Raw genomic sequence first — 72,089 nt, forward strand, 5'->3', positions numbered from 1 at the left:
CCCTTCCACAAATTCCCAACTTTTTCCACTTCAATTTTCTCAGTAATTACTCTTGTTTTTTTCATTTGTCTTCCATCTATTTTTTTGTGTTTCCCCTTTCTCTCATATCCTATATTTTTCTCTGACTTACTCTGTCTCTTGACCCTCACTTACTCTTGTTGATCAACTCTTCCTTTTAATCTATCTTTTTAAATGACCTTCTGCAACCTCTCCTTCTCCCATGCTACACCGCTCCTCCTCTTATTTCAGTTACTTGTGCTGTCTGCCCACTGTACCTCATTTCAGTCTTGGCAAAAGTTGACTTCTTCTGCAGAGGAACAAGCAAAAAGCCTTCAAAACAATAAGGAACACGATGAGAGGGAAAATAAACATATACACAGAATCCATGGTAGCTTCGTATCTAGTTTATCAAAGTACATTTAAATGTGAATGAGATAAAGGACAAAGGCCTTTGTGCTCTGATGCAAGTTGGGAAAAAAAATGACAGTATGATGATGACATAATAATTGCCTGAAGAATAGTCCCATTCTTATCCCTACCATCAACCAGTCTGTCTTCTGGACTGACAAGTCTTGCCTTCAGCTGCTTCCATGATCATTATCTGATGCCCAGTGTACTGCAGCATTCAACCAAGACTTAAAAGCTCACTCACTGAGGTGGCTGTGCAAATCTTACATGACTAACATTATTCGCTTTTCAAAAGAACAGCTTGTAGGCTAAAGTCTGCATTGCTCCGCTTCCACAAGTAGGTATGGTCAAGGGCAGTCGTTTTTTGGGCAACATTGTAACTGTAAATGTTAACGTCTCCCAACTGGGGCTTATTTTATAATACTGAAATATGATCCTGAAACTGTTGTCTGTGGGATTGTTTTGTGTTTTCAGAATTTTATGGAAATCTCATACAGATCAATAGTATTCATCTGAAAACAGTGCTCCCATCTACGGAGGCTAAAATGAAAAAGCACAGTTCTTGTGCTTAATTTGAGGTTGAATATCACGGGCACAGTCCGTAGTTCTGAAAGTTGAAAAGTATTTCATACATGTATTATGCTTATGTCATACATTTTACATTTCCTCAGGGAAATAAGAAGGCCTCTATTGATCAAGCTTGACTATCGATGATGTATTCTAGTTGTCCAAAACAATTGTTTTGGGGCTATAGAAACCAGTCCAGCAAGGATACATGTATATGGTGCCCATTCCAAATGAATTTCACTTATTTCTGCACCTGATTTTCTGCTGATGCCTTCATCAATTTCTTTCCTCGTCTTTAGGTTTTCAGTCACAGTACTATTCCACCTTGTGCAAACAGTGGCAATGACTTCAAGTTGATGTTGAACACATACAGAAATCTTTGTAGCACATTTTGAGGAGACCAATGGCTCTCCACCATGATGCTGGCTCTTCATTAATGACAGCTCAGAGTCTGAGAGCAGAGTGAATATGCTGGGAAGGCAAGACCGGCCCTCTTTTTGCTGATGGTCAGCCCAAAGTGATTGGAGGCCTTCAAGAAGTAGTTTAGTGACCCGAGGTTTTGGCTGGATGTGTTACAGTTGCTAACAGTAGGGACTCCACGCCACATGTGCTTGTCCTGACTCTGTGATGGGCAGTTTGGGTGATTGAAAAGCCTGCTCTCAGTCAGGTAGAGCCCCTCTGTTGCAGTGCCAAAGAGTTGCCTTAGGGCAGAGTGAAGAGTGTTTGAGCAAGCACACATTCTTGTTTGAAGCCTCTGCCGACAGTGAAGTGCCACAAGGAGCTGACAGCTAATTGCACTGAATTAATAAATCATGAAAATCATATGACTTAATGAGGAAGATGAAAGGAATGTATAGGGTCATCTGCTGCTCTCTGCACAGCTTCAGAAGTTGGCAAAGTGCACTTAGACTAGTGTAAACACATTCATCCAGCTGTTGCAAATGGGTCAAAAGAAACCAGCAAAAAGTGGCTGAGGTACCAAAATTATCCTAATTTTGCACTTTTATGGTGCACTGCTTGATCATGCCTGGTAGAATATTGGCAGCTCATGATAAATGCATGGCTCTTGTGGAGGTCATCATTTGAGTGTGGTGTGGTGTGGCAGACAGTTAAAGCATGCACACTCACAGAAGTAATGATGCACTCAGTAGTAGTGCTTCATAAGCCATGTTGTTGCTGTCTTGTTCTACCATGCTCACCAGGCTGTTCCTCACTGCAAAGTCTATGCAGTGCTCTCACAGGTCTTTCCACACAGCTGTTTTTCTGAAATCCATGCCGAAGCCTTGGTAGGCAACTTTTTGTTTTTTAAAAACAAAATACACACACAGGTTGACACACTTTTTATCCAAAATATAATATTCTTAACTCAGTCAATCCACATTGTGTGATGTGAAAGGGGTTTTACACTATCCCATTAAGAGATAATAATCATGTCCGATTATAAAACCAAAACTTTGGTTTACTGATACCACTTACAGGAAGCGTGAAAAGTTTAGACATACTCCCCCATTTATGGGAATAAAGGGTGTGTGGAAACTGGTGTTTGCAGTATAAAGAATCTATGAACATAAAGCACATTATCAACCCATCCCAAATGGACAAAGGATGGAAAAAGCAATAGAGGAACATGTGGAAGTGAAGGAGAATCAATACCCCCCATAAACAAAGCTGAAAGAACATGAGTCTGAGTGAATGTAAATTTTGCTCGATGGCTAAATGGCCATCGAGCTGACATGACAGCCAGAACAACTCTAAAATTCATACACACTGCCTAATATGCTGTTACCATTTCATGTACTGCAGAACAGTTCCAACCTAAAAAAAAAAGATTCACCTGGTGTCCTTTGGTATCTGAAAAGAAGAAACTAGCAGCAAATCCCTGAAATCCCTTGGCTTGTTAGGTGGAACCACTGGATGAGTTCCAGCACAGCGCCCCAAACACCCTTTTGCCAGTTTGTCTAATGATTTGTCACTTCTTGATCCACTGTTTTTAGGTGCTCACAACTGATGACCAAGAGCACCTTACAAGCCTGGGTCAGTTTTGAGTCTCCAGCAACAAGTATGTCATCTATGACAACAGCTGTTAGTTTATATTTCCTCCAAAGTTTTTGAAATAAATCCTTTGTTAACATAATCAAAGATCTTCGGTTCAGTGTTTTTGTTGTTTTTGGGCTCATCTAAGAGGTTTTAACTATCTTGAGATGTATTTTAGCCCGTTGGCTCTAATGGTAATGGTAAAAGTTAGGCAGATCTAGTCCTCCTCTATCCTTGGTCTTCTGTAGCTTTTTTAAGCTTATACCAGGGTTTATATTTCCAAAGGAATTTAGAGTTAAAATTCCGAGTCTAGAGATCAGAATTGATCGTAAGAACTGTTGATTTTAACCAGTTTATCGAATAATCTGAAACTCTTGTGAAACAGTTTATCAATGTAATTACTTCAGAGAGAGTAGTTGGTGAATGTTGGAGAAAAAGTAACACATCATCTGCATAATGATTGATGTTATGTTCTATATTCTTGCATTTTATGCCCTTAATCACTATAGCCTTTCTAATTGCTGCTGCTATTGGTTCGATTAAAACTGCAAACAATGAGGGAAAGAGTGGGGATTGCAAATAAAAAGTGGGAAATCAAAATTTTCAGTTAACCCTATAATTGAGTGTATAATCTATAATTGACTGATTGGGTCAAGGATGTTGGAAAAGTCTTTACCGGGCGGTGATGTTATTCCGGGGGAGTCTACTGGGTGACTTCTCTTGAAAGACGGTGACTTAATTTTGGCAGGGGAGGAGTAACTCTGGGCCTTCTCCATGACTGCCAAAGCACCAGTCAGTGTATTCCTGGAGAACATCCAAATTCTCCTCGCTGTCCTCCAGGGTGGTGGAAGTGATTAAGCTGATATGTTTTGTTGTTCGTTAATTGTTTGGTGTATTTAAGATTCAGAAAGTTTTTGTTTATTTCTGAGCCCCCATTCAGTTTTTTCCGCCAAGTTTCTGGCATCTGATGTCACTACAGCATTTCCCCCTCTTTGCTCCCCTCCATGCATTTCCTCCTTTTGTGTGTGCTCGTTTGAAAGGCTTCATCTGTTACCACTTACAATGTTTCAGAGTCATGTTTTGTCTCATTGCTTTATTTTATTGTTGTTCTTATAGGTTGTTTGCCTCTTCGTATGAGGCTGGTGAATATAGAAGCATGGATGTAAAAATGATCAGTTATACGTAAAACACCTACATTGCAAACAACAACGACAAAAGAACATTCTTGCAAATTTTAATCTAAGCACAGTAGTTAAAATTCATTGTTATTTTTCCCCTAATCTCATAAAAATTCAGGAAAATTATAAAATCCTTTTGCAATTAATGAAACTAACAAAAGAAACGATAGCCTTGAAAAGGTCAGCCAAATACTTATTCCTTAAGACCTATATAGAAACAAAAAAGGTTGATTTGAATTTCTGTATGACAATCACTTTCCGGTATGTACGAATTATTAAAAACACCAAACAAACAAAAAACCCCAAAACAGTAACGTCCTTGCCCTAAACCTCTATGACAGAGGCATTTACTTTCAGGAGGTGCAGAATGTGAAGTAATTATCTTTCCCCCCCAATTGCCTTTCCTTTCTGTTTATGTATTCATTTATTCATTTCAGTTGAAGGAGAAAAACAAATCTCAGATCCTGATACCTGGCCAAGTAATCTATGGAGTCTTCCAAAGGGTAATTGGGGAAAGAGAGACAGGAGGCAATTCAAGAGAGTGAGAAGCTGAAGCAAACACGAGCAAGCAGAGAGAGAGAGAGAGCTAATAGAAATCTCAGGAGATGTGGGTCCCTGATATGGCTATTGCTTAAGAATTTAGGGCCTGAAGAATTGGACGTGATACAACTTGGATGTGCGCGAGAAAGATTCCTCCTTTTCTTCTCCGTGAACCAAAGTCTTCATCATCCCAATGTGGAGGATGTTAACTTCAATGAGAAATAGAGATTTAGTTTAGAAATGCCTTAAATTTATAATCATGTACTCCGGGCACAGTGTTAATCTCATTGCTTTCTTGTGGTAACACAATACATTGTTGAGGCTGATAATGTCATTGTTGGCGAATGACAAAATCCATTTAGTTTATGTATAACTCCACTACTTGTATGCTTAAAATGTGACTCTGAGAGTTTGCAACTTGACTGTTCTGATTTATTCAGTTTTGTTTCTCTGCAGTCACAATAGATGGCCACTGAGGGCCATTCTAAATGATTGCCTGAGACATTTATCAAATTCCACTTATATTACCAAAAATGGAAGCTGGTTTCTTAACAGCAACATGATTTGTGCCCTTTAAGGATATTTAGCAATGTTGATGTCTGAGATTGATTGTTTTGATTTAAGAAAGTTAGTAATAACTTTCCTCATTTGCCTTTTTTCAGGCAACACTACAAACAATTAATGGACAGACTGTTAAACGCACCTCCAAATGAAGTTTCTAGGGAAACTAGCAGACAAAGAAGGATGCCTTGGCTTTGTACTTGTGACAATTACCGTGCAGAAAATGCTTTTATTAAATCCCAATACGTGCCTTAAACCGTGATTAAGTAAAAACACTGCATGTGCAGTGGATGCTTAAACTTTAAACACAATTCATCCTGTGCCTAAGACTGAATGGAACTTGTCCAAACGTCCATCATTTCCTCGCCTAACAACCCCATTTTTAATCTGTGCTTATGAGGGGAAGGTGACACAAACAGAGAGCGGGAAGAAGATGAGAACTATGCAGAGAGACACAGAGAGAGGGAAAAATTGTTCTTCTTTCTGCTCTCTTGCCAGGGAGAAGCAGCTTTATTACATAACAGTCTCAGGACTTGGCAGCTCACATGCTTTTAAGGAAGAAGCGCACGTTCCCCTGCACCTGAAGTCTCATGGCACGGTGGGAGAAGACGAGGATGAGGTGGAGGCTTGTGAGCAGAGGCAGCGAGAGCAGAGAGGGAATATTCAGGAGAAAACATGCTGAAGAACATAACTGTTCTTGCCAGATAGTCACAAGCAAATAATATTACTTCACATGCACAGGTGGTGCCTGCAGCTTTATGAACACGAGTTATTAGACACTCGTGGAATGAAAACGGGTTACAGTGACAGGATGCTTACTTTGAGAAAGATCTTTTTTTATCATGTTTTTATCATTTTTATCATATCATATCAAAAGCAATGGTTTTGTTTGTATGCTAACATTTGCTAGTTAGCAATAAACACAATAAAAGGCCTCAAAACATCTATCTATCTATCTATCTATCTATCTATCTATCTATCTATCTATCTATCTATCTATCTATCTATCTATCTATCTATCTATCTATCTATCTATCTATCTATCTCATGCCATTTTTAAACTGCTGAAACTACTGCAAAAAATATATATTTTTGATATTAGCAAAATGGATCAGGTTTAAAATGTCCTAAGAGCTGTGATCGGGGCTGAGACTCAGAAGACAGCTGCTGCGTAACAAATGATTTAAGCTGAAAACTGTGACTCTGCGTGTAACAGCTCAGCTGTCCGAGGTCTCCTGACCGATCCTGTCTGTGGCGCAACTAATTGAATAAATGAGGTGTGTTATGAGTTCTTCTGCCCGTGGGAGAGTTACACTCTTTATATGGTTGGAACAAATCTTCATAGCTTGTGATATCCTGCCGCATTTAGTCATCTAAGAGCAAGTCTTCTTTGGATCTTGTAAATCCAGATGAAGTCCAAACAGTAAACTGCCAACATAAACAAAAATCACCTGTGCACCAATCCCTTTAGGTGAGGTCCCACCTTCTATCCCTCTGCCCCCTTGTCCACATAAAGCAAACGTAACCCTTCTTTCCCACAGGTATCACCTAAATGGCATTTAGCTCAAAATTGGAATCATTCAGATTTCTTCACATGCCCGATACCAGATGCCAGTTATCATAAACAGTTCATTTATTTCTATATTTTGTTAATTATGACCAGGAGAAAATCTATCATAGCCTTGGTCAGGTAGCACATAGCACAGAGACAGAAGTATAGCCATGACATTAGTTTGTTTTCTTTTTATTTAAAGACTAATGCAGAGAATCAGATTTTACAGGGCCATATCATAACCAAAAGAAACAAAACATTTACAGAAGATTCACCAGTTCATCTACATCCACCAGAACCTTTTGTCAGTATCATTGAACTGCCAGCATGAACTGTATGTAGGTTTGTGAGCTTGTGTGCGTTTTGTGTTTGTTCTTTGATGTCCATATGTATACAGTGTCATCCTTATTTCTCTTACCCTAGTCAACTTTTGTGCTTTAGAAAATTATTTTTTTTTTACATTTCAGTGAAAATCAGAACATATTTTGTTTGATAAAAATACAAGAAAAACTCCAGTAGGTATCTAGGAATAACCAAAGACTCAATGTTGAACAGCAAGTGCTGCTGAGAACTGCATCAAACAATGAAATCAATGACTGATGTGCCTACCAATGTGATATTTACATGTATGCTCTGCCTATGAGTGTAAGGGTAAAGGTTGGAAGCTCATGATTGCACTGTGCCTCATATTTCACATTCTCTCTGGAGCATTACCTAGACAGATCACGTTCAAAAATATTTGGAAATGATCCTTTGTTTCATTCTGCTTGGAGTAGAACTCGGGGCTTTACAAACTTGAAACAAAACTCATGTTTGCTCTGTCAAAGTCAGAACTCACTGTTGCTTCTTGTAATATCACTGAGCTTTAGAAAGCAAAAGATAAACAAAATGATCTATTTAGTAAAGCAACATTTTCACCCGCCTCCATTTTTAGAATGACAAATAAGCTCAAGAACTTAACAGAAATGTTATTAACAAGGTTACGGTTTTGCTCCTGGTTTTCCAGTTCAATCACTTTATTGCATGTCTCTGGAGAAAAAGTGCAATCAACAATGAAAGCCATTTTCCCTTCAACCACTGACAAATCCAAAGCGCAAACAAAAGAGATAATCCACTGTTTTCTTTGATGTCACCCTGTATAGCCATGGTTGGAGAAAAAAAAAAGAAAAAATGCTAATGGGTGCACAGCTGATATAAAAGCTAAGCTTTTTTCCTTTTTTTTTTGCAGTAATAGCTTGTAAATCTGAAGCACAATGGTCAGGGAAAGAAGGTCAGTGATGTGGTTGAAAGCTGTCCTTGCATAGCACGAAGCTGACTACATAAATGTAATGTTATTGTTCTAAATGTGCAAAATGCATAACAATAGGTTGATAATACAAACAATATTCATCATCATCTTAGCTAATATCTTCATTGATAGAATCAAATACTATATGCATTAAGTATTTTACATATGTATATATATATATATAGATTTTCTTTATGATATTAAACATACATACAATAGTTTAGAATTCAAATATCTTTATACAACTCTTCACCCTGAACTTTGCAGTTCCATGACCCTCTGCTTGTAGGTTAAGTGGCTGTGAACAGTAGACTGCTTGCATATGCTTGTAAAGATGTCTGCTATAAGGGGATAGATCCATATTGGTTATGATGATAATGCAAATAATAACAATAGCAACAGCAACCAATCTCTTTTTGATTCCCTCTGGTAGTAGCATGATCTTTTCACCTCAGTGCACAAGCACACAGAGAATTCTGCACAGTTCTAATTTGCCCTTTGGCCTGTTTAGTGCCCTGTAAAATATATTCAGCAAAAGACATTGAATCAGTAATGTGACGCAATGCACCAGCACTCTTGATTCTTCATCAAACACAGTTTGAGTGCGAGCCAAAGGCTTTAGAACCCAGCATGGACACACAATGTGATGCCTGTTTGCTTTAACCAAGTCTAAATAGAATAAATTTCCAAGTACAGCATACAGATGAAACTACAAGTAGAGAGGGGTCAGTGTAAAGCTACAATGGATATCAACTCCAGACTGAGTGTCAGGTTCAGGTCCTAAGAAAAGCCCTTGCTAATTAATATTGCTACATTAACATAATTTAAATTGGACTGTTCAGAAACCTTAACATGCCACGTCAGAGAAGGAGCATTTCCCTAAAGAGTGTGTGTGTGTTTTTAAAGAAATGAAGGGTAGCAAGCAATTTTCAATACAAAACAAAAGCATTCTTTTCACACTGGCGTTAATTTCTGTTGGTTTTTCTCGGAAGAGGGATTGACATCATGCTACAAAAATAGATTCATCTTTGTCACTATCGTAGAACTACAAGACAATTCCTCTGTGTGAAACACAGCGCTGGCTAAAGTAAGCTTACAATGCCACTTCACCTAAATGTCTCCTTTCTCTTTTGTCCCTTTCTGTCTCTGTCCCTGTCTCTCGCTGTTGCTCACCAACAAGCAGCAACAAATGAGTCCTAACGGGCATGTGATACTGAAGGCAGTGTAGCTGGTACTTTCTGAGTGTTATGTCTCAATTTTTAACTAAATGGGGATGGGGTTGAATATGGTAAAAATGGTCAGGGGACACAGTGGGATGGAAAATACAGATGTGCCGTCAATCGCCAAAGTAACAGCCTTCACAGCTTCAACTCTGAAAATGGAAAAGGCACTTCTCCCTCTCAATGTGCCCCTGCCCCTTTTTTCAATTGATGCTAACCAAACTTTCCTACCAATGGTGTTTCTGACAAAGGAGGCCCCACCATAAGTAGTCAAAAGCCCCAAAAAACAAAAACAAAATTACATAGGTAATGAGTGTTTTATTTCTAAATCTAATGCACTCCATGATTTGTGATGATTTTTTTTTACATTCTTATTCGTAAATAGCCAATGTCAGTTTACCACTGATTTTGTTGTTGCTGTTGTTGCCGTCAATGTGTACACAAGCACACAGTTTAATATTTTAATCCAATGTAAAAGCAGCTTTGAATGGAACATTAACTTGGCGAAAAACAGTCACTTAAGCATGAATTAGACCAGTATATACTCTTTTTTTTGTAGAAAGTATCATAAAGAGGAAACAAAAACAAATTAATCCAAAAAAGTTTTTTCTCTCCATGTGTACAATTACCCTTTAGTTACACTTTGCAAAGCCTAAACATAATACTGACATCTGTAACACCTGATATTTACAATGCTGTGAAAATAACTTACTATATTTTTTTCAATGTTGATCACAACCATGATTGAATCTTTGTATCTTTTGATCTCTAAATAAATGGTGTGTCCACTGAGACATGTTTTATTGCTATTGCAGAAATCCTAACATATTATGGAGAATGGTATAATTAAGCTCATAAAACATCTACAAACAATGGAAGATATTTGGAAAGAGACTGACTGTAGCATTTTGCTGCTGATGTCAAATAAACCAAGCCAACAGTCAATGATGAGTTGTATTTTGAATAAATAAACACAAACTATAAGATGTCCTGTCCATGCATATACACAAATGCCCACTGTATCTGTGATTCCATGTTTAAATGAAATAGAATCAAATAAAATGTAACAAATAAATCAACAAAAACATGCCTCTCAACAAGTTTGGGCTATGTGCAGTTGTAGAATAGCATTCTCTTGGCTATATATTTAAAGTAGCATTTTCCTAGTAGCATCATCCCAGACCTGAACAACACTCTTTCAAAAGTTTGTATTGTTTTCGTATTTTTTTTTTCCTATATTTTGTTTTTTCAAAATCTTCAAAATTTTGTTCAACATAGAAGCAATGCAACAACTGGGAATTGGAAACCAGCATGGACACCATGTTGTCTGAAAATAAACACTGTTTATAGGAATAAGAAAATGAAATAATTACAGGTATAGTTTAAAAGGAATGAAAAACTTGATTAGTGTGGATTGGCCCCCTGCAATTTGGGCTTCTTATTCAAGTAGGTCGCCCAGTAGACCAAGTTAAAGGTTCCAAAGAGCAGAGGGAAGGCTATTCTGGCAATCCTGTCTATCTTGCTCACACTGTTAAAGGTCTTCTTGGCCTCTGGAGGCTTGGGCTTTGGCTCCTCCTTAGGCTCAGTTGGGGGTGGTGGGGCGCTTTTAGCGATAGTAGCCAATCCAGGGTCCCTGGCAATATTGGGGGCGAAGGCTGTAGCAGTGGCAGCTGGGTAGGCCGTAGTGTTGTTCTTCTTAAGGAGAGATTCCTTCTTTTTCTTTTGCTGATTTGTTTGTCGGAGAAAGGCAAAAGGATAAAGAGTTCATTTTTGTGAGATGCAATACTGCGCACACTGCTATTGCATCCTTTCGCAAACTACCACTATTCACTGTTGCATGCAAAACTCTGGTGAATCAAACTGGGTTTAAATAGGTATTTAATTGGGAAATATTAATTGCTCACATTGGCATATATCCAAATGAAATATTTAATGTCAGAAATATAACATAAATATATATATATATATAATCAGCATTGGGCCTTTTTAAAAATACCCAGAGACTGCAGAGTATGTTGTTGCTAACTGCAGCACAGAGACAAGTAGAGCAGAAAGCACAAGCTGAACACTAAACTATTAATGTTCATGTCATGTTACTCAAATTGCATTTTCTGTTAGATGAGCCGCTGACAATAATTAAATGTTCCCTGCTTGATGCAGCTCCATCAGCAGTTAAGTGATGTGCTGGTGCAAAAAAATAAATAAAACATTTTAGTGTTCATATTTTGTTTGTTTGGGTTTTTAAAAAACATCAGATGACGGTAACATGGTAAGGTTTTCCTATGTACTGATACCAGTGGTAATGCTTTTAAAAAAATGTTTTTATTATAATAAAAGCACACATTAAATAAGTAAGGCCATTTTTAAAAAGGTGTCAAATACCTTCTCTGGCACCACACTTTTTCCATCCCAAGCGTAACCCCTCTTGGTGAAGTAGTTAACTGTTGCAAACTCAATGAGGGCTGAGAAGACAAAGGCATAGCAGACAGCAATGAACCAATCCATAGCTGTGGCATAGGCCACTTTAGGGAGAGAGTTCCTGGCACTGATACTCAGCGTGGTCATAGTCAGGACAGTTGTCACTCCTGCAGACAGACACACAGAGAACACAGACATAAAATCTCATGTTGTTGATCATTATCATAAATAGATGAAAACAAAAAGTGCGCACATTTTATCAACATTGTATAATGAGATGCTTCGTTCATGAAGCATTTTGATGGTATAACTTTATTCAAATAAGAAAAATTAAAAATTTTTAATTATAATAAAGAGTAGCAGAAGTAACATGAACATGATTTTTTTCATGCTGCTCCAAAAATAAAAAAACAAACAAACAAAAAAACTAATACGTGTTCATTTAAAATGCCCCGCACTAAAAAGTGTCCCGTGTTTCAGCTACTGAAAATCAAATTGCTAGTCTACACCCTCAACAAATGAAAGCTGCGAAGAGAATAGATGGAGAAGAAGAGGAACTGGAGCACAGCATTTCAAGCAGTGAGGGGCATATCAGACAAGCAGTTACTGCAGATGTTAACAAACTAAATAACATCAACCCAAGCAGCAAATAATCCACCAATTTGGTCTAGAATATCATGCAGAACAGCTGGAGTGTGAAAGAAGACCCTCCTCGATACAGAGAGATCTTTATGTAAATATATGTGCATATACTAATCCTTTGTAAGCTTAAAAAAATAAACTTTCTGTAAATTGTTATGCAATACAGGGATAAGTAATTATCAGTAATATCAGTCATGCAAACAGTTTTCATCAATATAGAGTAGACAGGCATCTGTATAACGTTTTCCAATCATATTAAGCACTTAAAGTGTTTCTACACTACAAGTCATGTTTACCCATTCACACACAGTTTCATAAAGCATTTTATTCTATGCAGTTTAAGCACTTTTTATCACACACACTCACACACACACACTCCTCAACAAGATCTTTTACAAATCGGTTAAAGAATAAAGACTAGCTGTCATTTAACATCACGGCTTTCATTACTGTTTTTGTTATTTCCTTTAAATTAGAAATACACAAAAAATAAAACACTACTACACTTCACATTATATCACAGTCACATACTGTATGCAAATAGAGAATCTATATTAAAACAAAAACAATCTCAATCAGCTAACCTAAAAAAAGATTTAAAAAATTTCCAACTAGTTTCAAAGGATTAATACTGAGATAAACATCTTTTTAAAACAAGCTTAAAAAGCTGACTAAAACTACCATTTACCGTAATCCAATTATATACTGCACACTGCTCTTATTCATGTGTCCACCACCTCCAGGAAGCAAAAGCAGCTGTACTGAGATTAAAAGTTACTGTTTCCCTTTAGAATTCTGAATTCTTTTTTTTTTTTTTGCTTCCTCCTCATTTGTGGTGAAGTGTTAAGTGATGATTCACAGACTCCCCGTCCTCCCACTCTCTTTTCACAAGCCTTTACCATTGCTGACTGGGTGCTGTGACATGGACCATAAAGAATGATTATTATGTTATCATTACTCATAGCCAAATAAACGACTGGTCCTCAGCCATGAGCAAACAATGCACCTTAAATGGGTTTGCTGCATCTGCATACTAGGAACACAACGTGCATGGTCATACATTTTTTGTGCTTATTATGTCTCTAAGGGGAATAACAAATAAGTAGGTCAAAGTTATTTATTGTGAAGTCATTTATTGTTGAAATGTACTGCTTCTCGTGGATGGCATAATTGCACTTGGCATGAGCACAAGCTGAACAAACAAACAAAAACAAACAAAAACAAAAACAAATGATAGCTTCAGATGAAAGTGGCAATATTCAATTCCTGTTTGGTATAAGGATAAAACACAGCCACCCACACAAGTGACGCTCACAGATGAAGAGAGGCTACATGAAGACTAAATGTAGCTACAGTTAGATACATGCAATGAAAACGAGGGCTAGAAAAGCACATTTTATGCCTTGTTAAGAGTATTAATGCAGATATTTAGGAATCTATGCGTGACCATGTTCTGCACTGTACCAGATGCTAAGCAGGCTATGCAGTGGTTTGTTGAATTATGGTTAAGGGAATACACATCAAATGGTGCTACGAAGACACCAAATTTTCCATTGGCTCTGGCTGCTCAGAATTTCCTCTCCACTGACCTCACTCACCATGTGCGCCACAACTGCATTACATTAACGTTTGCCTTCACTCTCCCATAGTTTGTGTTTTGTCCTTGTCTCTCTATGCTCTCGTTTTTTCTTTTCACTTTGCCTTTACCCTCCAACTGGTCACAGCAGATGGCTGCCCCTCCCCGAGCCTCGTTCTGCTAGAGGTTTCTTCCTGTTAGAAAGGAGTTCATCCTTCCTCCTGTCAACAAGTGCTTGCTCAAAGGGGATTGTCTTTACTTTAGAACAACATGTGTCCTGAGGGCTGTTGTGCTTGCTTCTGTCTGTTAATGCTTTTTGCAGATGTGGTCTATTTTCTTTTAGAATTTGCTGGTAAAATTCAACATGCTTTAGTCCATGAATGGTGATAAATCTTTGTGGCTAAACAAAACCCTTTTCATTTAAACCAGCAAGTTTTATTTTGGTCTCATCAATGGGTTTCACTTTCTTTAGGAAACTGCAGATGGGCAGCACTGTGGCTTTGTCATTGTGGTTTCCTGATGGTGGGGTGATAAACATTAGTCACTGTGAAAGAAACCTTTAGTTGCTTAGAAGCTACCCTGGGTTCCTTTGTGCCGTCCCAAACTTTTGTCCACTTTGCTTTTGTAGGAAACTTTGTTGGTTGACCTTTCCTGAGATAGAAAACAATGCTCTTAAATGTCCTCGATTTATACACAGTCTGACTCATTTAGCATTCCAAACCCTTTAACATGGTTTAATACCCCTTTCCAGTCTGATGAGCAAGAACAACCTTTTCCTCAAAAATCTAATTTGTTAATGGAGTGATTTACTTCCTCAAATGTGTTCTGAGAAGCAGACGTTGGTAGTTCCTAATAAAAACAAACAAAAAAACAAACAAGGTACACACTCACATCCATTAATGGAAAACACCTGTATCTAATTTCCCTTTCAATTATACAATTAATCCTAGATTTTTTCCCTTTTCATAGATATAAAATAATGGATCATTTTTCTTAACTAACTAAAGAACAAAGGCCAAATTTACTAAGTGTGACAAATTAGCTGCCACAGTTACCAATGGGAGCGGAAAGCTCTTTGAGCAATCTGATTAATATACACTAATTCATAAACTACGACAGCCAAATGATTTCATCCTATCAAAAACAATGCAAATTAGCTAACCAACTAACCAAAATAATACTGTGTAAGCAAAGGTTTTATGCAAGTGTTTGTCTTGGTCAATAGCGGGATAATCCAGAACAATGAGATGTACTGTAGCTGAAGGAGGCTTTATATGTTTTTGATTTAAGGGGTTACTCTTCTTCTGTCAGAAGGGAACTATGTGAAGGCATGTAGACTGAGACAGGTATTCTTTGAATAAAGCTTTCAACTAAGGTTACGCACAGAACTTATCCAGAGGAGGGTTTTTATTACATTATTATTACATAACATTAATACTGCATTATTGTGTTATTTAATTATTATGTTGTGTTACAATGACATTATAATGACAAACATTATTTACTGCCCTTTCCTGACTCACATGGGTGTTACTGAACTTATTGTTTCTGTTCCATGAGCATAAATGCATGCATCACTCTTGTTTATTGTATTATTTTCTTCTGTGAGAAGATTTTTTTAGAGACTGTATTACATTTTGTAACTTCCAGACATTAATTTAACACACTTCTGATCTAAGTTCTGCTAATAGCTGCATATGCAATTGTGATATGTAACAGATCTGAAATTGCAGATGTTTTCATTATGTAGCAATTTCTGTGTATAAGTCTTACTAAAAGCCTAAAACCCTGCATTTCCATCATCTTACTATAAAAAGTAACTTGGCTATCTGGAAATGAAGACAAATCCTTGTATGTGTGCTGTACTGAGATTTTCCTCCAGTCCAGTTAAGTTCTGCTCTTTCTCATGAAAATATACAAAATATTACTGAGGAAGACAAATTTGTAGGGCTAGGCTCTAAAGATTTGGGGTTTGAGGACTCAGTGAAGAGCTACAGAGCCAAAGCTTTAGCACCACGTGTACAGCTTTGAGCCATCCACCCGCGCCAATAACAAACTCGTTCTGACAACCTCTACCCCCCTCTCATTTGAAATATATGAGCACTTCCAGAGGCAACTATCATGACTATGTCTGTTGCAAAACAAGACATTCTCTTTTTCGGTATAGTGTGGTAAACTGCATATTGCAAGCTTTGGTAAATCATGTGATTTATTTAAATACTCTCCTCCCCAACCAGAAGGAGGTGAAAATTGTTACAAAAATCTGGTCCAGTGTGTAATATGTTTGTCTAATTTGTTCAATTGATTTTTTTATGTACTTTAAGGACCTTTGTGATACTTGTTTTAGGTCATATTTAAGTTAAAATATGCAATTTTTTTTAACAGTTCACAAACTACATCCTGCATAAGAAGAATATTTATTTAGAGATATGCTGAATACAGCAGCAAAAATAAAAAATAAATGAATATATATATATATGTATATAGATATATATTTGGGAAGAGATTGGTAGGTGGAAGAAATGGGTGACAACAAAGTTGTGTCAATCTGTCAGATACTTTGTTTGCCTGTAAATCAGTTAATTTTGTGGGGGAGGATGAAGACAGCACCACTGGGTATTACACAAGGCTTCACAAAAGCACCCTGATGCTGGTATCATATATACTATGTTTGGTAAGCTCCGTTGTCATGGAAACAAGTCTTCTAACTCCTCCAATGTCTTATTACCACAAGAGAAAAGAGGAGAAAGGAAAATAAAAACATTTTGCTATTAAAACATGAAATATTCTATTGATTTGAACATTAAGTGATGTTCTGTTTGATTGCACACAAACTACTGCATAAAATGATTGCAGGTGTATCACTGCTTTTAATCAACTGCACCTAAGTCTAAAGGTGTGTGTGTGTGCATTGTGTGTGTGTGTGTGTTTTGTTTGTTTGTTTTTTGTCGGTGTGTGCATGTCAGGGACTTGACTAAGATGGCCGACAAGGTGTGTTTCTTAAACTCTAGTAAGAACAATTTCCCTTTGTGCCTGTTAAGCAACAGGCCAACTTGGAATCATTTAGAGCCCTAGCATTTTGATTCATTAGAACATGTCTCCAGAGCTAGTTTTAAATGACTCTATTTGACATGTTGTAACTAATAGACTCGAGGCTTTGAAGGCTGTTAATGAACAAAGTCACTGATCTGGAAAGTTCTAACTGGATTAATAGTGGTGTAACTCAGTTCTTGAGAGTTTCTTCCACTCAATTTAACTCAGTGTGCACAAGCACAAGCTTTATTTATATGATACAAATCTTCTAACAAGGTTTTCTGTCTTATTTTTTAAATATTAAAACATGTATAGAGGTTAATGGTTACTAACTTCAAAAGTATATTTTTATTTCTTTGGGAAATGCGAGCCAAAAAATGTCAACTTGGTTAAACACAAGGTAAAAAAATAACAGAAAATTGATTTAAGGCTTATTAGAGTAATCAGCCTAATAGAAATTGCTGTCGGCAAAGTAAATTAACTTGAACTCAAGGTCAAAACATTTTTCAGTAAGGTTCAAAGTTGATTGTTCTGTTCCACATTTAGCCATTCACTGATATCCCTTAAATGACAGACTTCAAATAATCTGGCAAATCTTACGTGAGTAAGAAAAATATACTGTTTAGCCACCACATTGGAGCCAAGCCACAAATCTTTGTTCAGGAGTGAGGCTTCAGCAAAATGTCCCTGGTTCCAGTTAGAATGTTTTCTACAGGCAACCTGTCACACATGACATTCAAAATGCTACAAGAGGTCAAAAGTACTTTATGAACTGAGTTGTGTGTTTACTTTAAGAATATGCAAACTTTATGTGCAACTTAAACCTTGTGTCTAACTGAGTGATTGAAAATATGACCAGCTTACTTATGCATAAACAACATCAACTCTCAATTCTCGTTTCACTTGTAAAGTTCATCAAACTTTGTTTATGCTGAAGTCTTAAAAGGCTGTTATAACATGTTTAGTGTAACATCATAATAATGACCTTTCTAAAATGTTTCTGGACTGTCAATAGCGTGGCAGGTTGCCATCATTTAATTGCAGAGATATTTTGCACGCAACCAAAGGTCTGTGACATTAGAGATAAAAAGCCCACTGAGGTTGGATGAGGCCTATTACTACATTTACTACCAGCCATCTCATTACAAACCCTAAAAGACATAATAACAAATAGTTTGAAAGTAGTAAACAGATGACGTATGTGAGTAAAGAATTTGAAAATGAAACATATGGAATGCACTGGTTTAAATTTTTCCTGTTAAATTGGCATAACAGTTTTTTATGCTTGTGGGAGGACAAAGATGATGAGTTTGACTGCATGCTTATGTATTAAAGAGTAAATTAATATGTTTGCTGTGTGTGGAGTTGTCAAAGAACTTTAAAAAAAAATAATTTCCTCAAACATTCCCCAGTGCAAAGCTGTCTTTGCTGGATGTCTATCAACACCCCCGCTGTGCAGCAGCTATTCATTTATTCATGCCTTATCAATAACTGAAACCCTTGGGAAGCCACACTCGCACACAATACCTTCAGCATTATTACATCACCTCTGACTGACATATAATGAAGAAATAAACGGACACGTTGATGGGCAGGTGAGTTAAATAACTCTGCCAACACTATAGATGTGAGATTTGTAACACACAGACACGCAGCCTCGGAGACACATAGTGCTTACACTGTTGTTAGCTACTAATTAGAAATAGTACCCAATTTCTTCACATATCGCAAACAAACACATTTTCACACAAATGCATGAGCGCACATGTGCGAACTCCAGTATACACCCCCACTCACATACAAGGTGTTATTCCCTGATGAACAGATACCTCAAACATCATCATGGGAAAACCCATAAATACCCAGCCAATCGCTCTTAAAACAGAGATGGAAGAAAGGGAGCTTATCTTCTGAGCCCTGCTGTCCCTGACAGCTTAGAAACAGAAAAACGGAGCGGGAGAGGGAGGTGGGATGTAAGAGAGAGCGTCAAATCAGAGCCATCAGTGGCTGTTTCCTTTTGGTTTTCATTTGGACTAAATAAATAAATTGCCAACAGTTTTCCACTACACTGAACTAGCTATAAACTAATCAGCCTCTTAATCGGTACAGTGATAAATAAGATAACTCTACCCACTGCTGTGTTTTTAAATTGCCTATTCATCTACAGGGCAGGCTTTAGGAAAAAAGATTTAGTGCAGAAGCTGTGCTTCATAGTCACATAATGTAATTTAAACAGGGTTTTCAATGTTCAATTTGTTTTTGTTAATACTGTTTCTTTGTCAGCTGTGCACAACTGTGTGGCAACATCAACCTGATCACATCTGTAGTAATAAAAAAACACAGTACTACAGTAGCTGTTTGCTTATTCTTAGTATGAAATGTCTGATGCAGTTCTGAGATGAAAATGAGGAAAAACCGAATATAAATAAATATCTGTGGCAGGATGACTAAATAGAATTTGCATGGTTTAGTAATTTGTTTAATATTAATAGCATTATTTGTATTCCTAGGTCTCTGTTCATGGATAAAATTTACAGTGCCATATTCAGGTATATATATATATATATATATATTCAGAGCCACTGTGCTTACGCAATATTGTGGAGCTTTTATGTACAGTATGTAAAGGTGCATTCGTTTGTATCATTACTATATTGCAAAATATTATTTTGCTTTTGAAAATTCATTTATGATAAAGATTTAGTTAATGACCTAATGTGGACTTGAGTCATGCTTGTTCCTGCCTCTCGCAGGGAATCTTCCAAATAATACTTCTAATAAATCTCCTTATTTACCAGAGAAGCGTGCAGCCACATTTATAATATCTGACACAAATAGAATGACAAGGCATTAAACTCATTTAATTCCTAATAACCCACATGGATGTGGTGCATTTTGCAAAAATACTTTTTATCCATCCATCCATGGAGTTGGTATAATTGAAAATACAAAATATAGTGAGCTAGTGTGGCTCTGATTATCATTTTGGTTGATCACATGACCAAAAAAAAAAAAAAGGGCACTGACTATGATGAGTTTTTTTTTAATGGGTTCGTTGTTTTTATTAGCAGTCCTAAAAAGGTAAATCACTATATGTTTGCCATGAAATTTAAGCTAAAATTACTGTATATAAAGACAAGAGATTTGGGTTTAGGTGCCACAGGTTTTCTTTCAAATCTGTGAAAGTTGTACGGATCATATCAAGGTGAATTGATACATGGAGGAGACCTTCAACAAACAGGAACAGAGGTGCCAAAACACTTTTTTCCTAGTCTGCAGCAAACATCCAGAGCACTGAGACATGTGATGTCTCATAACATATCACATAAAATTATTGGTTGATATCAGTATATGTACATTATGCATTTCCATGTGTATGTGTGGAAAGCTATGGATGTAATTATAATAATTATAGTAATCAAGCATTTTTATTTTCACCATTATTGACAGTTTTTGAAAATGAAAACAACCTAAAAAACCCCATAAAATAAGTAAATAACAAGAAAAAAGGAATGAAAATGACAAAGATCTAAGGAAATGTGGGTTATTTGCAATATGTTAGACATATATTTTGGCAGCAGATGTGATATTTAAAGTGTTTATTCACTTTGGAACAACAAAGCCTGTCTTATCTCTCTATGATGCCAAGTACCTTCCTAATTATGTTGTCTTTTGCATACAGTAAGCATATATACTGCACACAAGCAATAAAAGAGCTGGTGTGATGTGACACTCATTCTACCCTACGATTATAATAGTGCAGGACACGTGTACAATGGTCTGATAGATCATATAAATGTTTGACTTTGATGATAGTTAAAGGATTAAGATGGAAATGAAAGATATTGTCTTTATGCTTCATTCATGGTGATACTGACATTACTAACCTCTTTCAAGAACAGGCTCATTCATCTGCTGATGCATATTAATCATATGAATGGCCATCCTAATGTGCTGGGACACTATGTTGCTCTCTGTCATGCTCATGCTACATACATGTAATCCCATGAAGCACAACCAGTATTGAGGGACACATACACACACACATGCCCTAGATAGTTGATTGAATCTAATCTAGGCCATCCTCATCCCCCCCTAAACACGTGACAAGCACCTCAGGTAGCAAGCTGTGGCATACACATACACACACCCACACATACAAACACACACACACACACACACACATATACACACGAAGAAACTCACAACACACACGAACAGACTCCAAAACATTGCAGGGAGAGTAGAAAAACCTGCTGGAGACTGCAGAGCTGCAAATCTGGTGTCTGTATAATGATTCCGGGAAAGCTCTTTAAGTAGTGGGCCAGGGGAGACACTGACATTCATGAGAAGAAGATGAAGAGAGAAAGAGGGAGTGAAGGAGAATAAAGAAAAAAGAAGAAGAAAGTGTGGAGGGTGAGGTAACTCAAGGACATTCTGCCTGCTGCTGTGCTTTGCTGCTACAGAGCATGCTGCAGACTAGCAAGAGCTTTCCTTGTGGGCTGTATTATGTAAGACCTTAGTGTGACAGACAGATACACTCTACATACACACCATCAGACACACACGAACACACATTCACATAACAAACACACACACGCTCAGGCCAATGTGCACGTGTAGACTCACATTCTCACACGCACTGATGTACACAAGCAGGCACAAACACGCAGTAGCTGTAGTCAAACATTCTAAGCACGTAAATCTAAATTCACACTGAGCTTAAAATTCTACTGCAGTTTGCCACAAGTGATTAACGCTCTTTTTGCCTCAGTAAAAGACAAAACAGAATAGAACAGTATGGATGTACTGAACAGAGACAATAAAATGTCTGGTATATTTCATGTATTTTAAAATATGTTTTTGACATACCCATCTTAGCCTTCAGTTAAAAAGGCCTATAGGGTATTTATCAACCATCTGGCAACCACCGGTCACAAGGGAAAAACGTGTATTCCCTGGCCAGCTGGTGAGTGATTGCGGGAGGTTACTGGCTCATACTGGGTGAAGTCAGTCATAACACTAATGCACTAAAACTCTCCTTTCGATTGCTTTGATTATAACCACCTTCGGTCACCCAGAGTTTGCATGAAAGACACCAACTTGTCTGCAAACATTTGCCACTTGAAAAGGTGTGATACACACTGGAAAACTGGAACATTTTATTTCGGAGTCTTACCACTGCAACCAACACATTTCAAAAGACTTTTGGTTTGTGTAGCATTTTTAACAGTTTCGCTATTGCTTAGCAAGTAGTTTGCTACTGTTTTGCAGCTGTGTCAGCATCTGCCATGCAAACTGTTATCAAAGCATTCACAAAGAGGCTTTTCAGTGCAGCACTGTATACCTCATGAAGTCTGCTAGCAACTTCCAGCAATAACTCACAACCAGTCTAAGAATACCCATTTTTCCCTCAAAAACCGTGGTTACTAGATGGCCAGTTGTTGTTGTTTATTTATTATTATTAGAGGGGAATTGTGAGAAAATTGCTTGTCATCACTATAAGGTTTCCCGGCAATCCAACACCCCACCCCCCGAAAAAAAGTGTATCACGCAGATGATAAAGAAAAATATAAAAGTAGCTTGCAGCTTGCCTTTTTTTTTTATATTTTTGTTTATGCACAAAAAAATGAGACATTTTAATTTGTGAATTTTAGAGGCTATGGCATTTAAAAAAAACATTGAGTATAGCCAGGCTGACTCCCTCCCCCTCCACTCCATTTATTTCCATTTATATATTTCTAAAATAGTGGAATAGTACTTCATGGAAATATTTTTTACCTAAATCAGAGAATAATAAAACAAAACAAAGCAAAAAATCAAGCCATCATTAAGCAACAACTTTTTAGAAACAACTTAAACTCAATCTTGTGTTATAAATCTGAAAAGTGTTGTTCACACGCTTTTCTGTGCATGTATTGAGGCAAAAATCAAAATGCCAGATGTAGTACTGCAGAATAAAACAATATTATGTTGAGTGTGTTTTTGGACTTGTTTTGTTAATTTGAATAAACAATGCAGATGGCATTACTTTATAATAAAAGCAAAGCATGTCTTAAGCAATATATTATTCATCAAATGAACATGGTTTGAAGATTTCATCAATAGTAAGTATTCTTCATTAAATATGTGTAAATTAAAAAAAGGTATTGTAAAAAATACAGTTGAAAATAATTTTATATCAGTGTGTCTAAGAGTCATGTGTTGGCTTTAAATAGTTTTTGTTGTATTCTTTTTTATTATTGTTTTTAATATATTAATTATTGTTATTATATATTTAAGCAATTAGCTGATTTGTTGCCTAGCTTTTGTGTGACTACCTAATGTATCATTTGATTATCTTCCAGACTTTTCAAGAGCAGTTTTGAAAACGTCTGACGATGGGCTCTAGCCAAAGATGTTTTGAAGAGAAAAAAGAAAAAAACAACTCACCAAAGACAGTCCTGGCAGGGACAGATTCTCTGTTGAGCCAGAAAGACACTTGGGAGAGGATAACTGTCATGATGCAGGGTAGGTATGTCTGGATCACAAAGTAACCAATTTTCCTCTTCAGGTGGAAGTGGGTTGTCATCACAACATATTCTCCTGTTGTTCACAGACAGAAAGCATTGAACATTTAAAATAATTAAAAAAACTTTACTTATGGACACCAGATTGAAGTACCTAGCCATGGTTTTTATCAACACAGAAAGAGCTTTTATAATGCATTTAGTTCTTTTGATATGGAGCAATGCAATTTGGCATCTCTTTAACACAGAGCCCTAACTGCCATATTCTAAAGTAACATTGTGATGGAAATAGTGTTGGCTTTATGTTCCTTTATGATTTCACAGAAAGCCAAGAGTATTCCCTAAGATATAAGCACAGATTCTTAGACAATTACCTGAGAGGATTGACCTGAAGATGCAGAAATCAATTAAAAACTATCTTGTAGTGTACATAATGATTTAAGTTTTGGGAAAAAGTTAAGGTTTTAGCTGTTAAATTGGGAAAATAACAGTCTGTTTTTGGAATTATTGTGTATGTTTCATGAGTGTTAACACCGCTGCTTTGGTTTACTTCTTAAGGCTGAGACTGACCAGCGGTGGCCAGGCCAATCCCACGTAGTGATCTACAAATTAAGCTAGAGACCTGGTTCCCATTTTGTTAGCAAACTAGCTAGTGTTGATAAGGTAGAAAATAGTTCTGGTAAAACAAATACACAAACAAAAAACAAACAAATCACTACGAGATCGAAAAGCAATCAGTTTTAATGATAGCAAATTGTTATTTGCTGAGTGAGTTGATGAGCCTGGCAGTACATCTTACTCCCGTCTCTCTGTATCTGTCTACCCTTAGCTTCACCGAGCTAGGTTACATATGTTTCCAGGCAATATTTCCAGCCTGGAAACATCTTTTTATTTTCATTCATTTTGTTTTGTTGCCTGACAAATGTCAAAGCAAGTAAAACTATCTGTTGAATTTCATGAAGAGCATTATTTATACACTGTGGTCATATGTACATGTACAAGCATTAGTTTAGCCACACCTGACCGAACATGGAGTCAAACTTATCTCAATCTCAGCAGATCAACTAATGTCATCTTTACATCAGCTTTTATACATCCAACTAGGAAATCTCATATAGGATGCACCATTTAACTTGTTTCAAGCTGCCTACATCAGCTTTATACTTTGCAACCCAGCTCCACTGGCTATTTTAATCAGTAGTTTTAATCAGTTGATGTCTGCTACCTCTGCTTCCAGTTTTCCACATACAGTGGTGTGAAAAAGCGTTCCTGATTTTCAGTTTTTTTGTATGTTTGTCACATTTAAATGTTTTAGATCTTCAAACTAATTTAAATATTAAACAAAGATAACATAATTAAACACAAAATTCCGTTTTTAAATGATGATTTCATCGATTAAGTTATCCAAACCTACATGGCCCTGTGTGGAAAAAGTGATTGCCCCCCTTCCTACCCCTGTCAGAGCATAGATTAACTATGGTGTATCACATGTTCTGAATTTTTCTTGCAATTTCTCAAAAAGGTTACAAAGCCATTTTTTTAAGCTTTGAGAGCCATTATCCACATATGGCAGAAACGTGGAACAGTGGTGAACTTTGCCAGGAATGGCCAGCCAACCAAAATTACTGCAAGAGTACAGTGAGGACTCAACCAAGAAGTCACAAAAGACCCCAGAAGAACATGCAAAAAACTGCATGGCAGATCTGCATGGCAGAGTTCCAAGACGAAAACCACTGCTGAGCAAAAGGAACATCAGAACATCAGCAGCAGAACAATGATTCAAAACAGCAAGCCAAGCTCTTACTGGCTTAGGAAAAACAAAATGAAGACTTATGAGTGGCCTGGTCAGTCCTGACCTAAATCTGATTGAGATGCTGTGGTATGACCTTAAAAAGGTAGTTCATGCTTGAAAACCCTCCAGTGTGGCTGAATTACACCAAATTTGCAAAGATGCTCCACAGCACTGTAAAATACTCATAGCCAGTTATTGCAAAAACTTGATTGCAGTTGTTACTGCTAAGGGTAGCCAAAACCAGGAATTGGGTTTAGGGAACAATCACTTTTTCACACAAGGCCATGTAGGTTTTGATTTTTTTCCCCCTTAATAATAAACACCTTTATTTAGAAACTGTATTTTTGTTTACTTGTGTTATCTTTGTCTAATATTTAAATTTATTTGATGATCTGAAACAAACAAGTGTGACAAACATATAAAAAAATAGGAAATCAGGAAGGGGCAAACACTTTTTCACACCACTGTACATGCACATGGAAGGGGAATGGTGGGGAATAGTACTCTCTCTACCTTTTTGCTTTGTGTTCAAGAAAAGAGCCATGGCATAAATAATGGCAGATGGAGAGAATTGTCTTGTTTTGACATAAGTGGTCCTGACTGGAATAAACCTGATTTTACAGTGATTATATAGTCTCTATCACTACTAGACATCAGGCACTAAAAAGGACCATATCTCTAATGCAGTTCATTCTGTATTGACAAAACTATTCAAACTTATTGATAAAGCTATTAAAATTAGAGCGTGGACTCTGCACTTTATTTATTAGCCATTATTTGAAATCTCAATTGCACTTACTAATGTGAATGCCACATGAACACTGGGTGTTTTCACACCTCTGGTTTTTAACTCTGCTTAAATCAGGTTCATTTTCTTCCTTGCTACAACTCATTTGGGCAGGTGGGAGCACAGTTAATGTGCTTGGGTGTGGCCCACAACAACCACATCAAGGTGCTTAAAATGATGTGGTCTAGGTTTGGTAACAAAATAAACTCTTTGCTTGTGGTGTGAACATGATCAGACTTCCAAACCTGCAACATGATACTGTAAATGATGACTATAAAATCTCCTTTTCTGCTCAGTCGTCTGACTTCATAAACATCTTATAGTATAGTACAGAGCAAGATAGTATTTTCATGTTTCTTACAAGTAAATTTGGCATTTTCCTAGAATAGTTTTATCTAGCTCAGATATTTTACATTGTCATGAAAACATATTAACACTGTTGTTGTCTCATGTTAAAGTACATAGCAGTGACTAGAACACAAAGCCCTGTTCCTTTTCTTGTTCCCACTTCAGATACAGGTGAACAATCACAAGGTTAAGTGATGGATTTTTCTTTGTTTGATTTTTTTTTTTTTTGTGAAAATAAACCACCAATTGGAAAATGCTCCAAATTACCAAACTCATCAACAAATTTGTACCAGCAAAACAAGTACAAGATTGAAATAGCTCATAGAGTCTGTCTATGTGCTATAAATGCTTTGCTGTATTTTGCCCTTCTGCTTCTGTTCAGTTTTTTTGTTTTTCTTTGTTTTTTTGTGCTTTAGATTTATTGGCATGGTTTGTCATGGTCATACTTTTCACATAAACAGCAGTAGGACTTAAACTGGGCATAAGAATGCATTGATTTTGAGGTTTTCCAGAGACCCAAATAACTAAAACAAAGAAAAAAATAATAATAAGATGGTATTAAATCACTTGGGGGCCTGCTTCCAGTAAAACAAGCAAAGGATGGAGGCCTGGGGTTAAGCATTACTTTTTATTTCCAGCAGCTAACATCACTGCAAACAGGTCACCCATTTTATGCTGCGACTAATTTTTGCCAGTATCAATCAACCAAAATGAGGTGGATGGAAAAAAGATGTGGTGGCCAGTAGGGAAATAAGTATGTGGGACATAGTCTGTCATTTGTGAGGCTCAAAGTGATGCTACTACAGATGCCAATGCATTGATGCAGTTCTCAAAATTTGCAAATTCAGACTGTCTACACCATCCTTTGAGCATGAAGAAATAATTAACAAGAAGACCTCGAGAGGATAACAAAAGGGTCTACATCGCTCTTTATGTATTGATCTTTCCCAGCAAACAAATGCCATGTGAATATTAAAATGTCTAGTAACTGAAGAAAAAATCCCTTAAAACAGATTCATTTATTTTACAACAGACCAATTAATGAAGAGCGGACTACAACCAAAATGACACCTACCTGTGCTGGACTGGACCACACCAGAATCCACACTCTGCCCCATCAGATCATACTGGTTTAATCTGGATCCATCCTCTGCCACCACTACAGACTGGGCAGCCCCTCTAGTCCACACATACACCACCTCAGCTCTAGTGTAGGCATCTGACAAGAAACAAAAGAGTAAGAAGTTATGAATTATTGTCCTCCTGGTGTCTGCCGTCCCTTGCTGCCTTGAACATTATATTTTTGGAGCTGCCAGGGATACCAGGTGGAAAAAAAGATAAATCTGAAGTGATGTCTTGCTCTTAATTCTTCATGTCCTACTTCATCTCATTTTGTATCATCCTGTCTTCTTGTCTGCTATTCTCTCATCTTAGCACCTCAGTGCTGTCTATCATGGCTTATTTGCTATCCAAGCACATTATCCCCCTTTTTTATCCAGTGAGTTTCCACAGACCTTATAAAATATTTTTTCCAATTATCTTTATTATTATTATTTTTTGTCTATGGCCTATATATATTTTATATCTTCTCACATGTGTTATAATGTGAGTTGATGTTGTGTCACATTATGTCATGACACATCATGTCATCTCTCAATTTATAAGAAAACAAGCAAACAACCTCCCATCAGGACAACATGACCTTAAACCAGACAAGTCAGTCTATTCTTCCCTCCCGCCACCCAACCTGTCAAAGCTGCAGTGTGGCTCCACCACTGCAGAGAAAAGGATGGCTCAACTGCAGACTGCAGCATAAGGAAGAGAGCTCATCACTAAAATATTTAGGGAGTGAGTTCAATTTAAAAGCAGTTAAGGCTTGGTCCTCTCAGTCACGCTGTGCAGCTGTCTGAAAAGTGGCACAGAGACGGTGTTACATTCACTTCTCTATCGGCTTAGTTTTGCCACGTTCATATTTTTTTTTCTTGATATTCTTTATTTGTGTCTCTTTTCTTCTTGTTTTGTTTTTTCAAATGTAATATAGGGTACAGGTAGCTGTTACCAGTGAACAGTTGGCAAGGTACTCTGACAATACTATCTAGAGTACTCCAATAAACACAGGTCTACACTTCGCATGTCTAGCAGGATAAGCAACAAACTCAATTTCAAAAATATTTGGGATGCTGTAAAAAATGTTGATAATAACAAAATGTAGTGATTTGCAAAATCTAATAATTTGAAAATCATTATTCACAATACAATGCCGTAATCATATGTACGATTTTAAGGAAAAACAGGTAATTTTGAATTTCATGACAACAATTTATCTCGAAAAAGTTGGGACAGGGACATGTTTACTATGTTTACCACTGTGTACCATCCAATTATCTTTTAAAAAGTCCATAAGCATCTAAGACCTGAGGAGACCAAGTAACCTTTGGTCTCCAAGATGTTAGCAAAAGATCCTTTAAGTCCAGTAGCGAGGTGAGGACTCCATGGATCGGACTTGTTTGTTCAGCACATCTCACAGATGCTTGATTGGATTAAGATCTGGGGAATTTGGAGGTCAAGTGAACACCTCAAACCCATTGTTGTGCTCATCAAACTATTCCTGAAACATGTTTGCTTTGTGTTAGGGTACAAAAATCCTCCTGAAAGAAGCCACAGTGATCAGGGAATGACCTTTCCATGAAAGGATCTAGATGGTCTGCAGCAATTCTTGGGTAGCTACGTGTCAAAGTAACATCCACATGGATGTCAGGACCCAAGGTTTCCAGGCAAAACATTGTCCAAAGCATTCCATAGTCCATCTTGGTGCCAGGTGTTCCCCAGGTAAGCAACACACATGCACCAAGTCCACACATCCACATGATGTAAAAGAAAACATGATTCATCAAACCAGCTCCTCTGTTCTTCTTCATTTTTGGTGCTTTCAGTGGTGGACAGGGATCTCTTCAGATTTTATAAATCTTGTGATATTATGTACTAGTCTGCAGCTATGAAGCCCCATATGTAACAAACTGTGATGTATGGTGTGTTCTGACACCCTTCTATTAGAACCAGCATTAACTTTTTCTGCATTTTGAGCTACAGTACCTTGTCTGGTGAACCAGTCCACAAGCGCTAGCCTTCGCTCCCCAAAATCATCAGTGAGCCTTGGCCATTCATTACCCTGTCTTTGATTCACCACTGTTCCTTCATTAGACCACTTTTGATAGATACTGACCATTGGAGACCGGGAACACCCAAAAACAGCTGCAGTTTTGAAGATCCTCTGACCGATTTGTTTAGGCATCAAAATGTGGCCCTTGTCAAACTCACCCAAATCCTTATGCTTGCCCATTTTTCCTGCTCCTAACATGTCAACTTTGAGGACAAAATGTTCACTTGCTCATTACCACATCACACTCACTGACAGGTACTATAATCAGGAGATAATCGTTGTTATTCACTTTACCTATCAATGGTCAGAATTCTATGCCTGTATTTACTATGCAGTTTAGCATGGTCTTGGTGAAATATGTAAGGCCTTTATTTGTATTAATAGACAGCAATTTCTATAAATTTTCCTGACCCAAAGATCACAGACATCCTAGATTTATTTTTGGACTTGCCCCTTGCGCACAGAGATTTCTCCAGATTTTATAAATCTTGTGATATTGTGTACCGTAGATGCTGGGGTATCCATGAAATTGTTCCACAATTTGTAGACAGTTTTGGAGATGGTCAATCTCTGCCTGTCTTTAGTTCTGGGAAATTGTGCCTCTACAACATGCTTTTTTAAATATACCCAGTCACTGTTACTGATCTGTTCTCAATTAACCCAAATAATTTCAAAATGTTCTTTCAGTTATTTGTTTTTAGTACCATTTATTTTTGCCCTATCCCAACTTTTATAACACATGTTGCTTCCATCAACTTTAAAGTGAACTAATATTTTCCATCAAATAGCATACGGTCTCAGTTCAAACACTTAATGTTTTCTAGTTTTTTAAACTGAAGGAAATAGGGCTTTAATGGATTTGCAAATCATTGCATTTTGTTTTAATTTCCACAGGATTACACAGTCTAGCAAGCTTTTTGAAACCTAGCTTGTGTAAGATTATAAGTGACAACAGAGGCTACTTACAGCTGCCAAACTTCAATGGACAAGCATGAGCATCCATAGGGAAGTCCTCTAGATGCATAGGACATTCTGCTCTTACTGTAAGCCTAGAAGATGTTTACAAACACATGGGCAGTGTATTAGAAAAAAAACAGTGTATAGAGGAAAACAGAGCATGTGGCAAAGCCAGCAGAAAAATAATGAAAGTGTGATGACAGTAGAATTAAGGCAGAATGACAATTCATTACAGTTAGGCACAAGAAACATGTGGTATACTATTCTTCTTTCCAGTCTGTTGGGACCAGCGCCTGTTGAACGAAGCTGTACTACTTTTCCCCAAACCAACAGAAATGCTCCAGTTCCCTGAGCTGTGAGTTTCTATTTCCTGACAGCCTGGTGAAAAACAGCATGTCAGGCCACCCGTGACACACTAATCTCCCATCTATCCCTCATCTCACTCATCTGTGACAGCAATATGGGCTCCGCCTATCACCCCTCCCTCTGCTAGTAAACATGTTGAAACAAATGCTTTATGATCCTTGCTTTAGACATCTCACATTAACATCAGTCTGTTTTGTGCATCGAGGTTTGCACTGTCATAAATGTTTTTTTTTTTAACCAACTCTGGGGAAGGATACCGAGGTGTCACACCTTATCAACTCGATGGTTCATGCGGTATCTCCAAAGTAATAAATCATAATATGGTTAAAAAGTAAATAAATAAATAAAAATGTATTTTCCTGACGAATGCTATTGCAGTTACAATGACATTAACATCTGTGCTGGAAATTTATGGTGCCTTACCGTAATACAGACATTAAAATGCAAGCATTGAAACACTTCATCAATGTAACAGAACATAGAAATAAAAATATAGTTGTATGGTAAATCATATTTGTGTAAAAGGAGCCAAAACAAGTATATTCCTTATATTAAATGGGGTAGAAGCAGTGCACATAAAACATTAACTCAGATAACACTGTTGACAGCTCTTTCCTGAACACAGTGACTTGTAACATGAAGCCTTTTTTTCCCAGTATTTTATACCTGTTAACACATTCTAATGCCAAACACCAAGACCTGACCTATAGCAAGTATTGCATTTGCAAGTTTAGCTAAAGCTTGACAAAATCCAATGATGACCACCAAATCCATTAAAACTACATGAACAAAGACAACCCTGGATGACATTATCTTTCATTATTATGACCATGGCATTTAAAATTTATTATGAATCAATTAAATATAAATTTTTACTTATTAATACACCAAATGTGTCTTGACAAAAAAAAAAATTAAATAAATAACGGGCTGTTGTGTCTGAGTCGTGTGCTATAAAAGGTTTCTAGCTGGACACAGAAATTACAAAACCTTATTACTGGTTTATGGTGCCTTGTCACTGGGGCAGTACCGTTTGATGTGCTGCTGTTGTGTCCTTGACAGGGGGTAATTATTTGTGGTTTGCATTTTATAGAGCTCAGTCTTAAACCTCTGGTGACAATTTTATACAGTAATGTAAAAAGTACAGAAATGGATCTTCTAAAAAAACTGTAAAATAAGGGAGCATCCATTATTTTACACTGTGCATTTTTATTATCATTTATTCATACACTTGGAAATGCTTTCCTAGTCTTACTTATGAATTACAATGTGCTTATAACACACATGTCTTTAGAATGTGGAAAAAAAAACAGAGCACTGTGCCTTTAGTGAGAGCTCTCCAGTACCTTTTTTACTGCTTGGGAACAAATTTGTCTCTTTTTGACCCTCAAAAAGATACACATACTTACTTTGAGGTCCAGTTATTAGTACTAAGGGATATATCTGTGTGGCTTGCAGCTGTAGGGACTGACATGGACTTTTACTGTCCTCATCAAACTATGTCAGACTTTTTTTTTTTTTTAGATTTATAAATACATGGTCTTGGGAAGGACTGACACAACTAGAACAGGGAGTTCAGAACTAGAAGCGAAACTCTAGGCTAAGTAATTTCACATCATTCCTCACAATTTCTCCACATCAGTATTCCATAACTGAATTCTTCTTTTTCATTTTAGACCATTAAGATCTACTGTTCCTTTAGACCCAATACCTCGTCAAATGATACATGTAATGAAATAATACCAATCTCGCTTTTCAGTCAATCTCAAAACATTATCTAGTTCCTTTTAAAATCTTTATTGCACCAGTGCAGTAGAATACATTGGCCTACCTCATGGTATAAAGTAGTGTGCCTTCCTCTGTAATTCGCAGAAGCTTGTTTGGCATGGTCATGTTGTGTGCCACTGACTTTTTGCCATTGTGGAAGAAAGTATCGGGGGTCCAGATCTTGCTGGCCATCAGGTTGTTGAGACGTAGCACGGCCATGGGGCCTTTGAACTTTAATCTTTCATCCTTCCAGCTTTGTCTGAAGAACACATCAATTGTGTACTCCTACAAGAAGCAGGTGAGGCACAGACAAAAAAAAAAAAACACAAGTCAACAAAAAGTCATGCTCCACCACCTTGTAGCAGTTTTCTTTGTACTTTTACCTTCGGCTGGCTTGAGGAAGATGCTGAGTAATCTAACCTCATTTTTCCCCTGTTGCCATGTTCTCACTTTTCTTCTCTCTCTTTTTTTTCTTCTTTTTGCTTCATGTCACTTTGACTTTCTTATGGTTGGCCTATTTTCCCTGCTGGTAACTGTCTTTTTACGTTAACGGTTTTGCCGAACATATAAAGAATCTAGTGGATGTAAGAACAAGGTTTCCTGGCTGGTGAGTGTATTCTTTTTTTAAAGAACGCCTCCTTTGTACAGTAACTTTGCTGTGTTTCAAACAGTAATATGTGGCTTTGCCTTTCCATTTTCTTATTTTATGCTATTTACATAATTATTGTCTGGTCAGTTTAATGTGCCCTATGCAAATACAGGATCATTAATTATCTGGCCATTTGGTTTTGCATTGTCAGGTAAGTGCCAAAAATGATCATTGTTAGCATTTATCTTTGGGGGGACTTCTTTGCTCAGTAATCTAAATTACACCGGACACAAAAAGGAAGCACTGGACACAAAATTAGGAGGACATTTCATTTTCAAGCCAGCTAATGACTAGCTGAGAGCAGATTTTAATGGTTCCACATGACCGCCCGGCAGAGTAAAGGGAGCCAGTAAAAATTACAGAACAGCGTGGGTTTTTTTTTTGTTCTCCCCCTCCCTTTGCCTCTCAGTTCTCGTAAGATAATTAGTATGAAGTGAAACAGAGCTTCAAGGTAATAAAGCAGGATAGGGAAAGGCTAGAGATGGAGAAAATGTTCCTCAGCTCTTCCTTCTGGCTTTAACAGAAGCAAAATAGTTTTGGCCTGTATGTCAACCAGTGCAATTAACTGAGATTATATCAAACAGAGCAGACACAATTCACGTGCTTATAACAGGAGTGGGGTTTTTTTCAGGGCTGGGTAGTGAGTCGTTTAAATGAGATTAATTGGTTTCTGGTGAACAGAGTAAAGATCACTTGTGTTGGAACAACTCACATTTTGTGTGTGTGTGTGTGTTTTTTCAGGTTGAATGTTAAATAAGACAAAAAAAATAAAAGTGGTTATTAATATTTGTTTGCATTTTGTAGCTTCTTGTAATTTCAGATGGGTTCAAATAACTTGACCTTTCAAACTGCAGAAAAACACAATAAAGTATGACTTGTTTTTAAATCAGGTTAAACTTTAAGCTTGTCATAATCAATCACTCATAATCACAATTTTGCTAGTTATTGTATTGATTTATTCTTAATTATACTTTAGTTCATGAGAATGTTCCAAAATAATGCAAGTAATTTTAGTGTCTATCCTTCAAACTTGTACAAGAAGGATATTTTAGGCTTTTTTTGTAGTATACACTGGTACCACAGCATTTTTGTAGCATGAGCTTGCAAACCATAAACCAGAAAATTTATTTTGCAGGTGACAGTTTTATTAACACATCATAAGTTAATAGAATGAATCTACAAATCAATAGATATTTCACAGTTTAAAGACCACTGTGTCCAGAAAGGCTATAAGGCAGGGCTAAAGATGGAGGGGAGGAATACCAGAAAACTAATGACATTTATAGAGGCGAAAAGAGTCTTACCATGTCATGGTCCGAAACTGGCCCAATACTAGTCACGAAAATGTCAGTCTTGACTTCAGTTACACGCTCTGTTGAAGCAGGAAATTGCTGAGTGAGTGACTATCAGTGGCATTCATTAGCTTCTAACTACCTGTTAATACAAGACCACCTGGCTATAGCCTCTGAAGCACTAAATCTATTCAGAAACATTTTTAGCACTTAGACAAGCACACAAGAAACAAACAAAAAAACAAAACATTTAAAAAAAATGTCCACTTTGGATGTCAATAACCATTTCTATTGTTATTGGTTTCAGTGTCAGCTCCATTACCCGGACAGAGGTTTAATCTCTTAATAAATTTGTGCATTGCTGCATTGTTGGAAATGTGCCATTCTAGTCCCATAATGCTGATAGCCAAAATGGGACCACTGGGGATTCTTTTGGAATGGGCTGCAGAGAGCATGTGTGCGTGTGTGTGCGTGTGTGCGTGCGTGCGTGCGTGTGTGTGTGTGTGTGTGTGTGTGTGTGTGTGTGTGTGTGTGTGTGTGTGTGTGTGTGTGCGTGCGTGCGTGCGTGTGTGTGTGTGTGTGTGTGTGTGCGCGCAAGGTTTAGTTTTTTGTGATTGTGAAACTGAAATGTGGCAGCATGATTTATGAATGATACCCATCATAATCCATAATTTCTTCCCCTTGGCTGCTGAACTTCCAGCAGGCGTTGTTTTATTCGCCTGTCTGTTTGATGCCTGCTGCATCATACTGTGCAATCCTCAGTGTCCTTCACACACTAATTCTCACATCATCACTCCCTCCTTTCCCTTTTACTCTCTGTTTTTCTTTCTTTATCTAGTTTGCACCTTTTCATTTCCTGGATTTGTCCTTGAATTCCTGCCATTTTGCTTCCGTCTTTTGTCAATGGATAGTTGACAATAGAAGGAACAAACACGCACAAAAGCAGGATAGAAGGGCCAGGTCTCAGATTCTTTTACCTTTTAAAGTCTGACACTTACTGCAAGCTCACCTCCGTAACATTTAAACATTTGGATATTATTCTATTGCAAGTTAAAAAAAAAGACAAACAGCAGCCATTATGTGGGACAAAATATATGCAATGACTTGGGTTTACTGACCTCCTAGTCCAGGCCTGAGGCGATTGTCATAGCCATCCAGAAGGCTGTCTAAGATCTTTGTGAAGACTGTAGTGTTATCTTTCTGTTGATCTGTCATGCCGTTCTGCCCAGAGCTGGGAACGCAAAGAATAAGATTTAAAGTCACAGCTAGAATCCAAAACCACAGTCAGAACTATCAACTGTGTGAGAACAAACTGTATTATAAATCAAAGGGGGAAGAAGGACGGTTTCAGCTTTGTAGTTAATGCACATGGGTAGCGTAAATGCAGCGTGAATCACATTGTGATAACACAAAGAAAACTCAGCCAAATCCTATATGACACTGACAAATTTAGCTGCTAAATTAGAATTCAGTGTGTGAGCGCGAGTATGAGGTTTCAGATCATATTGATATGAAATAAATAAGCAAGTGATTGTTCAGAGGTGAACTGGAAACGAACGTATCCCATGAGGCCAAGTTTTTCTCTACTATTAGCACATTCTCACTTCCAAGTCATCACTGACGCTTGGTCAGAACCACTTGGCGTAACATGTTCAGACACTATAGCATTACATTCCAAAGCACAGATTACATTTTTGCTAGATGACAAAGTATAGCAACTGAAAAAACTGTCTGGATAAAATAGAACTTGGGCTAGTGGATAGCATTGAAGAGTCCTGTTATTCAGTCTGAATGCAGGAGTTCCAGTTTCTTTGACTTTAGTTTTGAAAAGTAGAATGGGAGGCAGAGCCTTCAGTTTTAAGATTAGGCTTAAAACTTTATTTTGGCTCACATGACCCTGAGACCTCCTTTGGTTACACTGCAATAGGTTTAGGCTGCTGGGGGATTCCCATGATGCACTGAGTGTTTCTTCTTCAGTCACCTTTTTCACTCATGTGTTTATACACCACTCTGCATTTAATTATTAGTTATTATTAATCTCTGGATCCTTTCACAGCATGTCTCTCTCTTGTCTTGATCTCCTCACCCCTAACTGGTCGGGGCAGATGGCTCCCTATGAGCCTGGTTCTGCTGCAGGTTTTTTGCTGTTAAAAGGGAGTTTTTCCTTCCCACATCCGCCAAAGTGCTTGCTCATAGGGGCTTATATGACAGTTGTCGTTTTCTGTTTTTCTTGCATTATTGTAGGGTTTATATCTTACAATATAAAGCACCTTGAAGCAAGTGTTGTTTGATTTGGCCCTATAGAAATAAAATTGAATTGAATTGATTTCAACTAAACATCAGTTTTGACTTATTAGTCTCAGTCACTATATGGTTAGGTTTAGGAATAGAACAACTTTACATGTTAGCCACCTCTCTGCCATTGTCTCATCCCATAACAGTGATGGCACAGCAGGGCGCATTTGGCTATAGTTTTACAGACCACCATGCACAATGACAAATGGCTCAAGGGGTATCCAGTGTGTTAAAATGCTACGCCAAGGGGGGTCCATCCCAAACGTCAGTATGTGTTGACTTGATAGTGAGACCAATTTGGCACTGGATTTATTTATTTATTATTAGTGGGGCGTGTGGGCTGCATAGCATATACCGTATGTGTATGTGCACACACAGCCTTTAGGTACACTCAGCAGAGAAAATAGAGAGTGAAATACAGAGTAGACATAGAGAAACCATAATACATTATTGATGCCTTAATATGGTCTTTTAGATCACAAAGGCCTTGCTGAATGTGCTCTTTGAACAACATGAAACAAAATGCTTAGAGCAATGCCGAAAACACTCACAATCAGTAATTGTTAGAGGAGGGTTTGCATCTCCACACATAAATATTTCAATGCACTCATAATCTGGGATACAGCCCCTAATTACAATGCGTAGCACAAGGACTGCAGTGAAAGAGCACGTGTGTCTATGAAGGAATGCATGCATGTACCATCTGCACCCACAAGCTTCCATATATGATAGCACAATGATTATCTTCAACAGCATATTTTATGCTGCTATCATCTTCTCCTCCTTTGCTGTGCCAAAAGGATTTGGTTTGATTGCATGCAAAATAAACAGCAAGTGTTTGGAAACAAGCTCTGCTAGCTGAACAGCTCCAAGGAGAGAGAGAGGTCATCGAGATTAGTTAGCGGGGACCTGCAAAATGTTGGAGGGAAAACTAGGAGGGATAGCGGGTGGGAGAGTGACGCCTATTAAGAATGGGAGTTAAAGCTTTAATGTATAGTCTAAAAAGACAAAAAACAAGTGAATAGAGACCTGAAAGCCTTGGAAAGGTGAAGATACAGTTTAGACTGCCACAACCACATAGATACATAGCTCTCAATAAAAGCTATAGGTCTGAGGCAGAGCCTGCAGATTTCAACATGAGGTGCTAAGCACTTCTTTCTAAATAAGGATGCACCATCCACATCTGCATGGGTTTTTAAGAGATGGTTAATCTAACTCTGCCTCCAGTTTCCCTTAATTCACAAATGTCCACTTTTCTCTGAAAATTGATAAATAAATTTACAAAAGCATTCAAACTTTAGCGACTGATGAGCAATTTTGTCACCCATAAGCACAGTCGGTAACTGCTTTGAAGATCTGTAATTCAAAATAATACTTTTTTTTCTTTTTTGTTCTGGTCTGAGGAGCCAATTATGTATAAAAACAGACAGCACAAACCGCATCCATGGCACATCAGCTAAGACTATAATAAATCACAGTCTACTCTGCCATAGTTTTGTGTATTTCCCATTTTCACAGTATTTATCTGGTATTTTTCAGATTTGCCAAACTAGAGTAAGACACCCCAAAATATAGCCTTCATCTTATAATCTCCACCAATATAGAATACAAGCCAAGCTCCTTTACGGTCAACAGGTATTTAACAGGATGCAATGAAAATGTTCATAATTGGCAAAATTAATTGGAAAAATTCACTGTCAATCTATCTATAAATCATTTTTCACATTTCTTGAATGACATTTATTTTATCTTAACTTGACAAACTGTGATCTTCATTAGAGACAGATATTTTGTAAGCTATATGTGGGAAATATTTGAGTGTAGAGGTTAGAGTTGTATGTCAAGGACAAGAAAAGAAAACAGAAAAAAGGTGATGTGGAAGAATACACATGTTTATCAGCCAGGGGCTACTTCCTACTGAAACATTGTACACCATCCCCATCTACAGGTCATCTGAACAGCAACAATGCTGCTCACACACTCTCTGCCAGTGTCTCTCTTTCTCTGTTAACCTGTATCTCTCTCTCTCTTTCTCTTTCTCCCTCCTTCGCTCTCTCTATATCTGTCTATCTTGTCAGCCGGATATCTAATTATAAGGCAATTTCTTTCGTTGGCAACATGCTGTAGCAGAGTTCTAGGTCTTCCTGATTACCGTGTCTTGTTGAAATCCCCCAAGGTGTGTATATGTGTGTGTGTGTGTGTGTGTGTGTGTGTGTGTGTGTGTGTGTGTGTGTGTGTGTGTGTGTCCGTCTCTGTGTGTTTGTGTTCGTGATTTTGTATTTGACTTCAAAAAGGGGACTGGATTATACAGTAAATCTTTGTGTGATAATTGCTTTGCAGTTTGCGTTGACAGTTCCTCAGTAAGGTAATGAGTATTTTTAGATTTTCTCTAATGTACAACATATCAAACCCCATGAATCAGACCCTCTATTTGCAAGTCAGTTAGTCAGTGACTTAAAAATACAGAGATACTGCAATTCATCAAATATTTAAAATGGGAAACATTTTATATGTCTTCTGCATGTTCTCAAGGCATGTAAGCTGAGACACAAACTGCATGCTCCATGTGTGTTTTTGTGACATAGAAAAAGCACTCTGGACCATCAAGTCATCTCCAGTGAAGTTAACTGCCTTCCTGGATTATTCAGCTGTGAGGCAGATCCAATCCCTTTAGTTTCTCCAATATTGTACACATGATTTAAAAAGGGGTTAAAGTTCCAATGGTCTTATTTTATATATTACTTGTCCTTTTTGAACGGTTTAATTTGTGTTCTTGAATCCTTAACCATATGCTTGTATGCTTTCCTGCTTTTGAATCGTATTGGAATTAATGCATGGCAGTGTTTCTTTTTTTATTGTGTCATGTCTTTTCAACTTTGCTCTCCCTCTCTGTCCTTGCTGGTTTGCATCAGGTTTAGCTGACGTCCAACACTTCAGTGTTGACACTGAGAAGAAGTGTGTGTAACTCAACCCCCGCTGTCCCTGCAGCCACCATCAAAAAACACATGTGCAATAACCCCTGCCAAATGTCTCTGTGCAACACACACCATCTACTGTACACAACCCAGGACTGAAATCTAGGAATGTAAATGTGTCCTGCATGGCTAGTGAACCAAAAAAAGTGTAACACTGTGATAAAGCCGATAGAGGCTATTTTGGCTTTCATCTTCCCCCCACTATGCGCCACTTAATATTACCACTATGCAATTAAAAGCATGGAGGTGTCCTGTGAGGATGCCCCAGTTACAACCACAGTGAATATGCTTTGATATAGAGGAGCCCAATACACCAAGCAATAGGTAGGAAGACAGACTATCAGCATTTCAGGTGAACAGAACTAGTTACCTCCATGTTTAGCTGATTCACTGGCATATTTACAGTACAAGCCTGTTGACCATTTTGTAAGCAATGACACCAGCTTTAAAAGGTACTTCTGCTTTTTCATAGAAGTGCCCACATTTATTTTTTTATTTTTGCCTGATGCAGTCTGATGTTCAAATCATGATGTGCAATTAGAGTTCCAATAATAGCATGATCGTATGGGCTGTATCTATGCCTACAAGAATGACCACCCTCAACATTGTTTTTTTTTTTCCTCTAACACTGTGCAAGCCTTCAAAACCAAAACATGTTAACAGTGTGAAGACATAAATATGAATCTGTGAGGCATCTTATGCAGATTTATGACTTTAATGATTTGTCCAGTGAATCCAATAGAAATACAGGATATGTGCAATCACAAGTTCAAGTTTATTCTTACCTTTTCCCAAACAGTACGCTGTTGGTAAAAAGCAAGCAAGCCCACAGATACAGAAAGAGCGTCCGGCTGTGTCCACACATGGTTGCAATATGAGGACCTTTCACTGCTGGGGTTCAAAGAGAGAGAGCGAGAGAGAAAAAGAGAGAGAGAGAGAGAATGGACATCATTATCAAGCCATATGAGCCAGTGGCACACCGTCATTCCTAATATTTCAGTGTCAGCAAATAAGATGTGGTAAAACACCAGCAAACATGATTATGGACCAGGATGCTTTATGTGAGGTTTTTTTGGTCCTGACTCTCAACATCACTAACAGATTCACTGACAGCACATGAATCAAAAACCAAATAGCCAAGCCACATGCACTGATGTACTGGGCCATTACATCCAACATTACATCAAAGATTTGACATCAAATTTTGCATTACATGTCACGATGACAGAGCCACATTCTACACCCAAGCCACGAGAGAGATAAGAACTAATCAGCGTTTTGATGACCAAAAAGGCATACAGTGTAAACACATTTCTCATAATTGATGCTTAATCCATATGCATAGGATATGGCTGCATCTGTAGCGCATAATAATTAAGCAGAAATAACAAGGAAACACATCACTGACCACATAACACCCCCCGTGAGCTTGTAGCACCTGTACACAGCCTCCTCTAATACCCTATAATTTGAAACTGCGTTACCGCAGTATTAAACCAAATCGCCCTTAAATACCAATATTTGCATCTTCTCTATTCATTTAGCTGTGGCAGCCGTGTCATAAAGTGTGCAGACGATAGAATGGGTTATTGTGCATGTAGATCACAATGCCCCAAATCACAATCCATTACTGAAAGCATATTCAGTGTGTCCACGAGAGGGCCAGTTAAGTTATTTAAAAAAGCGCTAAAATTTCACAAACGACCATAAAATGGTGCCAAAGAACCACAGCCCAGATAGAAGACAATACCCCTGATACTTGGTTGTGGTGTGCCAAGATGCACAGTGAGCGGGATGCACAGTGAGATGAACATGCACTGCTCTGTTAAAATGAAATGAAATGAAAATAAATCCCGAGGCTGACAAGGACTTGATAAGCGAGGATACTACAGATTAACGAACGGAGGAGAAAATCCCGCATAGGCACACTTTCTAAGTTATTCAGAGGAAATGTCACCCTGTCCCCAACAACATATGAATACATATTTGACACGGACAGACATTTGGCATGCAACTGGCATCGTTGCATGGATGGTCTAAATACATGCATGACGATCCGATTCGTGCGTGGCAGAGTAATTAAGCAAATGTACGTTGATGCTATTTTATTCGGAGCGCTGTCCGTGGTGATGAAACCAAGCTGCCTCCCTTCAAAACATCAAGCAGCTCGTGTTCTCCACAGAAATCATTTTTAAAAATCGCCTAAATCGCTTCTAATTTCGACGGCAAACTGCCCCTTTCTCCCCAATAAAACTCGTCTTCGGTTATAGCGGTGTCCAGCAACAAACCATCCCTTTCTGAATCCGACTGTTCTCTCGCGCTCTTGCCTGACAGAAAGGCGAGAAAAAAACGAAGAAATCACTTACAGCAGATGAGTCGGGGTATATTCGTTGCCCGCTGCCTATATCCTCAAACTTTTACGAATAGCTTTTCTAGCCGGACTGAATGAGAAAAAATCCTCTGTGATCTCAGATCTGACGAATTTTAGCTTGAGGCTGGAGAAGCGGCTGCTGACGATATGCGCAGGTCTCTCTCACTGTTCATTGGTGGTGCCGTAGTGAGTTCAACTCTCAGTCTGTCAGCAGCAAAGAAAAAAAAAGAAAAAAAGGGAGAAATCTTCTGCTAAACTACCAAATCTGGTCTGTGTACCGACATCCCTGTCCAAATTATTGCTGTTCACCGACCGTATCTGTAAATAAAGCGCACAGCAAACAGACTATGTCCAAGCGCAGACTATTTAATTTTAGAATAGGCTGTGCAGACCTAATATAAAGACAAGCCCGCCCATTTTATATGCAGCACAATTTAACTTCCACTGCTGTCGCCCTAATCTCTTTTCACTGGCTGCTAAATAAAAATCCTCTTACATTTTTTTGATTGGAATTCCTTGTTATATTTTCACCATCTCGCTCTCCCTCTCTCCCTGACTCCTACGTGATGATTTCCAAAGAGATTATATTGACATTCATCAAAAAGACCGTCTCACGACCTGAAACAGCTAGGACATCGTATGGACAAGAGTTACGGCCATAAAACGGACAGTGAGTTCTCGCAATGAAGAGAAAAAAATGAATTAAAACAAAACGATGCTATGGCACAGATTCGCGCGCACCAGCGGGGAAAAAAGACACATCCACAATGTTAAGAAAATCGTGTTCCCTCACCAGCTTGCACTGATGACACGAGCTTCTCTCTCTGCAATAAAAAAAAATCCTCCTCGAATCACTCGCCGTCTACTAAAAACCCACGTTTCGCATCGAGACCCCAACACTGTCTCTGTTTACAGCCAAATATTCTGCTGCTACAGCCGCGCCGCTCCAGACTGAGCACAGAACGACGAGGAGCGCTGAGCTGCGTGCATCTGCAAGGGAGGGAAAAAAAAACCGAGCTTATGATAACCGGCGTATATTTTTGTAGTCATCTGCCTATTTACAGTTAAACTACAAATCAGGGGACATTTTCATCACCAAGGACTGTGAAAGAAGGCATAAGTGGAAAGCAAGGGCATTCTTATGGGCAGTTTACATCATATCAGTGTAACTGATGGTCGCATAAGCCTCTTATAAATCCCGGCTGTTGATCCTAGAATGATTTTGACAGAGGAACAACTCTTTTTTTCGCCTTCAGTTTTGACTGGGGGTTTATTTTCATCAGAGCAGGCAGAGTGAGCTGGCAGTGTAGTCACGTCAGTCTGGTCTGCAGTGCAACGTTTCCTCTGTGAGCGTGAGTGAGTGTGTGTATGTGTGTGCCTCCTCACGCGTGGTTAAAGTAGTGCATGTGAGTGATTAGTTATGACGGACGTCATGGGTTTGTATGTCCCCTTTATGTCTGTATTCAATAAGACATGTCTTTCACCTACCTATCTATCAATCTATCTATGAAAATGTATTTCACAAGGACCCCTACCACCATATCCACTACCACACACACGCATACACACACTTGCACTCTGCCCATTCCGCTCTTAACCTGATGCTGCAGGTGTGTGTGTGTAAACATATATATATACGTATAACAGATCCACAACCCCACCCAGGTCCTTAATGCTATCAGAATGCAAGTGGGGTATCGTCTCAAGCTGCCTCCCTTCTCTCAAAGCCAGACGCCACCGCTGCATGTGACTCGATTTGAGCGCATGCACAACCAACACGTGCCCGCGTGCGCTCAAATCGACGCGCACGCCCGCGATGGATAGCGGAGAGGGAAAAGTATGACTGTCGTTGCTTCCTCCCCTCCTCCTTCTCCTCCTCCTGGCGTTTTATTAACCTTCCGTTGTGCCAAAGTGGGGGACTTCTTCTTGGGCAACAATGTAGAGACTCTACCAAACAGCGCAAGTGATCAGTTAAGATGAATATCTAGGGACTCCGCTTAAACAAATGGCAAACAAAGGCGACTTGGCTCCTCACAGCTCCATCTCTGGACAGGTGATGGGGACGGATAGTGAAGTGAGCTGTGTGTGTGTGTGTGTGTGTGTGTGTGTGTGTGTGTGTGTGTGTGTGTGTGTGTGTGTGTGTGTGCAGAGAGAGATGGATGATGGTAATTTAGGTGAGAGGTGTGCAGGTTACGTGGAAATAATCACTCGCTGTGAACAGTGTTTTTGAATTTTGAAAGAAGCGTTGAGTAACTACGCCTCCACCCCCTCTCACTTCCCCTCTTCCTTCCTATTGTGCATCCATCAAAGTGCTGTATGTGGTGATAAGTTGTTTCATTTCACACAATCTTAAAGTACCGACTGCGGTAAATTGGCTTTCATACACCATGTGTTGCAGTCTTGTATTAATGACACATTAACGCAAATAGCAACCAGCTGCCAACTCGTCTATGTGTTCACAGAGTCAATATGTTTTAGCATTCTCTGTTGCCCAAGTCGGTGCCACGTGACCGCACTTGCCAGAAGACAGTTATTTACTGTTTGGGATGTTCTGTGAATGTACTTGAAGCATCAGGATTGTTGTGTCTCAGAGAAAAAGTGGCCCATGACCCTGAAAGCTTTTACTGAACTCTTTTTTTTCTTGTTTTTAGGTTTAGTCAACACATGCGGTCTCACAGTGACACAATCTTTAACGCCTCAGCTTTATTTGTAGCTCCAGTCTCATTTCAAATTATTTGTAGGCTTTGAAGAACATTTAAAAAATAGATGAAGCTAGGATATGAGAGAGTCCCAGTTTTTTTCTTGAGGATGCACATCGCAAGGGAAAAATGTCTTAATTTGAGGTGTGACGTCACTAGACTGGAAAATCCAGTCTCCATGATTCCGGGCTGTTCTAGCCAACTGCACATTTTAGGTTTGTTTAGGCCACTCTAGATTACTCTGTCCATAGGCAACAGCAGGCAGGGTTCCCCCTTTGGCTGACTCCATCTAAGGCTCTACCAGGAGATAGAGATGAAGATATAAACTCAAGTGCAGTACTTTATTTCAATTACTGCAGCGAAGGGTGATTTGCACTTGCCTTTTTTATTATCCACAGGGCTAGTGCATTTCATGGTGTCAGTTGGTTGAAACCTTGGTGCTGCTGTGGCCTTTGAACCTGGATGTAAAGTACTGTGGAAATGTCTTGAATCATTCCTTATTTCTTTATGTTTTAATTCCAAAGAGTCAGACCTTTTGCCATTTTTAAAGAGGTCTTGATCAGTAGTTCTCCAGGCTTTCTGAATGTCTTTCAAAGTTTTTCTTTGGACATTGAGTGCCTTTTTACTCATTTTCACACTGCATGGTGTGCAGCTTGTCCTTTGAAAGATGGAAGAAGCTGGACAAGTGGAGGCCTAAAACAGCAGATGAACAGTATATGAAAGTCATGTCCTTAAGAAATAGAAAAGAAAATCAGGCAAAGACATGACATGGGCCCTGAGAGATGCATTTGTGTGATCTATCCACAGTTTGCCAAAACCTCTTCAGACATGCTCTTAATGAAAGGGTACCTGATAGGTAACTATTCTTAAGCAAGGGAAACAGGGAGAAAAGACTGAGGTATGCCACATTACACAATAACTGGACTAAAATTAGCAGCAGGTTTTATGGATTGATGAATCAAAATGTTAAATTGTTGGTTCAAATCATTATCAGTATGTCTTGATGATGTCAGGAGAGAAGTGCCACAGTGAGTGTCTACAGCCTTCTGTAAGACATGTTGGAGGCTCTGTCATGGTTTGGGACTAGATTTCAGACAGTGGTGTTGTGGATCTTGTCAAAAATGATGTAATTAATAATGCAAAAAAGTGTTGTCAGCTATAACCCACCATGCAGGATCATCAAAAATGTTGCAGTAAGAGTACTGACTGACAGGGACTAGAAAGAGAGAGCATATTTCTCCTGTTTTGGCTTCCCTTCATTGGCTCCCTGTTAAATCCAGAATTTAATTCAAAATCCTGCTCCTCACATACAAGGTCTTAAATAATCAGGCCCCATCTTATCTTAATGACCTTGTAGTACCATATCACCCCACTAGAGCACTTTGCTCTCGCAGTGCAGGCTTACTTGTTGTTCCCAGAGTATTTAAAAGTAGAATGGGAGGGAGAGTCCTTCAGTTTTCAGGCCCCTCTTCTATGGAACCACCTTCTAGTTTGGATTGGGGAGACAGACACTATCTCTACTTTTAAGATTAAGCTTAAAACTTTCTTTTTTGCTAAAGTATATAGTTAGGGCTGGATCAGGTGACCCTTAATCCTCTCTATGCTGCAATAGGCATAGGGTGCTGGGGGATTCCCGTGATCCACTGTGTGTTAATAGACCTCTGTGCATTTAATCGCCACTTGTTATTAATCTCTGTCTCTCTTCCACAGCATGTCTTTTGTCCTGTCTTCCTTCTCTCACCCGAACCGGTCACAGCAGATGGCCGCCCCTCCCTGAGCCTGGTTCTGCCGGAGGTTTGTTCCTGTTAAAAGGGAGTTTTTCCTTCCCACCGTCGCCAAAGTGCTTGCTCAGAGGGGGTCATATGATTGTTGCGTTTTTCTCTGTACGTATTATTGTAGGGTTTACCTTACAATATAAAGCACCTTGAGGAGACTGTTGTTGTGATTTGGTGCTGTATTAATAATACTGAATTGAACTGATTTGAATCTGGAAATCATCTGATTGGAAATAGCATAATTTCTCTGCATGACAATGATCCCAAACCCTCAAACCCATATTATTTTGTCACATGGACTGTACAGCAGGACAGTAAAATGGAACAACACCACAGGTGTAACTGTTTCAGGTCAGAATGTAGTTCAAGAAGCCTGGAAAATTACTTGTTAAGACTACTTGAATAAATCTGAACAATTAAGAAAACCTGACTAAGAGAGTTCAAACTATGCTGAAGAATAAAGGTGATGTCAAATATTGACTTTCAAGCTTACAAACTTAATTTTTGCTTTATATACTTAATTTTCATGTATGTTTGTGCATTTTTCAATAGGTCATCACACCTTTTCCCCCATTTTTCTAACAAAATATTTTTCTCAAAATGTATCACGACTCAAGACTTTTGCACTGTTCTGTAGCGTATTGTCTTCGCCTCCACCTGGATTCCAATTTCATCATTTATGCTTCAGCCTTCCAATCAGGGCAAAACTCTTACAAGTGTGGTGGAAAGATTTTCATTGTGGTGTTATCCATAAGTGGTACTAAGAAGAAGAGACACTAACAGTGAATCCACATATTACTACAGTTTGCATAGTTCCTTTAATAAATGACTTTAAGGAGGCACTAAGTGAACCAGAATGTAGTCACAAGCTAATATCGCCAAATTGCTGGGTACCTGTCATTCTAGCAGTTTCACAAGTAGACACAAATCCACTGTCACTGTTGTCTGTAGTTCTCCTTCTGCAGAGTATTAGGAGTGACTTGCCTCAATCAGTTGTTCAGAGAAATAAATCAGGCTGTGCAGAGGACAAAGGAGTGCTTCCCCTCTGTGAGCTGCTTTCTGCAATCAGCCAAAGCTGACATCTTCTCTGACTCACAGTTTTAGGCCAAGTCCAGTGTAACACACACTTGCATAGGTGCACACACACACACACACACACACACACACACACACACACACACATTTATATGAACTCATATATGCAGTCATGCAAAATCATATACAGATATGGTACCTATGTAGATGTGTGTATGAATCATCCATGCAAGCTGAAATGCTTGCTGACACACACAGGCCACATGGGTACATGTAGAATAAAGCAATCACATTGAGTATGCATACAAATGTATACATGCTTACAGCTGCTTGCAACAATAGCACTGCATAGTTAAAATTTGCTCTGTGGTTTGATTTGTGGTAGCCAAAATCTATCTAAAATCTAAAAAATGTATTCAGTTTTCATGGTGTGTCTTATGTTTGAATACAAGAAGAAAACAGCCAGGGATTTTTTTAAAGGACCTTTACAGGACCAGTGTAAAAAAAACTTGAACAATTTTATAATCAAAAAAGAGTTTCCAAGTAAGACGATTTAAATACATCTTAGCATATTTAGGGGAATGAGAAGTAATTTTCCTATTATTTCTGCCAGCATTTAATATTTGAGAATTAATTGATTTTTATGTCTTCTGCTACAAATATAACTTCAATTTTCACTGTTTGTTTAAACTTGTGCTTTAAAATATGTGTTATTTATTTTCTATATTTAGAAAAGCTTTCAATTTCTTCATGTGGTGCCTGAATTTAACTACGTCCTAACTAAACTCATCCTTTCCCACAGAGTTTCACAGTCACCTCAATACAACTTGTTTTATCCAGCCTCTAGTGGTCACTAGAGGAAATACAACTTAAGGATTATTTGCAGTAACTGCAGCATTTGGCTGTTTTGATTCCAGTGTTTAACTCGGGTCTCCATGAAAGAGATGTGACTATGCCACCTAAATATCTCTGCTCTACCAAGTGCATCTGAATTGCACTAAATGTCTGAATTTGTCTGCTTCTCTCTCACACGTCTTGAGCTCTCTTTTGGTCCTACTGTCCTGCTTGATTTATAGCCAAACTGCCTTCTGTTTTTTTGTGTGTGTTTTTTTTTTTTGGGGGGGGGTTCATCTCAAAACACGGACGCCTGCACATGAAAGCACACTGAACACAAACAGCACTGCGGAAGCATCCAAGCCGGGCCACAGAGCAGAGGCAGACCACACAGCAGCAGCAGCAGCAGCAGCAGCAGCAGCAGCGCTTTCACTCGTCAGTTTACATAACACTGATTATAACCCTGAGATTTAGCCAACCAATGCGCAACAGTTTAGTTGGCCTGGGTTTCACTGACCATCTGTTCAACTGCATAGTTGACTTCCTTCAAATAGTTTTCCTGGACACTGATTCTACCTAGTAAAATTGTCCACTGCTGCCGCTCGTGCCTCACACTGTGGTTTCACAGCAAATCACCTTCAAAATAAATCAGCTGCAGATACAATGTAGCCCTTTATGCTGTTTTTTTTTTCTTTTTTTATTCAGTCATAATATTATCTTTGGGATTTATAAAATATTATTACCACACCTAGGCCAATTCTTTTCTGTTGCATTGAGCAGGATATCAAACTTTCATCATCAAGTGTATGTTGGTATGTTTTTGTAAGCTATTTATTCTCCAAAGTGAGCCAGGTTGATTTTCTTTTTCTCAAAGAAAATCAGAAGAAACACATTAGACTTATAAGAAACCAATTTCCCTTCAGGGCATGGATCATTATTTGGATGTTGTGATACTTCAGGGTATACCAATATAGTATGGGAGGAAGATTTTTTTTTTAAACATTTTGATATAGATATTGTTGATTAATGTCTCAGGATGACCGGTTTTCATTCTGTTCAGCAGGGCTTGTTTATTTGATTCTGTTGTCTTGTCTATTCTTCCAAAGCTTTCTTGGCAGTACTCCTTACATCAGTGGATGTTATCCCAGCCAGCGCTCGAATACAGCCAAACACAACTGCAAGCTCTGAAGAATGTAATTACAGCATTAGATGCTCATTTTTGAGTATTTTTGTTGTTCTTCGGCATGTTAGCTGACTCGCTGACCATTAACCCTCCTGAGGTCTTACCTTCGGTCATGGATAAAGTCTCAGTTTCTCAACCATTGTTTTACCATGTGCTAACTGCTTGTTTGTGTTTATAAATCAAATTGTAGCAGGCGGCACACAATAAGATTTGATTTTCTGGGACTGCATTGTAACTAAAACGAATCAGCTGTAAGTAATAATCGAAGCTATGAAGATCAACGGGATGTTAGAGTTGAGGGGCTCTCTTAATTTGTAATTGTGACTAAGCCTCCTTCGTGATGCATCTCGGTTGCATGCTGTTGTCCCTTTGCCCAATATTTCCACTGAGTGCAGTTTACATTTAAGTAGTGACACTAATGGATCATAAAATCTCTTTCCTGCCCAGATGTGATGAAGAAATTACAGTGCAGCGGCATTAACTGTGGCAATTATATGGAATGACAGTTCCTCTCAAACATCCCACTGATCCCAAAATAAAGACAGAGCGAACGTGATAGAGTAGATCGGCAGAGAGAGAAAGATGTTCTCTGATTGTTAGCACAAGGTAATGAAACTCTGAAAAGGTGACATTATCAACATGGGGGCGGAGAGATTCAGCGAGACTGTTGCTGCCTCTATTTCTGGAGGTGTAGGAGTATTTGTGTATGCATGTGTGAGTGTGGATTTGTGCAAATTCTTGTGTGTCTGCGTGACAGAGAAGCGAATGGTGTCAGAGCGTGCATGTGAATGTGTGTGAAAGGGGGAAAGTGACAGCATTAAAAAAACAGAGAGAGGGAATGGAGGAAAAGAAATATTTTTCACACATCTCCTAACTCATTAGAGCTCATCATTCACTCATTCAGCAAAACTGTAAATTTGTATGGAGGTGCTATTCTGGGTTGCAGCCACAAAAAGCTGCGCTTCAGTTTCCACCATACAGCCAACAAAAGGGACTATTTCTTCCTTCTTTTTTTTAACTTGTATTTTTTTTATAATTAACCCTCAATTTCTAAAGCAGTTTGTGGATTTCAGAGTTTTAAAATTTGAACTATGCTGAAAAATGGCTTAACATACATACTCCTATATGCACACGCTGCAAAAATATGAGTGAATTCAGAGCATTCTTTCCAAAGATCATTTTTACTGTGAACTACTGTAAAACAAGCACAAATTTCCCCTTTGATTGATAATCTTGTTAAAATATGTCTAATCAGTGAATGAGAGGTTTGTTTTGAACCATCAGTTGTACATTATTTGTTATGTTATAAACCCCATGTCTTACAATAACAGTCAACGATTGTTCTTAACATAAAATGCAGTTTTTCCAACAGTTATAAACAAAGAGGGATGTGAAAAAGCCTTTTAAATTGTAAACTAAAAGTTCTGGATTTTCATTACCACATTAAATAGTTACAGATTTACATGTAGTAGAAAAGAACTGAGTCTTCAGGTTTCACATATGGCTTTTGAAACCTGTATGTGACCCAGTTTGTGACATGGTCGTGTTAAAGAATCATTAAAACAAACTGTCTGTAAGTCTCTTCAGAGCAGCAGTAGTTTTTATGTGTCTTTTTTTTCTATTTTGTGTCCACTGAAGCAAAAATTTTGTCTATGTAATGCATATCACAGCTTCTTCTTTCGGCATCAGCTCTTCCTCATCTGCATCTGACTTCTTGCACATCTCCATCATTGGATTGACTTTCTCTGTCCTGTCTCTCACAGCTTTGTTTCAACAGTTAAAACTGCTAGCTGCGTGAAGGAACCCGGCCAACCACATCTGCGTGTGGGCGTGTACGTGTGAACTTAAAGGTTGTGAACAAGCTTTACTTGCTTGTTAGTGAAGCCAGGTTTGCTAAATTTATAGGCAAGTTATGGCGTCTACAGACAACTGAAAGTGGTTGAAGAAGCTAGAAGCGGTTAAGTAAAGCACAGGATTCAGAGAATGAAGAAAATAAACAACTTTGGCATCATAATCAAAAGATAAAGCTTAGATACCTAATTAAATGGCTGCAGGCATCATCATTTCTGTCTCTTGTTGCTTTCATAAGAAAATCCATCAGACACAGACCTACAATTAAACCCCCCTTTGATCAGAGTCTAGCAGGAACAAGTGGTAAAACTTGATGCTTATTTTTGTTTTTGCTCTTTTAGCACTCGTTCAGCTGCTGCCACTCAGAATACATTAGCAGGAGTGGAAAATTAAAAAAGACAGACACGCAGAAAAATTGATATTTTGAGTACCAGTGAAAAAGTCTTTTCACAAAGTCTTGTCACAAATAAAGCTTCTGGCCACGTGCAGTCCTACTTTCATGTTATTAAAGCAAATCTAATCAGTGTAACGTGGAAAGGATAAAAAAAAAAAAGACAGCACCGAAACATTTTATTGCACAGTTTATTAACAAAAGAAAAATCAATAGATTGTTGCACACCAACATGATATATGCAGATTATAATGGTCCCAGACATTTTATCAATACAGGCTTTTCTTTCAGTGCCTTGCAGATGCTGCTCAGTGCAGACATCTGGGTAATTACAAATATTCAAATAATAACGAGTGCTGATCTTCTTAACTCTATGGTGACATTCACAGTTATGGCCATGCCTGTGTTTCTATAGGATTTGAAATTATTGTTGTCCTTGTCCTGGTAAACCACGCTCCACATTCCCTTTTGTGGAGTGAGGAGGAAAAAGGTGAGAATCTCAGCGTTGTGGATACTCAGTAATCCATTCTATGTGAGTTACCTGACTGAGTCCAGGCAAACAATGGGAATTCTGAAACAATACAGGACTAGACTTACTGTAGTTTGATTTGAAATGATGTCATCTGACATGTCATCTTGTTAATGAGTAAAATAATGCTGGTGACATGTTATCAATTTTAAACACTGAAGAACAAAAAACTGAAAGTAAATGATTGAATTGTCCCTTTTACCTCAGAGCCTGCGAATCAATACCAGAGAGTGGAGCCTGTGATTTGGCTTTTGCTTTTGGCTCAGCCCCTTAAGCCCTAGCAGAGAAAAAACCTCAGCAGCTGGCATGAGAAAAATTGTCTTTGCTCAGAAAATCCTGCCTTCATCCATGACCCACAGTCAAGCGACTGTTTCGAAGAGCAGGACAAAAGGCAAATGACGTAGCAGTGGGTTGGAAAACCAGCTTAAGGGTTCTACGGAATATTGAGGAGACGCACCATGGTATCTAACAGCAGAGAACTCAATAACTAGTTAAAAATGTGGCAATTAGTAGTAAATTAGCAGAAAGTAGTAATTAATACAATGTAGTAAACATTATAATGAGTAATGGCCAAGCTGCTGATCTAGTCGCTGCCATTCTGAGATGCAATATTAAAATATTCATATTTATGGCAGTTATAGAGATGAATCAAAACTAAGTTGATGCTGTTAAAAAACATACAACAAAAAAACAATAACAAACTCCTTGCAGCTTCTGAAAATGATTGATTGATTCAAGACAATCTTTTGTTGTGCGTGTTTTAACATGCGCTACTGACATAGCAGTCTTGTAAACAAGTTTTTCCTTTTATTTTTTGCCACTGTTTAAGAATATGCAGGGGAGTCGGATCTGCTGCGGCTTAACAATGCAGCACACCACTGAGCACGCATGAACCAAGAGCTATGTTAGGTGGTATCACCCACCCTTTAGTGGTGACATCCAAGGTCAAATGCTTAATCAAGATTGACATTGTGTGATGTTGACTGATGCCGACAGCACTGGCAGTTGTGTAATGTTTCCGATAGTGTTTTTCTGTGCTTATGGATGAGAAAAAATTGAAGACTGACACTTGAAAACAAATACCTTAAAACAGCCTTTCCCAGTGTTTCATTTTACAGAGAAGCCGTTTAAGCGATGTGAATTAAATTAAGGTCAGGTCACACATCTTTAAATAGTGGTTATGGCTGTCATTTGGGGGCTACGTTAGCATATCCCAAATGCTTTTCAGTTCCTACCACACCTCCATTCAGCCTCTATAGCTAGTTGATCTTGATTGATGGAGGGCACTAGACCACATTGGCGAGGGGGGTGACCACTGGAGCTTATATGGGTAATAAGGTGTGATGGTGTTGAGATGGTTGCAGTGGGTGTATTGTGCCTTATACAGTAGAATGTAGGTTCAGATTCTTTTAAGCATCAATCCCATTTTACAGAAAGTGTCCTGGCTGATGCCTCTAAAGCCATAACACTTTTAGAGTTGACCTTGTGTTTTTTATACATTCATAGAACTTGTCAGTATTTGACAGCATGATTGAGAAGGGTTTATTCTGCATGCTCCTAATGCATAGAACTTGAAAGGTTGGTATCTTTCTTACTTATCTTATTGTTTTTTTGTTTTTTTGTAGTCAAACTAAGATATGTAGTTTAAAGCACAGACAAACTGAAATTTGTCTACTTGAGCACACCAGTTTTTGAATTAAAATACATGGACATGGTGAAAGAAAGTAATACAAGGCAAGCAATTTTCTGTATAATAATCCAGTGAAGTGTAATTGTTAATATGTAACAGTAAATGTTCAAATAGTGATGGGATTTAATCTAAATCAGCATGATGCTATTTGAAGTACAAATTGCTGCTGCTGCTTTGTCAGCCAAGCATTTGAGGGGCATGCTTTATATACTACATATATCACACTGGCCCTAAATCCAATGTAGTAACCCTCCTCTGTTTTGTCCCCAGTGTCATGTGTGCCTCATGATTTGGAATTGTCATATAAATGCTTCTTCTGACCCCTGGGGCTCAGACATCTATCTCTGAAGAGGGAATAGAATTGTGTTGGAAGCCAGGAGCTATTCACTCTGCGAAGATGACCAGTCCACTTCATGATCATTGCACTTGTCAAAGTGTGTGGTAAATTCCAAGACATGAGGTCTAGCTTTCCCGTTCATCGTCCATGCTTTTTTTCAACTTCACATGGCTCTAACATAGATGAGAAGAAACTGCCATTGATCTATTTCGGAAAAAGGATGTTATTAGACATTTTGAGTAATGTCTAGTAAAGAGACATCAGCCGCTTCCTCTACATGGATGGTGGTTTAGATTCACTGATCCAAACCACCGAGATCTACAGAAACAACATCGGAATGTCATTCAGAGTGGAGAAGTAGTAGTCAGAAGTGAGAGGATCACACTACCAGAAGGCATGGATTCCAAGGTATTTGAGGTACAAATACCTTGAAATCCATGAGTACATGAAGAAGATGGTCACAACAGATCATGTGCTTAGTGAATACCTCAGGCAGCAGAAACCCAATAGAGAAGAAGAGCAAGAACAGGAACTATGCATGGAAGGTCTGGCTCCTGTATGGCATTTACCACTGCCAGATAGAAGAACTGGTTGATATGGGGAAATCCTGGACCAAGCTGGACTGATGTATAGAACAAAGGAACTAATCACAGGAAAAATCTATAAGCACAGCACACTGATAGAGGCTGACATCTACCACACCAGGCAAGACTCAGACTTGGAAAGATACCCCTGAGACAATCCAGCACATAACAGCAGAGTGCAAGATGTTAGCAGGTAGGGCAGGTGTGTTGACCCAGGGTGATTTCTAAAACCTGGAGGACACTGGCCCTCGAGGCCTGGAGTTTGACACCCCTGAGGTAGGGCATACATGGAATGCCATAAAAAGTGGCCGGCATAGTATACAGCAGGCTTGGCCCACTCCAGGCCTCGAGGGCCGGTGTCCTGCAGGTTTTAGATCTCACCCTGGGTCTACACACCTGAATCAAATGATTAGTTCATTACCAGGCTTCTGGAGAACTTCAAGACATGTTGAGGAGGTAATTATGATGTGTGTGATGCTGTGACGGATCAAGGACACATTTAAAAACCCGCAGGACACTGGCCCTTGAGGCCTGGGTTTGGACACCACTGGTATACAGGAACATCTGTGCCAAACACGGCCTGGAAATCCTAAGGTCAAAATGTCCCCTACGGTGGTTGAGATTGACTAAGCTAAGATCTTGTGGGACTTCCAGATATGGACAAACTAGTGACCAGACAGTAGCTGTGCACAAGCAGACAAAGAAGGTTGAATGATAGATACAGCCATACCGAGAAGCCAACACGAGCTTGAGATCAACCAAGGGCTGAGAGAGATGCTAGAGAAGGGTACACCCTGTACAAGTTGCTTGTCTGTTGCAGGGCTAACACAGAGAGACAGACAACCATTCATACTCACATCTATGGGTAATTTAGAATTACAAACTAACTTAACCTACCTAACTGCATGTCTTTGGACTGTGGGCCAGAAAACCCACAGAGAACCTGGAGAGCATCCAAGCGAACACGCAAACGTCACACAGGCTGTGGTGGAGTCGAACTCAGGCAACAATGTGAGGCAACAGTGCTGACAACCGCACCACCCATATAATATATAATATGATATAACATATTACGTAAACATAATATGTCATTTTGTTCATGTATATATATGTATATATATATCACAGTCAATGTCTCACACTGGGTCGAAGGCCAGCAAACGAACTGTATGTGAAGGAGCCTGCCTGATGTGCAATGAGAAATTGTTCCACAATTTTGGAGCTGTAACTGTGCAAGCTGTATCACCTCTGAGTTTGTGCTGTATCTTTCAAACAAGCAAAAGCTTCTGGTCTGCTGACCTGAGAGAATAAGACGGGACATATGGATGAGCAAACCACAGATATAATAGGGCACAACCTTCAAGAGACTTAAAGACAAATAAAAGGAATATAAAACAGATTTGTAATCTACTGTAATGTACTTACAGTATTGTACAGTATAGTATCATTTTCATATACACTTTCAGCAGTTTAAATGCATTTTGCTCTGTTTGTTTTTTCTGACAACCCACTCATTTCTTAACCTTCGCTCAACCTTTTCACTGTACTGCAGAAGCTTCACTCAAGCATTCAAGCTAGTTTTCTGCCTCGTTGTTTGTGTAGGTGCATATCCAATTAAAACAAACAACTAAACGAATAAACAAACAAAATACTTTGAGGTTTTAGTAAAAAAAAATGCAAATACTTTACTGAATACTAACTTCTAATTCAATGACAGCAATTAGAAAAGAGAAAATGGCTCATCTCAAATAAAATGACACCAACAATACTGTGGAAAAAGTGTGAACTCGTGTCAATAAGAAACCATACATCAAGGCAATTTACCGACTGGTATACTCAGAAAAGGGACCCAAACGCATGACTCCAAAGAGAAGGCTTTGTTTAGTACACTGGTCTTCAGTTCAATAAAACAAACAAAGCAAAGGCAAAAGAGGCAAAACAGTAAATGAGATAGGTCAAAAACACCAGTAAACTGGGCAAGAACGAGAAAACCAATGAACAACAGGATGTACTTTACAGTCTCCTGGTATCACATCATATAATCATGTGGTAAAGCTGTGAAATCATTAAATATATGCATTCAAAACATAAGATTAACAACACTCAACAGCTAACCAAAGGTGATGGGTACATTGATCACAAGCACAATACAGACAGTTCAGTGAGCAACAGTTGCTGCTACTCTACTCAGAACAGTGCTCGCCTCTAAAAATTTGATTCTAAGAAAGTCTAATGAGCCACTAATAATTAGAAATGAAGGTCCAATTTCCCGATAGCTTTTATCCCAATATTAGGCTAATATCTGGCTACTGGGTTCAGACAGTGACATGACAGGTCTTCCCCTTTACAGGAGTGTTGAGGAAGTAGCTAACTGCCTGCAGAATTCACAGGAATCTTGAGCATGAGCATTACAAAAGAGAGAACTGTGCAAGCTGATGTGATTTGACATTAGTTTGATGTACACTTTCCTTGTTATTAACAACAAGTGATCTAGTAATGAAGTAAAACAAAATTAAATAATGATAAATAATAATGGACTGCCTTAATAATAATAAAGACGAATAACTGCTGGTCTACTGTCATCTTAGCTCAATGTTTTGGAACTCGAATAACTGCTAAGTCTAATTTATATGTATATATGTAGGCTTTCATGCCGGCATATAAACTACTGTCAGTACATTTATTTTTCTTTTCTTTTGTGCATCAACTTCCGTACTGAATCCGTAACGACATCTTAAGATTGCATATTTCTATGTTTTTTATTATTTGTATGAGCTTAATCACAGATGAATCAGTGGTTCTTTATCTATTATGTTTAGATACATTGTAAATTGTTATTTCTCCTTTCTTACATTATATTTTTGTTGTTCATCTTCTTCATTATCTTTTTTTCATCCAGTTCCTAAGAATTAGGCAATCAACAAAAGCTGCATGCCCTGGCAGGCAATCAAAAAATTCAATGAAACAACAGTGATTTGATCCACGTGACAAAACTATGTGGTCAGTGATTATCAATCACTTGAAGAGTTTTTTTTTTTTAATTCAATAACTTGTGCTATTTTACAAAAATAAAATGTTTTGCAAAAAACCGTTGTCATTTTGGTCCTCTCATTTCTCAGATTTTTGAGAAATGTTTCTATCTAAGAATGTTTAACGCTATCCATCCCCTACTTACTCTCTCATCCATCCACCCACCCAACCACTCTTTCAGCTACAGTATAACTGGCCGTCTGTTATTTTCTCAACTTTTCCCCTGCTCTCTGCTATCCTTAATTTTACCTCTGTCATCTGTTCTCCATTTTCCACCCCTCTCACACTTGCTTGCTTTCTCTCTCTTCTAAAGCTTGAAAATGTTATGGACACTGCGCTCCAATGAGCGGTGAGCTTTTCTCCCAGACATCCTGACAGACTGAGACAATCTTTGCAGAAGACTTTATGTAAGCAATTCATTAGTTTTTCTTGGTTCCAGACACCCCCCACCACCACCCAGATTCACATGATAATAAGAGTGGCTGCCATGGTGAGAAACCAGAAAAATATCCATTTGACATCTAGACTGAAAATACTCCAGCCGGACACACTCGGCAGCTGTATCTGTGATTTCTTTGTGCTACAAAAGTGAGAGCGATTTGTGGCAGAAAAAGCCACTTTGATAAAAGGACAAGATAGAAGGGTTTTATTTCACTTATTTCACTTACTTTTACAGTTTCAGTGTTTGTACAAGAGAAACCTTCTGAAGTGAGCTTTGGAAAAACATGTTTTTTTGATTTAATATCATGGATGTGTCCTTGGGTAAGACCAGATTTCTCCTGTTGGTTAGACATGCAGCTTGCATTGTGGATCGTTGCTATTGTTTTAGAAAATGCACATGTGGATAAGCAGGATGATGTAAAGTGTTTTGGTAAATGTTTAATAGAAATTCAGCCATTTAATTACAATTTTGCACGCATTACACATTGTTGTATATTGAAATCATACATAAATTAGAGCTAAATTAGAAAAAATAGAAAATCTGAAAATCTGTTACATTTTAAAATAAACACTAAAATTACTATAAAGATAAGATAACAAGCTTTTTAACTCAGTGTGATATTTATATATGTGATGTTTGATGAGAAGCTCAAATCTTTATTTAAGTAAATCAGCTTACAGCCTTTGTTCTCTTGTTATAAATTTGATTGTGCATCAATATATAAAAGGAGAATAAATGATCCAGTAGTGTATCAATGCCAGAATAAAAGCAATATTTATCTGTGCTTTTTTACATTTTCCTTTTTCTGAACTCTGGAGTTGGACACCTGCATTATTGAATAAACTACTACCTCATAAAAAAAAGTACAAATGCATTCTCCAAAGACATGCTACACTCTCTGGTTTACATCTTTGTGGAGGAGGATTCCTACTGTAGCAGCATAATGATCCCAAACAAACCTCAAAGCTTTACAAGAACTATTTGAAGATCAAAGAGGACCAAGGGAAGCTGACTGTCATGTACTTTTCTTCGCAGTCACCTGACCTCAGATCCACTGAACATTTATGAGGCTACTTGAAATGTGAGAAAGCCAAGCATCCCCTTACAGCTCAATAAGTACTTTATAAATTGTCAAGCTGGATTTTATACCCTGCCTTATGTTTTGCACAAACTTTTGAGAGTCTATGACCTTGATTGCATTGAGTCATTAAAAGAAGGATCTAGTGAATATAAATGTATTCTGAAATTTTACGATATTTTTATTTTTCCTTTTTGTGTCAGTTATCTCAGATTTTTTTAACCAAAAAAATTATATATTTTATGTAATTACTGCATTTCAGATGTGTAAATCCAAGTCATAGGTCTTTCTTTGTGGACTTTGTATAATCCTCCTTCATGGGTTTTCTCCAGCTGCTCTGGCTTCCTTCCACAGTCCAAAGACCTGCATGTTAGGTTTATTGGTGATTCTGAATAGGCTGTAGGTGTGAATGTGAGTGTGAATGGTTCCCTGTCTTTATGTGTTTGCCCTGCAACAGACTGATGACCTGACCAGGGTGTGCTGCCCCTTGGCCTTCCAGCTGGGGTACGTTCCAACCCCTGTGACCCTGAATTGAATAAGCAGTTAAGAAAATGAATGGATGGAAGTCCAAAATAACAGAAAATGAATAGAAAAAGTGCACACACACACGTGCACGCGCACACACATAGAACAACAGGCACGCCAACACCGAGTTTCTGGAAAAGGTGTAATTTAGAATAGGGCCAGTAAAGGGAAATCTGATTACATCCCCAGAATCAACTAAAAGCCACATAAGTTTGCACATAAAATTAATCAGCAGAGCATTAAATGTAGGAACATTACTAATACAAAACAAGAGTCAAAATATGCTTGCACTAATCCGTCTTGGTAGCTTGAGCAAAATCCTGAATGCATCATTATATGCTAAGTGAAACTTTTTTTATTTTTACTTTATTGTAATTGCACCACAAATGTGCTGCATAAAGCGGAAATCATTAGGCTATAAAAAGAGCTATTTTGACATCATCTGTACACATATGAAATTTGCATGTCAGCCACTTTGCTTGCGCATACAGTATACAACACTGATGTTGCAAAAAATCATCATCACATGTGACCCAGATATCTCACCTTAATCACCATGTTTAGTTCTTGGTCTGCCAAACAGAATGAGAGGAAAATTTGCTTCTGATTCTACTTGGATGTAGCAATCATTATTAAAGTCTTTTTAGTGTTAAATTCAGTGTCATACCGCACACCATAACATAGCAGTTGCCAGAACTATAATGAGCCAGAACAGCTAAGTCATCTGTGTACATAAGATTATAAAGAAGAAGGCAAACAGGAAGTTCACAAATATTTGGACAATGACACAGTTTTCGTCATTTTTGTCTCTGTTCAGTCTTTCAGCTTTAATTCAAAGGGATAAACAAAAGTATTCTATTAACTGTAATTACACTATTTACACACCAATTTTTGCTGTCTCTCTGATAGGTATATTTGGATTTTTCAGCCTAATGTTAACCTTATTCTGAATCAGCCTCCAATATCTCCAACAAGATATTGGACCTCAGTTTAAGAGTTCCAGTGAACATCTACCAAATGTAAGTTCATCACAATCCTATCTTTATTTGTCATGGACTAATGAGGGAAGAGGCCATGTAAGATGGTGAAGTACTAAGTTCAGCTAATGCAAGCAAACTTGGTAAGGTGTATTGAAAGCTGTCAGTACAACCACCGTACTTGTAACAAAAGCAATATTACTTGTTGGATAGTTGCAATCTAAAAACAGACCAGACAAAACTGCTGACCTTTATGACCCATGGCACAAAAAAACTCTCCCTGTCTTACCCCTTTCTCTACCTTCAGCAGCAAGGCAAAATATGATACCTCCATTTGTCTGACCTTTCCGCTTACACAAAAAAAGGGCATGAAAGTTTTTTTGGGGGGGGCAGGTGGGGACTGAATCCCTCACAATTATATTCCAGGGAAACAGCGCAGCACAGGATGTTGCTGCTTGAGTGAACAAGCAGATCCTGTATGACTATAACAGCAGCAGCTGGTGTGAGGTGTGGGAGAGCCGACTCAAAGTTAGCTGAATAACAGATGGACCAGCTGGTCTCTTCTGGTGGGTTACCATGGTAATGTGGATTTGACCTTATTTGTGTTTAATGCTGCACCCGCCACAAATGCATTCTTTAATAATATGGACATAAATGGTAGCCTATATTCACATATATTCACAAACAACATTAGCCACATAGACTTAAGCACATCAAACTCTCATTACTCATACTCATTATAACAGTAAAATAATTTTTTTTTAAAATACAAATAACAATAACAACAGTATAAAAATGCACAAATTTACCAACTGTGCACTGTAGTCTCTTCTCATTCAGCTTGCTTTCTATACCCAGGGGAGGTCCCCTGTGTTCCATATTAGCACAATTCTGTCCACACAATCTAGCCTCTTATCATTCTTAAACTTATGGTAATCTTGTAAGTTTTTTTTTTTTTTTGCTTTATCTTGTTGGCAGAGTAGATCTGTTATTTAGGAATTTCCCTAAATGGATTATAGCGCATTTCTCTTTATATTTTTAATGTCTACTTCAGGTTTGTTACACTTCACGTCGACTTTTTGGCTACAGGTCGAAAATAGCAAATCTGTTAGTAATGTGAAATAATAGTATTTTTTTTTTCTTCGAGGCAGGATAATCCTCATTAAAGCCAGATATGACATAATTACTTTTTTAAAACATATTAACATAAAATGTAAAAATGTGGTAATTTCAAATTTATTACTAAGTTATTACTATGCAATTACATTTTACAGTGAACCTTTAACACTTTAACTCTAAACCCCTCATAGAAAACTTAAGAATTTCTCTTCAGCTTTATCTGCTCCCTACTCATCCTCATTTCTGCCTTCCTTCTTAATGGCTTAATTGTAAATGCCTAAAAACTAAATATGTATACACTGATTTTATTGCAAAGTTGTAACTGCTAACATGGTAGGTCTTCACAACACTACAATTATTTTTAAAGTGCACAGAGCAGGGAAAGACATTTGAAGTGTAGAGATGCTTTGGTACCTAATATACTCTATATACTAAATGTTTATATATGTATTTATAAGTGCTGGTTGAGTTTCAAGATGTGCATATCTTCATATTCTTCCTTTTCTGTGCTGAAATTCTAAATATTATTCTCCCAATGTAAAACCATTAATAGCTGATATGTAGTAACCATGTTAATATTTTACATTTGAATTGACTACCCACAGACTATGAGCTAGATTCTTATTTGTGTTATATGGATTAATGGCCAAGTGCATCATTGGTATTTTATATGTAGAGTATAATTTAGACGTCAAGCTCACACCAAGCTGCTTAATAGCACTGGTTTCTCTTTAAGTACAGATGAGATTTTCCCATCACCCAGTATGTGCTCTCTTTTTCTCTCACAATGTTTCTTTCTGTCATCCTCCCCTGCTGTAATGCTCGCAATAAATGCTTTTGTTTTTTGTTTTTTGTTTTCATCTAAACTGCAGGGTTAGGAGTAACACTATTCTTCACACTATGCAAATGTAGGGAATTAGATACATGTTTGTGGTTAGGCACAGAGTTAAACATTACTGGATAGCTGAGCAGCCAAACCAGCATTGTTATTTAGTCCATTAGTGTGAATGCACTAATGGACTAAACATGTATGTAGAATACAATTGAAACATTTAGAGGCATGCATGAACATGTGCCATAAATACATGGCAGATAAATTAAGCTGGACTTTATTCTATACATTAAACTTAGAGCATATCTGTCCACTACTGATTGTGGTACTGGAGTAATGGATTGTATCTTATTGTAAGGTCTGCCAGCCAATATCTTTCTTTATTTATATATTTGGAAATAAAGATGGCTGTATTGATTTTCATGAATTTTCACAGGGTATAATCAGACCAAAGAGCTGGAAAGTACTGCTGTTTTTTAATTTTTAAATCATTTTTAAATCATGAAAAAAGGTATTTTTAAAGAGCACTAAGAGTCCTTGACCATTTGTGATCAGGACAGTTAAATATATTACATTTGCCCGTGCATTTGAAATTATAAAACTTAAAGGCAGACAATATAGTCAGGCACCGGCACTGTTTTGGTTTGCATTACAAACATCACTAATGTAACTCATTAATCTTCTACAGCATTAGAAGTTTTTAGCTTTATCGTCCCTGTTAACAAGGATGTGCTCGGAAGTGTGATTTATTTACGCATCTAGGCCAAACATTAAGCAAAGACAGAGAAAGCACTGCAGAATAGCTTACTGGAATCTTTTTGGAAATTTCTCTTACAGGGCTCCAGAATAACAAATAAAAAAAATAAACCACAACAGGTAGGCAAAATCGAAGCAGGGAGAAACACAGGAATCAGAACAGGTCAAAAACAAGGTTACAGAGCTAAAGCAGAGCGGGCCAAAACTATCTGGCAAAAAGTAGAAGGTGGGAAAAATATTGACAGGGCTTATCAGTCAAGTGGATTCAGGTAGGGAAGATAAATAATAGGAAAAAGTGAAGCTCGGAGTGGGTTTGAAACCACAGGAGAGTTGGGGATAGAATAAAATAAAATTAAATAAAGATTGCAAATCTGGCATATCAGTGATATGTTTAATGCTGAAAAAACAAATAGTGACTGTGTGTTTACAGATTTACAGCATATACCCATAATGTGATGAATATAAGTACACAAGCCCACACAAGCACATATGGTGGATTGCTCATGTTCAACACCCTGATGGTGGTCATGAAGGTTATGCTTTCACCTCCTCCAGCTTGTCAGTTGTTTCACAATACGGGTTTCAGGAGGCTATTCATTATCTCGATTCTCTCAGCATGCACGTTATCATTCTAGTATGTACTTATCATTAAAAGAAAAAAAACAATTCCCAGTTGTTTTGACTTGGTTTTAGATTAGAAAACAATGAATGTTTTAGTGTTTTACTGCTTGTACAGTAAAACACTAAAAACATAGGTACATGAATTTCAGTGAGGATGAGAGAGTTGTAATATTTTTTTGATTTCAAATAAGATGGTTTTGCTGATGCTGATTCAAAATAAATTCATAAACTGCAGGAAGTGGCCTTTAGATTACATTAATTTATTTCACTGTGTGATCAAACCCTATTTAGGTACTCTTTTCCTTTATTGCATGAATGCTTGATGAGTTAAAATTGGTGATATCTATTCTTAGAATACAATGCATGAATGTCAAAACTACAGGCAGCAGCTAAACTAAGTCTACCATCTTCTTCTTCTGTACAAAAAGTGTATGTGAACAATTCAAGAACCAAAATAACAGATGAGATGAGAATACTAACAAAGCCTACAGTAGGCCCCGTGAGTGTCTTTGACATGGGATTGGAGTAACACTAAATATGATACAAATGTATACTCATGAGTAATCAGGTGGAGGAGAGTTCAAACCTGATGCAGAAGTTGAGATGTAACCTCTCACCTGTCAGCGTGGGAGACCCAGCCTTTGGTAACCTGCTGTTTTCTCTAAAGGCTCCCACTGACCTCCTGCATTAAGAAAAGCTCAGTTGCTATGGTATCGAGAAGAATTTTAATGATATACTTAAAGGATTTGCTATGAAGAGACTTCACAGGAACCAGTTTTAGAACGCCGATGAGGGCACTACATCTCCATGCCAATAAGGCAACAGAAGCAATAGTTATTTGTACTGTCAAAGGTGGTTAGAACAATGCATTGTTTTAAGTGGGGCCCAGGTGGTAGTGCCCTGTTGTGTTCCATTTTATTACTATTGCACTGCATACTGTTTAGCCATCAGTGTATGCTGATAAATGTTAGTGTGCTTAAGAGAAAATATACAGCAAAACAAGTGTTATTGCTTTTTCACTGACATATTTACACATGCGGAAAAAATGTAACCAGTGTCCTAATTTTCTGCCAAAAACTCGACCATATAAGAGCTGGCACGTGCACACACTAACACACTGTTAGAATTATTGTCTTTTTAGTAGAACAATGATGTTTGACATTCATTGTAGATACACATTAATAAACTATAGAAGACGATGTTAAGATAAAGATGTTTGTCCTGACTTTAGATGTTCTGTGAAAACTGGTTCTAGGATTCAAGCTGAAATGCTTGAACACCATTGTTGCATGTCTTCCCCTCTCTCTCTTAGCCTACTTGTCTATCTTCAGTATTGCAATCCAATAAAGGCAAAATGCCTCCAAATATATGTATATAACCTAGCTATAATGTCTATTTTTTTAATAACTTTAATAAAAGAGATTCAAACTACGTAAATTTTCAGTGACACCTGTTCACCAGAAATAAATGTGCATGGGACAGAATCTACTGTCATGTGGGATTTGAAGATCTTGATTACAAATTTGACTAAAACACTTCTTACGCCAATACATTTATGTGCCGTTGTGTTTAAAGAGAACTGTAAATGAACTACAAACTCTTCGAAGCTCCTCATCTGCCTAATGTGATGTTTCAGTTTCAAATGTGCGAGGGGCACTGGAGTGTATTGAAGGAGGTCATTTGTCACCGATTCTGTGGTTATTTTTAACCGTTGCCCGCGTGTGGGTCTAATCAGAACAGGATGTTCATCAGATTAACCAGGAAGTATATTTTCATGAAATGAGACCGTGTCTATGTATGACTTACAGTGATTTAGCAGACCCACATCAGTTGAGCTGGAAATTTACTGTTGTTTAGTGCAGATTCCGGTTGAGTTTTTTAATTCCTCCACAAAAAATATTTGTTTTTTGTGTTTGTGTGTGCATGTGTGTGTGTGTGTGTGTGAGCGAGCGAGAGAGAGAGAGAGAGAGATAGAGACAGATCGAGAGAGAGAGAGCAGGTGGTTTTGGGGGGGAAACTAAACCAAAAGCAAAGTCATATTTTACATAATAATCATCTCTGTAGTTTCCAATCTTGCTTCTGTGTCAGTAAAGTATTTCAGGATGGTGTCGAAACTACAGCTAAAGGTACTTTCGACTGCTCCCTTATTTCCCAAGGGACACTACAGTGGATGAATCCGCATATTTGATTTAGTACAGATTTCCACACTGGATGCCCTTCCTGACACAACCCTCCCATTTATCCAGGCTTGGGCCCAGCAGTAGCTTGTGACCACATAAGGCTGGGTATGCCCCTTAGCTCTGATGTATATCACTAATCAGTTCCAGAAACTAGACCTAACTGTCATTTCAAGTGCAGTTTTGCAGTTAGAAATGTGATGCTTGAAACCCAAATTTGAAGGCAATCAATCAGATAAATCAGCAGTAATCTGTCACACAGATGAACAGAGCTGCCATCATATCATGAAGCATAAAAGAACTGAAAACAAAAAAAATAATTGTTTTACAGCCACCTGCATAATCAAATTTAAAAGACATTCTTCCTGCTGTTGTATTGTTCATGTAGTGTTTTCATTGTAGAGTATTCCAAGTTCGGTTAAAATTTCCATATTTAAGAAATGAGCAGGTAATAAAAGCTGTAATTTAGGTGTATATCATCATCACCCTACAGCACACTCTCTCCCTGTTCAAAATTATTTTGAAACAAGTGACAGTTAAAAAGTCACTCCAGCTGTAATGTGCCACTTTAGACCTCATTTACATTTTACACAGTGACACATTGCATAATATCATGAAACACTGAGGATTTTCTCTTTAGGTTGATAAAAAGATACACTGGAAAGAGCCACAAAAGCCTTGTTGAATAAGTGCTCTTAAATACTTCAGGTCTATATATTTCCATATATTCAACAGCTGAACTGTGATACGTCTGGTGATAGCTTCATTCAAAATACTCCACATCAAGTGAAGCCTCCAAACCTTCATGTGCTGTGTTGCTACTGAGCAGCAAATGGAATTGGAGATCTGTGTGCATCAAACTATATTAATGCTTCAGAAGAAAACAACATGGAACAAAATGAAATGAGATTCAGGAAGCACCTCCACACAAAACGCTACAGTTAGTGTGTCGGTGGCTCTGTCACAGAAGGAGAGACAAGAAGAGAGAGCCTGAGACTGTTTCCCATCTGTGTGACACTCAGAGTTCCCGGGTTAGTGGCTGGTTTGTGCCGTTACGTTTCTTATTGAGCACCAGCTTGCCTCGTCAGGCACGAGAGGGCTTGAGTTCTGCTTGTGTGCTGCTTCTATTTATTCATCTTTTATCTGAATCCACTCTCCCCCTCCCTATTCCTGCTTATTTTCTTTCACTCCTCCCGGTTTGTCATGTTACCCACTTCCACTATCCAGTTTTCTCTCACCTCTGCATGTTTGGATCTTTTCCCTCACCTTTCTCTTTCTGCTTCCCCTCGCTCACTCCCTCCTTCTGTTTCTCTGTCTTCGTTTTCTCCTGTGTTGACAGTGTGGAAAGATGATGAATCAGACTGCATGTGACAGTCTGGCATTTGAGTGAATCTGATGTGGTTAATATGGTGCCTGCTGACAGTGCTGTGGAAATCGTCACGAGCACTCATAGACAGCTACATTTTGGCCCAACTTTGCACACTCTATTTGCGGCTAGCATGTCTGCATGGAGGGAGCACTTGTTTACTTGCATGTGTGCACTGGTGGGTGTAAATAAACATTTTTTTTCACAGTGGTCAAAGGTTGGCAGAATAAGCTGCCTTCAATTTTTTCTACCTACACAAATCATCCTTGTTCTTGCAGCTCTACCTTCAAGAGTTCAAACTCCAGTGACCGTGGAAGCCAAACAGCTTCACTGGATGAATTAAAATGATACTCTATGTGCACACTTTTACATAAAGGAAACAAAGCATATGCAAACAAAACCTATTTTACACAATAGTTTGGCTATGATAACTTCCTGTCTTTTCCGGAAAAAAAAGGAAAAGAAAACGTTACCTTCATAGAGACAGCTTAAAATAAGTATTTAAATTATGTTTTTGCATTTCTTTCTTTCATTTAATTTATGATCGCCTGGTAAATTCAAATGAAAATATTTATGAACAAAGATAAGTTCCTTATTTGTATTAAAATTCAATAAATAAAATACTGACATAATTTATTCTGAAATAATCATCAAATCTCAGACAAAAGTCACCCCAAATTACATACATATAACATCACACTATTAAGCATTAGTAAGGTATTAGGAAGTGCTTAATTAATCATTTATGTATCATTGTCCTCCTTACTTAGGTGTGTTATTGTTACACAATATACAGCTATCACTGCAACTACATCACTGCTATTAATAATCATAATCACAGTCATAATTATATTTATGTATTTATAAATGACATACTAAGGAGGAGTATTGCCATGAAATGAAATAACCACTTGCTAATATCTTACTAATACCTTAATAAAGCTTAATTGTGTGATGTAGTAGTATTTAATATGATTCATTTTTTATTTTTATGATATTTTATTTTATTTTTTTAACTTTCTGTAGAAATTATTGCTGATTTGTATTTATTAGTATTAATAAATGTATGAATCTGTGTGTCCTAGCAACTGTGTGGGCCTGCATATGTAAACAAAACGGAACGTTTCCACATGTCAGTCTTTGTGTGTGCGAGGTTACAGTGTGCGCTCAAACTGTGTTTCCTTGTGCGTGTGTAAAAACATATGGTGAGTCAGTGTGTCGGAGCCGTGTGCCTGTGTGTCTGTGGGGGGGGAGGGAGAGTGGATAGGTGGTGATGGAGAAAATTGAGGATTCAGGTTATACGCCAATAGATGGCACTCTACCCTTTTGTGATTGGCTGCTGTGACCAAGACTAAGACAGGTCTTACAAGCACCATCCAAACGGAAGAGGAAGTTGGATAATAAAATGTACTTTTTCCCTGTGTGGTCTGGGTTATTTCTGCCTGCCAGCTGCTCTTAATGTAGAGAAGCTGAAATGCAGAGGGAGTAGAGAGTGTGATAGAGGTTGAGGCGCATGCCTTTATGGTGTTATGTGTTTAAAGCAATATTTCACCTACACCTGGCCATGTGTTGCCTGTATACGTGTTCATGCTTGTATATTAGCTGTCTAAACATGATTGCTTGTGTACTTGTTTGCAGTGCACCCTGTGTTTGCAGTGCGATCAGCTGTAGTTTATTGTAGCATACCCCCACTCATGGAGCAGATAATACTCAGAGTGAATTACATAAATGCTTGAATGACTCATCATAATTCATTCCTCTACCTTTTTTTTGTCATGACATGCTCCAATTAGTGGAAACTTTATTAAGTACACCTTATACACCTTATAGTCCTAGGTTGAACCCTGTTTTCCCTCCCAAACTGCCATAATTCTTTATGGCTTGAATTCAACAAGGTAGTGGAAACATTCCTCAGAGATCAGGTTCATATTGACACAATAGCATCACACAGCTGCTGCATATCTATTGGCTGAACATCCATGATGCTAATCTTCTGATCTATCAAATTGCTTTGACACTCTGTTGGACTGAGATCTTGTGACTGTTTCAGGTTCAAGAAACCAGTTCAAGATGATTTGTACCTAATAATATGGCCTGTTTCTGATGGATTGAAGCAGATCAGAAGATGGGTACACTAGTCATAAACAGATGGGTATGATCAGTAACAAAATGATGCTCGCATGCACCTAAAGGGCCCAAAATTTGCCAAAAAATATCCCCCCCCCAGTTTTACACCAATACCACCAGATGTCTTGTGCTTTGAGAGATGCTCTTGTGATTTACTTGGTTGTTACAAGTGGCTATTTGAGTTACTGTTGCATACCTTTGCTCAAAGCAGTCTCACCATTCTCCTTTGACCTCTGATAAGGGATTTTCATTCAGACAACTGGTACTCAATGGATATTTTCACCTTTTCGGACCATTCTCTGTAACCTCTAGGGATGATTCTGTGGAAAAATCCAATTAGATTAGCAGTTTTTTAAATCCTCAGACATCCAGTCTAGCAGCAACAATCGTGCTGTATTTAAAGTCACTTAAGTCACCTTTCTTCCCCATTGTAATGCTCAGTTTGAACTTCAGCAAGTCATCTTGACCGTGTCTATGTGCCTAAAACCACTGAGTTACAGGCATGTGATTTTCTGATTTGATATTTGTGTTAAGTACAGTTACTGTGCAGCACCTTAATTGCAAGATATGGTCTTCATATAATGTAGTTAAAGGAAACAAATTAAGCTAGTTATATTAAACCGTATTGAGTTTCTACATAAGATTAAACTGCATCAACCATAAATTTAATTTTAGACATTGTTTTTTTTACATGGCTAAATTGCCATGTAATTAAAATTTTGTCAATAATAAGGAAATGTGTCCTGTTGAGAAGAACTACATAAATTGCATATTAAAAGTTTTACAAACAACACATTGTGTCTTAAAAATCTCAAAAGAGCCTCAAAGATTTTCTGACTAAACTAATAACACACAAACAGAGGTAATTTTGCCGTGTCTTTATTAAACACACAGAGTAATCATTCACGGTGCAGGCTAAAAAAAAAAGAAAAGTAGATGAACCTTTTTTAATGACTTCTTCAGAGGCTACTTGAAGTCAGGTGCTCCAATTAAGTTAATGCCATTTTATATGAGGTTTGTAAAGATTTCTCTCCTTATAAATAAAAACATGCTAAGTTTGGGAGCTGGTCTAAACCATCCCTGAATTCAAACAACTTTCATAGGACCTTAAGTGATGTATTACATAGATGCATCAGCCTGATATAAAGCTAGAAAGGCATTTATACAGAGAGGTGTTCACCAGTCTACAATAGCTGAAACTGTCTACAAACAGGAAATCCAGGTGCTTCCCTCAAAAGAGCACACTGGGAGTATAACATGCATCATAAAATACGTGAAAAATAGAAGAAATCTAGATAACTTGCACAGAATTTTGTTAGAGGGAATAGGCACCGCACACCAATACCAAAATAGAGCATCGCAGTTTGGGACTGTTTTCCTACCTTAAGCCCTGGTTATTCCCTAATCACTGACGGAACAGTGAATTTGAAACTCTTTAAAGAAGTGTTACAGGAAAAAATCAGAGTAATAGTGTATGATTTAAAGGTTGGTTGTTGTAATATTAAAATTACCTGATGCAAATTAATGCAGAATGTTTGGAAAACAAGAAAAAAGGTTTGAAATGAGTCCTAACCTCAACCAAACTGAGATGCTGTAGCGTTAGCTCAGAGTTTGATAAGGTTTTATAAGGAGAAATGGTGCAAATATGTACATCACCAGTTAGCAGGTTGTTGTTATGATTTCTTTTTCCAGTCTGCACTTTGAGCGATGACTCAATGTATATATGAATGCATATATACATATAATATATATATATATATATATATATATATATATATATATATATATATATATATATATATATATATATATATATATATGGGAAAATGAGCAGGGGTCATTTATT

The 72,089-nt window shown here is 38.0% G+C and overlaps 1 protein-coding gene across 5 annotated transcripts; it reads right to left on the reverse strand.

Moving 5' to 3' along the window:
• Positions 1 to 7,016: 7,016 nt before the first annotated feature.
• On the reverse strand, positions 7,017 to 43,273 carry gabra1 (gamma-aminobutyric acid type A receptor subunit alpha1). Of its 5 annotated transcripts, XM_003446932.4 has the most exons (11): positions 43,079 to 43,272; positions 42,281 to 42,489; positions 40,700 to 40,805; positions 35,763 to 35,875; positions 34,657 to 34,724; positions 32,768 to 32,988; positions 30,580 to 30,662; positions 27,529 to 27,672; positions 23,450 to 23,602; positions 11,731 to 11,933; positions 7,017 to 11,073 (listed from the first exon to the last, which is right to left on the reverse strand). In XM_003446932.4, the coding sequence occupies exons 3-11, from the start codon at positions 40,777 to 40,779 to the stop codon at positions 10,753 to 10,755; spliced, it is 1,386 nt and encodes a 461-aa protein (XP_003446980.1). In that variant the 5' UTR covers positions 40,780 to 40,805; positions 42,281 to 42,489; positions 43,079 to 43,272; the 3' UTR covers positions 7,017 to 10,752. The 5 variants fall into 5 exon arrangements, with proteins under 5 accessions (XP_003446980.1, XP_013127913.1, XP_013127912.1 ...); XM_013272459.3 differs by lacking the exon at positions 42,281 to 42,489 and having other exon boundaries at positions 40,700 to 40,802; positions 43,079 to 43,273; XM_013272458.3 differs by lacking the exon at positions 42,281 to 42,489.
• Between the last annotated feature and the right edge of the window lie 28,816 nt (positions 43,274 to 72,089).

This window comes from Oreochromis niloticus, linkage group LG10, assembly GCF_001858045.2.
Source record: "Oreochromis niloticus isolate F11D_XX linkage group LG10, O_niloticus_UMD_NMBU, whole genome shotgun sequence".
NCBI lineage: Eukaryota > Metazoa > Chordata > Actinopteri > Cichliformes > Cichlidae > Oreochromis > Oreochromis niloticus.

Coding starts and splice junctions, on each gene's coding strand:
- gabra1 (XM_013272459.3), bottom strand. CDS start 40,779: ATGTGTGGACACAGCCGGACGCTCTTTCTGTATCTGTGGGCTTGCTTG. Junction 32,989..34,656: donor CAGTTTCGGACCATGACATG/GTAAGACTCTTT, acceptor TGCTTCTTGTAG/GAGTACACAATTGATGTGTT. Junction 27,673..30,579: donor TCCATTGAAGTTTGGCAGCT/GTAAGTAGCCTC, acceptor GTTTCTTGTCAG/ATGCCTACACTAGAGCTGAG.